Here is a 72,089-nt window from a genome sequence, read left to right on the forward strand (position 1 = left end):
TGCCGATTACAATTAAATGCAAATTAGCTGCAACAGTACATACATAATTTCTTCAGCTGCCTCCATATTCCAAGGCACAAATGCCATTCCAGACTGTTAAAATTAATTACTCCCAGATAAGTGTACAGTAAGGATATCCCTATCATTTCATCTTTCATCATCGACTTACACGTCTGACACGGGGAGCATGTCGTTTGCCAGTTAGGCGGTTTAATTAGGTTAATTGACACAGCCACCAGTATGCTGTGGAAGTCACTAGACTCGTTGCTACCCACCCAGCTTGTTTTCTTGCAGCGCTGCACGTTCATGCCGGACGGCAACTGACGCCGGGCACCAATCCGGCAGTGGGCAACCTTGTTCTCCGTCAGCCTCATGCCCAGTGTTTCTCCGGGGCTCGGAATGGTGCCTGGTGCATCGTAGGTGCTTATTAAATTTGTTAAATAAATGGATGAATGGGTGTTCTAGAGGCTTCCTTTCCTCACCGCAAGGGCTGACTTCCATGGGAAATCAGAGAAGCTCTATGAACGAAGGGGCCAGAGGGTATGCAGAGAGAATAGCTGGTGAAGACAGAACGTGTGACTGAGCGTCCAGTCTTGCCACACTTCTGCAGCCACCAAGCCGAGCCTAAGGTCTGCCTAGCCCAGGGATTCTACTGGAATGTGTTAAAGGTGGAGAGTGTCAGAATGCCATCTGGGCACCACATGGTCGCACTTTCCCGTTAAGCAGAACCTCAAGTGCTCACAGCAGGATGCTGCTTTCTCTGCCAACACCCTACAAAGTGTCTTTGCAGATGTCTCCATTTGACCAGTGAAGCATTACAATGGGCCCATTCATGAAATGAAAAAGCTCCTTACTGCATGTGGCAGAGGTTCCTAGTACACCCAGAATATGGGCTTTCCTGCCATCCTTGTCCCTTTCAAGTGGCTGCCCAAGGGCTATATTATCTAAGCTGGTCTTGCATCTAGATGGCTTCAGTCGACTATTTCTCACCAATAGAATTCTGGCAGATCATATTATTAAAGTCATCCATGCCAATAGGTCTCATTTCACACAGTCTTATAATGTAATGTTGTCCTCCTGCATCAAGCGGTGGGCTCTATGTTCTCGCCCTTTCATCTGGGTGAGCTTGTGAAGTTTATCAGGCCAAATCATAAAAGGTGACACAGCTTCTGCCAGTCCTTTTGAGACAAGGGTTCCAAGGGTGACCTTGGAACCCAGGCTGTGTGGTCCCACACACCATGGCCCCGTGGACACACGGAAAGTCCAAGTGTAGATGTTCTGGCTGCAGCCACAGCTGACGTACCAGCAGACACCAGCCTATAGGAGAAGGAGGTGAGTTGGCCAAGAGACTCTAGCCCTCAGACTTTGAGCCATGCCAGGAGACACCAAATGGAAAAATAAGCTGTCTCCACCAAGCCCTGTCCAAATCACAAATTCATGAGCAAAACAAAGGTCCTTGTTGTAAGCCACTAAGTTTGGAGTGGTTTGTTTTGCATCAATAAAGAACCAGGACAGGAATGCAAGTGACAACGATGTGTGTCACTTCTAAGACGAAGCATTGAAGAACTCGGGTGTCTTCTCTATAGTCACTCTTCCCCAGGGCCCTAGGGCTCGTGGACGGCAAGAGGGAGTGACCCAAGTGTCTTGATGGCCACACTGCAGCAAGCTTTCCATTGTTCAAGAATGCCTGCATCTAACTGTTCCAGAGATAGAAATAAATGTCTGTTGTGTTAAGACATTAAAACTCAACAACTAATGAATCATCGAGCCTTACATCGGAAACCGGGGATGTACTGTATGGTGACTAACATAATAAAATAAAAAATCATTATAAATAAAAAAAAGACATTAAAACTCAAGAGTTTATATTTTTACAGCATCTAGGGTTATCCTACCTAATTCAATACATTTTTTTCTAACCTCCCCCAGTATCTTCCTCTCCTTTAGTCCCCCAGTTGTCTGCATAATACTAACGGTTGTCACTTGGGCTTCTGTTCAGTTATCCTCACACTAATAGATGAACCCTGTGTATTACCAGGAGGACAATACTTAAAAACTTCAAATCTCCTAGAAGATATTGAGGCAGAGGGCAAAGGGAGGTAGGAACTCACCCCTCTTATCCCTCTTCAACACCTCACTGAAGAGGGCAACACTGGCCCAGGACATAAGAGGGAGGGAACCTCTATGCTCCATAGAAGTAAGCCAACACGGGTCAGTGGATGGCTCTCCAAGCTCCCTTGAGGAGGCAGCCTTGTAGACTGAGGCCGAAACTGTCACATACAGGCTATTAGGAGTAGACTGTGTTGATGTCCTTGTCACATTACATAACCAGTTCACAGGGAGTGGATAGATCTTTGGTTCCCATGGGCTTTGGTGCCAGACAGAGGGCTAAGAAAATTCAAGGCCCAGAGCAGCATCTGCACCCCCAGTGTCTAGCGCCTGGTCCACAGGTCTCAGGGATCTGGGTCTAATGTTCATTCCCTCAGCTCTCCCTTGACAAGACTCTTCCTCCCTCCCTATTTCTGAAGGACCACAGGCCACCCGACCCTCCCAAATCATGACAATGCAATGTCCTATAGCATCATTTCTGACACAAAAGCAGAGAATGCTGGCTCATTTTTCAATATTAACGTGAGACGGTGCTACAGGAGGTGACGATGAGCCTCAGTGGGTCTCCGTCAGCAATTCTGAATTCTGAGAGATCCCCAAAGGTCTTGCCCTCTACCTAACATTAACATTCACGCCCTAACCTGAAACGCGTTTGAAAAAGCGGGAGAAATTCTGCTGGGGAGCTCAGATGGTGTCCCTGACACTTGGGAGGAGAATCTTGGTGTGAACCATGCTGTTCCAGGAAGTGGCTTTTTGAAGGTTCAGCATAAAATATCAGTGCCTGACCTGATACCTGCCCCGGGCATCCTCCTAGCACCAGGGGACCTGCCCCACATCCACCGGCAGCTTCCTTCCTGATGATGCCACTCACCTCTATTACTTATAGCTACCTAAAGCCTTCTCTGCTTAATTTTTATTTTTCTTTTCAACACTGAATGGCAGCTGCCCAGAGAGCACTTGGGATCCAATCCAAGATGAAAAAGCTTCACCACTAAATGGAAAAGTACAATAAAAATACCCTTTGTTCATGTTTACTTTTTGAATTACTTCATCAGTGCGTTCCAAACCCTCTAAACTCATAGCTGCCTTGCATTTTGGGGTACAATCATAAGCAAGGGCCTGTGGGTTTTGCTCTGTGTTGCCAGCCCTTGAATAGTATGAGACGAGATCACATGCCATTTCCTCAAATGGCCTGTGGGAGAATTTTTTGGTTTTTATGCTTCAACAGAGACCCCAGAGTGGAATCCAGCTTTTCACAGTTCATTCCTAAGTTGAACAAACCCCTTTTCTATGGGGACTTCAAGAATGTTAGAGATTCCCTCATCTTCCCATGGTTCCAAGCGTGGTCTAATCCCTTATCTCTGCATGAGCTGCTTGGCTCATGCTGTTTTGATTTCACCGGAACGGCTGAGCCTCTGAGATCCCCAGCTCTGGCCTCCTCTCTTCAATGGGTCCCTCTGGGCCTCTGGGCTTAATGTCTTCAATGGAGATCTTGTGGGATAATGTTTCCAAATTTGTTTTCCAGAGCCTCAGCCCCTGGGAGCAGACTTGCCTGGGTTTTGTCAGTCCCTGGCCGGCCCCTCCCCATCAATCTCTCCTGGCCCGCCTTCTCCTCCATCAGCAGCTCCCTCCCTGTTGGCTCCATCATTCACTGCCGACCTTGGAGAAGCGATAAAGGCTTTGGTGGCTGTGCTCAGCCGGGTAGAGGCAGAGGTGCCAAAAGCCAATTTCTAGTTTTAGCCGCTTCTATCTTTCACTAGCTCCTAACAGATTTGAGGGTTTTAAAGGCTTTGTCAATCCAGGAAACCTCTTGCCACCCATCCCTGCCCTTGAAGCTCCTCGCTAAAGGACCAGGCCCTGTTGATAAGACTCTGTGTCTTCTCAGGCCTGATCTGTTTTTGTGTGCCCCATGCTGCCTCACTGAACCCCCAGGACTAGGTCAAGCCGTTACCCCATTTCCGATGTTCTAGCGGGCCTGAAAACTATGTGGCGGCTGGGAGGGTCTGCCTAGGTAGCCGGCCCACCAGGGCTGCCCTCTCCCTTCCTCCAGACCCAGGTCCTGTCTGCACTCCAGGTTTGCTGGGCAATAAGAGTATCTGCCTAAAGCAAAGAAGCCGAGACCCTTGACGAGTCCGGATTCTCTAGCAAATCAGATGCAGAGGAATGTAAATCAGGGATGGAGCTCATTATGCCTCAGACCCCGTGTCACTCAGGTCACAGGTTCCAAGCTGTGTGACTCTTTTTTGCCTTCAAGTTACAATCAGGTTTCCACACTGACCCTCCACACCCCAACCAACTAGCACGCTTCACCAGCAGAAGCGGTTAGTCTGAGAGTCGCAAGGAGGTGAAGGACGGACCGCTCTCACAGTGCGTTTCCCAGATGCGGCCGCTCACGCCTGAGGGGATGGCTTCATCAAATCACCGTAGAGTCATCTGAGCACTCAGTTTAGGAGCTCTTATGAAACAGCGTCTTGCCCACGGGGGACAGACACAGTCCCTGGCTCCAAGAAAGCCTCAGCCTATCTGGAAACCCAGGCTTCTCCCATGCCCCGCCCCCAGCACACACCTCCCTGAGAATCTCTGCAGCTGAGCCTCAGGATAAACCTTTTTTAACACTACCTGATGTTCACGTGGGGTTGGGAAGTTCTGGAAGTACACACGGAATGTGCTGGCAGGAGGAAGGAGAAGCAGCTCACCCGTCTAAAGGGAAGGTGGGAAGAGTGCACAGGACCAGGGCAGGTAAGTCGAGAAGTCATTCATTCCTTCATTCAAGAATACAAGAATTAGGGGCGCCTGGGTGGCGCAGTCATTAAGGGTCTGCCTTCGGCTCAGGGCGTGATCCCGGCGTTATGGGATCGAGCCCCACATCAGGCTCCTCCGCTGTGAGCCTGCTTCTTCCTCTCCCACTCCCCCTGCTTGTGTTCCCTCTCTCGCTGGCTGTCTCTCTCTCTGTCAAATAAATAAATAAAATCTTAAAAAAAAAAAAGAATACAAGAATTCATTTATTGAGAGCTGCTGACGTGCCAGCCAGTCTTCTGAATGCTGGGACTATGTTGGTACATGAAAAAGATGGTAAAAAACCCTTGTTCTCACGGAGATGACGGACTTTGGTCTCCCTGAAGAGGGTCCAGCTCGGGGAGAGGTGAGAGAGGAAGAGGGGATTCTACTTTCAGGGTGAAATTGAGGAAACCCAGGGTTTGACACTTACAAAGTGGCAGATGGAAGGTGTAAACGCAGGCCTCCCCCCACACACACCCCACTACGCGCTGCTACATAAAAGCATCTGTTATAATGGGGGTCACAGAGCCCTGGCATTTCATGTGGTTGGGAGTTTGGTCCTTCAGTTATTTTTCCCTTCTGAACGGAACTTTCTGGGGACACAAGGGTTACAAGCACATCCATCTTTTGCTCAGTGCTTTTAACATTAGCTTCCAGGCCTCTCGGGTACGGATATTCATCTACGCAAATAACACAATCCCCTTAAGGAATTCAAGACATTTTAGAAACTGCCATCAAATTTGTAAGATAAGGTAAAGCAAAGCATAACAGAAAACCAACAAAAAAGTTATGTAACCATTTTTTTGTTCTGCAAAACTATAATTAAGAACAAAAATTAGATCTACACGGAAAGAGCGTGGAGTTTATCAGTGTATTATTTTTGGGACAAACTATGAGAGCAAACCTGCATATGCAGAGAATTTCTTGTGTGTGATTCCCACAGAAAGAAAGAAGTTCCTGTTTTAACAAAAAATTACCTTCCTCCACTAGAGAAGTAAAGCATGGAATGCATCGGGACTTTCCAGCCATTTCTTTCTTTCTATTCTAAACTGGTTACAGGAAAGGATATACTTTGTTATGAAAATGCAGCACCAGCTTCGTTTTAAGAGGGAAACTGAGATACATGCATACCTACCCATGGTTACTTCCGCTTGAAGAGAAAGAAAACAAACCCCAAAGGCTTGAAGTGATAACCAACGGTTAGTTTTACTTCACAAGTGATGACAATTTGTCCTTTCATAAGCAGAAGATGCAAAAACAGGACTGCGTGTTACTTCTTTTTCAGTGGATGGGCAGGTCCGTGGACTTGCCTTCTCTGACAGCGGCTCTCGCCTCTCTGCCCGGCCATCACTCAGCTCCTACCAATTTACTCCACCTCCATGTCGCTTCCCGTGGGCACAACCTAGACCTTGTCATCGTCTGCGACACCTTCTGTGCCCCCATCTCCCTGTCCTGTTCTTCCTCTTCCCCCCAGTGTTCCTGCTCTGCAGCTAAACAGAAGCCCTGTCTCTAGGCTCCTTTCCCGCCCGAACACCCCTGCGGCCATCCCTACTCGGTGGAGCTGTTCCTCATCTATTGCTCGCACTTCTCCCATCTTGCTCTACTGCTCTCTGTCCTTAGAATCCCCTCTCCTTCTTTTGTCTCTCCAGCAACCTGGACCCTATTCAACGAGATCAAGGCCCACCATCTCCATGGGGATGAGAGCAGGGATGGTTTTTTTTAATCTGTTTTGTTCACCGCCATAGTCCCAACACCTAGAAGACTGGCTGGCACATGATCAGCTCTCAATAAATAGCCACCGAATGAATGAATGAATGCATGCATGAATGAATGAATGCATGCATGCATGAATGAACAACTTCACTACTTAACTCCCTGGTCCTCTGCACCATCTCTCTTTCCCTTTGGATGGGTCACCTGCTCCCTCCTTTGTTTTCCCATCATGTTCTGTGTTCACTTCCAGGATTTCTCAACCCTGAGCAGAGTCTGGTGCATAGCAAACACTTGCCCTGAGTAGCTGTGTGAATATATAATCCTAACGTCCACAGGTCTTCTCCCCATCCCCAGTGGCCCATGAGTCTGGCAATCAACCCCAAAGCCCCCTTCAAAGCTTCTCCCAGACAGTGGAATCTCAAATTGTGGAGGAACGAACATTCTGACCATAAAGCCTAGAGCCCCTGAGGCAATATAGTAGCATGCACATGGGGTCCCAAATAATCCTAGAAAAATCTTGTTCTTTTGATGTGTATGATTTTCCAAAGGGAGATAGTATATTTCAGAGGGAAGAAGAGCATTGAGTTTAGAGACCTGGGACTGGGGTTTGAGATCTATCTCCTTGTTTTCCTAGTTTTCTCATGTAGAGTGACTCACTTAGCTTCTCTCAATTGTCCTCCTGGGCAAAAGAGGATATTAGCGTCTCCGGGGTTTTTGTTAGAATTACATATAAATGTAAAAATTAAATATAAACTTTGACCAAAAAAGGGGGATAAATCAGAATCTAGGTAAGGATCGCTTTATGGTTGCTAATTAATTCCTGCATCCCTTCCTTTTCCTGTCACCTTCCCACCTGCCACCCACATACCCAACGCCTTGATCATTTCACAGCATCTCCCAACAGAAAGGATGTATAAGAAACATGCATTCTTAGTTTTAAATCCCAATAAATTACTTAATGGGAGATAAAGGAGGTTATGTCTGTTTGGGTTGAACAGAGTTTTACGAGCGAATTGCAGACGGCTTGGTTAGCCATGCCCGCCCCCAGTTTCCATGGAGAGAGGTTGCACTTGGAGCGTACACCTGTCTCCTGTCATGTCGTATCCGAGTCAGCGCTTCATTTTACATCAGCAGGCTTTCTCTTCAAAACACTCCCATTTTGCTACTACACGACCCCCTCTTGTTCCGGGGGGTTCGCCACGCACCGCTCATCAACACGGGTCTGTGCTCATAATTGCATCTTCTCCATGGCTTGGCACATCTATGCAAATAGCTTTGATTAGTTTCAGTCTCTTTTTAACAGTAACAGTTGTGTCTGCCAGGGGAGGCTAGACTTGGGCTTAGCCTGAACCAATTAGCAGCAAGACCCCCACTCCCCCTGCCTTTCTGCTCTGCTCCTGCATCAGTGCCGGAATTGGCAGCATGAGCAATCTCCACAGCGGCTGTGCCAGGTTCTAAGCCAGGACCGTCAAACCCTCGCCTGGCCTCCGTCACCTCTGGACACAACCTTTGAGAGCCCTGGCCGGCCTTGGGTTGGGCCTCGCTGTCTCTGCCATGAGCTACCTTTTCTGTAAGGTGTTCTTCTGATGGTTTCTGCAGCTCATATCACAGTTGAATGCTGGCCTCTACTTAGCTTCACCCAGTAGAGCAAAGTGGCATGGTTGTTTTAAATGGGATTCCAGTTATATAATATTCTTTAAACCCTGAAGCCTCTTGAATAGGTCAAAGCCCCAGTTTTAGGTCAGTGCCAGGAGCTGCACTGGTGAGAGAGGAGCCACGGCGTATGTGTGAGCTGGCAGAGAAGCTGGAAGTGAAAGTGGCTGCCTTGCCACCTCCGGTCCCTTTGAGCTGGCTGAGCCTCAGAGCTGAGCTCCCAACAGAATTTCGAGATGACTGGTCATCTCCTGTTTATTGATGATCGTTGACTGGAAAGTATTACCAAGTGTTGAACTGGCACAAGCTTTCCTTGAAATGACTAAGCTTGCACGAGTAGGATGAGTCATAGGCACTGCCAACTTTCAGGCGCAGGCCCCAGGCCTGGGTTTTTATTACCAGGTTGAGGGTTCTGGCCTCATGCAATTGGGCCTCAAGGGCTGCCTATCCCTTCCTCCTCCATTATGAAGGACGTGACAAAGTTGGGTGCAGCACGGGGTGGATGACAATTTTTAACCCCTAGGAAAAGTGAGATTTCTGCCCCCAGCTCATCATTTCTGTTGAAGATCTGGCAAGTCTCTGGGTGGCTTCCCCCTTGCTCACAGCCAGACCCGACTCCTGGCTGAGAGTTGGAGAATGCATTCCTTTCCTTATTTGGGCACTAGATCCTGACTCTGAAACCTCAGGAGATTTACCTTCAATGGCCAGCGTGTCATCTTTCTCCTTCCTGCGTATTTTATTTCCAAGGGGGCAGGGTCGTGGTGGTGGTGTGCGTTTTTATTTAATTAGCTAAAAGGGTCTGTGTCTACCTCCACTGCCCATAAATTAATGCCCATTGTAAAAGCCATGTATAGAAACCGTCAAGGTTAGGATTAGCATGTCAAGAGCGGGAGCTCGATCTTCATCATTAGTCCCTGTCTTGTCCAAAGGAAACAAGTGACTGACAGACCAAGGACAAGGATCTGTGAGTCATGTAATATCACATGAGCGGAGCCAAGTAGGAAACATACTGTCCCCAGCTAAGATGGGCTGCTGCTGGAATGAAGGTGCCACCCGCTCTGCTAGTGGTAAATTTGGGGTGCTGTGGGCACCAGGGAGACACCTTCCACCCCGGCTGCTGGAGTAAACGCTGGAGGCCTTTCCTGCATTAGCCCCCAAGGTTCAATAAGAATTGGCAATGTGAAGGTGTGAGCTTTCCAGGCAGAAGGATCAGCAAAGCTGACAGCTCAGAGGAGCGAGGAAGTGTGAGAGGTCCAGCCTAGCTGCAGGGGTGGAGAGGGCTGAATGAGGGCTCTAAAGAGAAAAGCAGGGCTGGATCGAGAAGGGCCTGTGTGATTTGCAGGCAGGATTTGAAGCAGGGGAGCCATAGGACCAGAAGAGCAGTTGAACGAGCCTACTCTGGGGGAGGAGCGAAGGAGGCAGGAGTGGAAGCAGAGCCGTCAGGAGGGAAGTCAGGAAAGAAACGTGGGTGACTTGGAATCCAAGCCATGCTGGTAACAAGGAAAGGAAATGGAGCAGAGGACCGGTGAGATGCTCCATTGACGTGTGGGGTTTGGTGAAGGGTGAGGGTGCACCTGGTCCCCCAGGCTTCCAGCTGGAGCATCTGGAAGAACATCAGAGCCACTTGCTGAGACTAGGCACAGAGCAAGGGGAGAAGGTGAGCAGAAGCAGGACAGGGAAGGAGGAAGCAGTGATGACGAGTTCCATTTGAGAAGGTTAATGTGTTAAGCTGGAAGGTCCCGGGCTCCTGGATTTCTGGGCCAATGCAGCAGGCATGCACGTGGTCTAGCTGCACAGGTGTGGGCAGTTGTAGACCCTCCATGCCCCATGGAACCCTCACCCCCCACTCCCAGTGGGGACACAGCAAGATGAACTGTGGGTAAGTGTCGTGGGGGACTGGGAAACGGGTCAGCTGCTTGTACTCTCTGAATCACATAAACACAAAGGGAACTGGATTAGTGCGCACCATCGGAATGCCATGCAGTTCATGAGATCAAACAGGCAACGGTGTTTTCAATCCTAATATAAAAGACTACAATCATTTTAGTCACATGAAGCAAAAACTATAGCTCCATTACAAATTCCAGAAGAGCTGGCTGGTACTATTCGATGTTGCGACATCAGTAAAAGCCTCAAGATTCAGGTAGCCAACCAGTAAATAATTAATAGCGCCTATTATGTGAAAAGTCACCTAGGAGATGCAAAGATGTGGTGATGGCCCACATCCTCGAAGAATTTGTAATTTTAAAGGCATTTGTGAATACAAATAGGTATAAATAAAGGTAATATTTCATAAATATCGAGAGCCAACTATCAGCAAAACCCCAGGGTGGGAGAGATTACTTCTGATTGGGGTGATGGGAAATCATGAAGGGCTTCACAGGCCTGGGGTCCCTGGGCTGATGATACTTTTATGAATCAGACTGGACCTTTGAGCCAGAGTAGGAGTTCATTCTAAATGCCACATGGGGCCTTTCTGCCACCACGAAGTGAAAAGATCACAGTCAAGTCTCGAGTGCACACACTAGGTCAAATCATATGAAACTGCCTTTTTTTTTTTGAGGCAAAAATGGTTGAAAATCAACAATCTCATGAAATTCAACTGCATCATCCTATCTGGTCTGAGGCCTCGGTTCAAAGAAGCCCCCACAGGTGCTATGGCTCCCCCAGCCTGCTGAAGAGGCATGGCCGCTGCTGACTACCAGCATCTTCACAAGGATTGCTTCCAAGGGAGCGGCTGTCCAGGAGCCCACTCCTTCCTCTGGAACAAATTCATCTGGTTGGAAACCTCTGGACAGTTTGGAAAATTCCCTGGTGACATCTGCGTCATCCCCCAGATTCCCAGTCTCGTGGACAGTAAAGGAAAATCCATTTGAGTGGGTCACATTCTTGATGGTGAATGCTCCTGACAGGCCTTGCCTCTGAAATTCTCACTAAAACAAAGTCTTTTAAGCCTCGGCAGCTTCTGGGAAATCCATGTGAACTTCTGGCTTAATCCTTGGTGGAGGAGATTAATCACAATCCTACCACCACCGTCTCACCCCTGCTTTGCTAGAACTTGCCTGGTGTGGGACAAACTCAGTTTGAACCCAGACCTGCATCCCACACGAGAGTCCTATAAAGGCCGGGGCTGAGTCAGGCTTTTTGAAGCTGACTGATTACTGATGCTGTCAACTGATGAGGACGTAATCATTCCCTGAAGCTGAGGTCGTGAACCGAGAGCTTATTTTTAAAACTGTAATATTAGAGAGCCATTTCAATATCCATGCAGGGATGAGGAAAAAAAAATTTTTTTTAAATAAATAATTTAAATGGTTCTATCTTGGCCCTGCCCAGGATTGTGGATTCAACCACAGCTTGTCGATGGGATTATTGTTCACAACGTATTTAAATTCACCCCACAAATGGCCTTGTTTCTTTTTTAAAGGGACAGTCTCATTCTAGAACTAGAAAGAAAAAGGCTTCGGAAACGCAACGACCTCTCAGACGTTTTCAGACATTACTTCGTTGGCCCCCGCAGCACCTTTTTTAGCTCCTGTTTGGCTCCGTTTGGATGCTGAGGCGAAGTGCGGAGCTGGGCCAAGGTCAGCCCCCTGCACCCCTGCACGGGCAGGGCTGTGCCTGGCAGAGGACAGCATGCGCTGTGACAGCCAGAGAAAACGCTGCCTCAGCAGCTCGGCGAGATAGTAACTGCTTTCCTTCCGTCCCCGTGGCACCAGACGTGGACAGGAGAGAAGAAAAATACTGCTGGAGCTGACTTCACGGGTAGAATGAGTTGGTGATCTGGAGCCTGGGAGCTCCTCAGAGCCCCTCTGACAGACACCCCCGGTGGGCTGGCTGGGGGCGGGGGGGACAGTCTGGCAAAGCCTCGGGGCCGTTGGCCATCCCTTCAGCAAGCTCGGCCCTCACTCCATGTCCCCAAGCTGTAATCCCACCTCCTGCGTCGGCGGGAGGGAAGTGAGGCTCAAGGGCGCGAAGGATCTCTTTTTTCTTTTTATAATAATATTTTTTATTATATTATGTTAGTCACCATACAGTACATCCCTGGTTTTTGATATAAAGTTGCATGATTCATTAGTTGCGTATAACACCCAGTGCACCATGCAATACGTGCCCTCCTTACTACCCATTACCGGTGTATCCCATTCCCCCACTCCCCTTCTAAACACGCAAGGAGATGGTGGCAAGCCAGATCTCTTGGTTCAAAAACAAAAACAAAACAAAACAACAACAACAACAACAACAAAACTGGGCGGGGACGCAAATTTGGGCAAAGCAGGGGGAGCCCAAGAGAGCAAAGCGGGAAATGCGGGAAGACAGAAGAAAAAGCACAGAAGGAGGGAATGAAGTGTTGGAAGTGTGAGAGGCTCGTGTGTCCCTGACGGTGTCTGCGGCCTGCTGACCGCCCTGCGCGTGGCCTGCGCGTGGCCTGCGTGTGGCCCCGCCGACGTCCTGGGGACCCTGCCGCCGGGGGAGTGGCCCCTGGCCTTGCGGGAACGGGGAGCCCGGAGCTGAGCGGCTCCCCTGTCCCGGGCACTCCGCGCACGGAGCCTCCTTCCACAGGACGCAGCGCATCTTCCAAGTGAGCGGACTGGGCCCCGGTCGGGGTGGAGGCCCGGCCCCGCTCCACCGCCCGGCGTCCTGCTTGCACGCCCGCCGCCCGCGAGCTCCCGGCCCGCGCGCCCCTGGCCCCGGGCGCAGGGCGGCAGGTGCAAGGCAGCGATGGGACAGAGCAAAGGAGACGCCTTGCTCCCTTTCTTTCTGTGATCCCACACAAGGATCGTCCATGTCGTGAAAAAAAGACAAAAAGACAGAAAAAAGAAAGATTGATTTCCTGGGCCCACGTGTGTGTGTCGAGGGACGAGGACACCTTGTTTCGGGTTTCCAGGGTGGAGGGCGAAGCTTTTCTGGACTGACCGGACTTGCGGGAAGGGCAACGCTGTCCTAAGCCTTGGGCCGCACTGAGTGCTGTGGGGACCCCTCCACAGGGGCCAGTGTGACCGCGGGGGCCTGCGGGTGAGGTGGCGGAGGGCCGTGGGGGCCGGCGCTCCAGAAGCAGCCGAGGCCCTGCTGTGACGCCCCTCTGGGGTCACCCCTGGGGTCCCAGACAGCGCTTCTCCCACAGCTGAGAGGGACATGTGATCAGAAACACGTGACTGGAAAAGAGAAAGGCCTTGTGTCTCTGGCCCATGGCCGGTGTGACAAGGGACTCTTGCAGGGGCGAGGATCATGGTTGAGAGCCACCCTGAAACCAAACGTCTAGCTTGCTTCGCTCGCTGTTTTTCCTCCGAGACTCCCCAGCTAGGCTACACTCTCCCTGAGGTCAAGAGTCTTCCAGTTGATGGTCCTCCTTTCTGGAGCTGCAAAGGGCAGTCCCCGAGAGGCCAGCTGTCCCCGGGGTGAGCGGGCACACAGCGGACACGGGGGCATGGGCTAGACCTCTGAGGGAGGAGGCCAAGTGGGAAAGCTTCCCCATCCGTGGTGTTGGCAGGCCGGCAACGCGAGCTGATCTTCTATTCTTGCTATGGCCTAGGGCAGGACCGACGCCCAGGATGTGACCCACATAGATCTGCGGATAGTTTTGGGAAGAAGGGCAAGCAGTATGGCGGTGTTTCTGCGGGTCTGTCTTCTGCCCAGGGAAAGCCCCAGAACGGCGGCCTCCACCCCACTCTCTTTTCACAAAGGACAGGCTGATCCACCTCCTGGCCTGACGATAAATTCTGAACTGACTTCCTAAGAATATGTCAGGTCTCAAAAAGAGAAAAGGGCACTGCCTGAGGAAGTCCTGCAACATGCCGCAATCTTCTTTCATAGAAATGGGCAGGAAGGAGAGGCGAGGACACGGTTTGTGGAAATAGGTCAAGCAAAGGGGATGCCTTGGAAAATCACCTTCCATTTGCCTTTGGAGGCTATTAAACACGAAAGGAAATTCCCAAAGGAAGAGGGAGGTATCTGTCCCAGTCAGTTTCTACAAATAGTCTACATACTCAGCATTCTGGAATGATTCAAGGCGTCCCGGTCCTGGCTGAGGGCAAGGGAAGGATGTGTCCCACCCACAGGACTGCACACTAAAGCTCTGGTTTTGTGGCCCCAGCCCAAACTCACAAGACACATACTCTGAGCACTATTATTCATATTGTATAAGTACCGCTGGCCTTTGAACAACAGGGGTTTAAACTGTGTGGGTCCACTTAGACACAGATTTTTAAAATAAATACAGCACAGTCCTGTAACTGTATTTTCTCATCCTTATGATATTAATTACATTTTCTTTTCTCTATCTTACTTTATCACAAGAACAAGGTATAGTGTATATATAACATACAAAATACGTGTTAACTAACCCGCCATTTATGTTATCAGTAAGCCTCCCAGCAGCAGTAGGCTATTCATCGTTAAGTCTGGGGGGAGTGAAAAGTTACAGGTGGATTTTTTTCTGCACAGGGGGTTGGAAGCCCAACCCGTGTGTTTGTTCGGGGTCAACTGTAACCTAATAAGCATCACCTGAATCTTCTGGTGCTTTGAAAATAATGCCCCCACTAGCCACGCTGTCTAGGAGTGTATGAAGGAAGACGTTTCTGCAGACCAGCCTACCTCGTGGCCTTCAGGGTTTATGCCTAAACCCCCCGCTCCAGTCTGGGATGTTCTAGCTCTACTTTTATGCTTCAAATCTTGGCTATTCGTTTTGCTTTGTTCTCCAAGCTCTGATGACTGGGCAGTGCACCTATTAATCTTGAATGGAATGAAGTCTCCGCCACTTCCATTTGAAAAAGAAATAGCTTTGCCTTTTCCATTTGATTCAACAGTATAAAATATTTATGAATCAGCTGGCACCTCCAAGCCCCCTCTCTCCCATCGATTCTCTCAGTCAGCACTAAGTGCTTACTTTGAGGAAAGTACTTCCCGTCCATCAGGGACAAGCCCAGGATGACAACATGCCGCGAGCCCAGCTGCCCCAAGTCCACTGGGTCACCAACAAAGCGCCTGCTGCTCCCATCGGGGGCTTTTGTGGGTTTCCAAGCCACTCAGCAGAAGACTGCTGCACTCGGGGGTACTAGGGGCCTGCTTTTCCTTAATTTCTTCCACCTGGAAGAAATTCCTTAATTTCTTCCTCCTGCTACACACAAATGGAAGTGCCATCTCTGAGTGTCCTGTGACTTCAGGGACTAAGTCAGGACCCCTGGGAATGAGTCCCATCTGGGAAGCCCCCTGCAGATCGCAGAGGACCAGGGTGTCCACTCACTCTGGCTGAGCCAAGTGGGTGGTTATGTCTTCCAGAAGGGAAAACACCCATATCACTGTTCTTGAGACTGACAAGAGGTTTTCCTCTTGCCTCTCAGGACTGACTCCTGCTCTCCCCTTGCTGGTCCCTGTACAGTACTCCTGACTTCACTGCACCAGTAATTCCTCCAAACCCACTCACTACCACAGGGGCAGAAAACAGTGCAGGAGGTGGCGTGAGACGCCGATCCCAACTGACCCAAAGAAAGATACAAAGCTTTCTAAGCCCCTAAACCTTTCTGTGCCTCAACTCCTGGGGATTATAATGGCAATCGCCATCCTGAGTGATGAGGAGGGTTACATGCACTAAATGTAAACAGCTCACAGCTGCCTGGCACTTAGTAAGTGCTCAGTAAATATGAGCTACTGTTGCTGTAGTTGTTGTCAGTTTTATTTGACAAGCCATCATCAGTCCCAGCCATCGATGACAAGGATGTGTCTCTGGCAGATGGCAGGGAAACACAGTGGGCTAAAAGCCAGGGAATAAGGAGAACGTAACATGGGGCTGCCTGGAAGCCCCTGGACACTTCCTGCCGTTAGCCCAGAGCCAGAGAGTAGGAGCAGATGAAGTGTGCTGGGCTGTGGGGCGCCTAGGCTAACCGCACACCCCTGCACCTGATATCATTCTCTATACATAGGGGGTGTTCAATAAATCCCAAATGTGTAGACCTATGTCCAGCATCCTCCCACGTCCTATTTTTGCATCTTTTTAGGTCCTGAGTGCTCTCCCTAAAGAAGAATACTGTGCTTTTTCTCTCCCCCAGCCCTCACAATCAAAGCATGCCTGTCAGGTATCCCAAACTCCCAGGGTCCTGGGTTTGCCAACAGCACAACCGTCCAGTTACACAGTATTGTAAACCGTAAACAAGAGTTTTAGAGTAAGGCAGACTTGGGTTCAAATCCCGGCTCTGATAACTTACCCGCAGTGCTAGGGCAAGCTATTTAACCTCCAGAAGACCTAGTTTCCTTATCTAGGAAATGAATAATAATAGTGATAGAACCACAAAGCTGTCACTCATAGAGTCTGGATTTCATGAGACTGCAAGAAAAGAGATTAGCAAAATACCTGGCACATTCTACGTGCTCAGTAAATGTGGATTATTACGGCCACTATTGCTTGAGTTAACACACTTAACCAGAGGACATTTGACTTTTCCTGAACTTTCTAGAGGTGATGATGCCACAAGACTATCAGAGTGGCAATCGGTGGTGGACATTTTGTCCAGGCCAGAGGGAGACATTTTTGGAGAAGTGATTTTCTGGGCAGGCATCCCTTCACTGCCAGCGATAGAGGGTTACATCCTCTGGCCCTGACCAAGGAAAGCAAAGCAAAGCAAACCATGCTACTGGTCTGGAAGGTGGACTGAGCTCATGCAATCTTCCTGTGTCAACGAGGAAGGATAGGAAGAGACTGAACGAATAGAAAACTGGTTCTGAGTCAAGTGTGGTCAACCTGGCAATGGGGTCAATTTCAGTCATGAAGTTATTTTAAGTGGTGGCAGTAGGAGGCTGATTTGAGGTTGCTTAAGTGTACTGCAAAAAATTCAGAGGCTGGAGAATACGAAAGAAATGATGAAAAGTTGCTGGGGCTAACATAGTATATTCCCCTGACAGCTCAGACACAGGCTGTTACTCAAATGTCTCCTGCACTGAAATGGCGCCCCCCAGTCCCTCCCAGGTGGACCCTGAGAGAGGCATTGGCTGTGCGCCCCCCTGATGTGCAGCTCTGGAGCCCTCCTGGAAAGGGCTGAGCAAACACAGTTGTTTCATGCAGCTACATTCGCCCAACCAGTGTCAGCGTGTTACTGCATCAGAGTCCACCGTGCCCGGCCAGGCTGGCACCTTCTCCATCTCTTTACATTTAGAATGGGACTCGTTGCCAAAGACTAGGAATCCCAGTGCCCGCAATCCAGAAAGCACAAGCCAAAGAAATAAAACAAACTGAAAAACTCCTTGTAGCTTGGTTGAATTCAGAAGGACTGGGAATTTTTTCCCTAGAGCATTCAGTCCTAGAAAATGAATGGACCTTAGTGGCAGAAAATCTAAATGGGCTTCTCAGGGTTCCTCTCCACGTGTGTCACCTTGACTCGAGGCTATCTTTGCCATCATGACCAGACCCTGAACTCCTCGAGGCAGGCAGGGACACGCCGAATTCGTTTTAGTTTTCCCAACCTAGAGGCTGGAATCTGTGCTTAACAAATGCTGGTTAGTTGACTAAATAGATGAACTGCAGTCAGTTCTTTGTGTTGGTTTCAAACGTGGCTGCAAAGTCTTTGACACCCTTCCAGTGAAAACGAACGTCTGCATTCCCTCCCCTTGAATCCGGATTGGATTCTGAGTACTCTGCCCGTCCTAGTTGAGCAGAAGTGGCATTTATATGGTTCCGCAGCTAAGTGATAAAGACCGTGCGGCTTTTGCACTTGCTCTGGGAGCTTAGAGTCATGTGTAAGATTTCAACCACCCTGACCCACGTGCGGTAGTGACATGGAGAGGTCTCGATACTACATCAGCAGAGACGCGCAGCATGACCCCAGGCATCTGACCTGTGAGGAAAGAAACATAAAGACATCGCCATCCCAACCGTGTAAGCTACTCCCGGCTTTTTTCATCTTTCAACTGAGTCCCCAGTCACTGTGGAGCAGACACGAACCATTCTCACTGTGCCTGGCCCACAGATTCCGTGAGCACTGTAAAATGGTGCTTTCTTGGGTTACACCACGAAGTTTCGGGGTGGTTCGTACATGATCTTAGATAAACGTTGTATTCGTCAAGACTCAAGGCAGAAGAACTTGTGCTATTTTGGCCCCTTCTAGTCGGTAAAAATTGCCATGGTCAGGAAGTTGATCTTTAAAAAACTTATTTTTCTTTAGCTGAGCTCATAAATTCTGTATTTGATCTACGCAGAGATGGGCAACGGCTGGTTCCCACTCTCACCTTATCACAGGCCTTCACAGACTTGAGAAGCAGAGTTTCAGATTTTTCTTCTTTGGGTCAAATACTCTGAAATCTTTGCAGATCTTTTGATTTTTCTTCATATTACTTTGTATTTGCCATCCTCTAAAAACAGATGTCAACAGCTTTTGGAGAGATGGAGAACCGTCATGAAATGAGAGACTTCCATCAAAATAACAATCCTTTTGGCATCTAAGGCACTTTATAACATGTAAATCATTTTCACCTGTATTATCCCCAGATGTCCATGACTACCCAGTGCGCGAATGAGCTGGACATTTATTCCCACTTATTAAAGGGAAGCTCCTGGGACGCCTGGGTGGCTCAGTCAGTTAAGCGTCTGCCTTCGGCTCAGGGCGTGATCCCGGCGTTGTGGGATCGAGCCCCACATCAGGCTCCTCCGCTATGAGCCTGCTTCTTCCTCTCCCATTCCCCTGCTTGTGTTCCCTCTCTCGCTGGCTGTCTCTATCTCTGTCGAATAAATAAATAAAATCTTTAAAAAAAAAAAAGTGTCTGCTTTCGGCTCAGGTCATGCTCCCAGGGTCCTGGGATCAAGCCCCACGTTGGGCTCCCTGCTCAGCGGGGAGTCTGCTTCTCCCTCTGCCTCTGTCCCTCCCCCTGCTTGTGCTCACTCTCTCTCTCTCTCTCAAATAAATAAAATCTTTAAAAAAATAAAAAAAGTTAAGCTCTTTTCTCAGAATCACATTTGCTAATAGCCGAGCTGAGATGGGAAAACACACCTCCTTGAATTGCAAGTATAGCTGTGTAGGACAGAAAGGAAATTAAAAAGAATAAAATCAGCTGATGTATTTGAATAGTGTATTATTTTCTCTTCAATTTTTCTTGATTACAATTTCGTCCTTTCAATAAACAAAATCAGGACATTTTTAAAAAAGAAATATAGGTTTTTATAAAGTGTTTGGACAGTATTGAAATATTTTGAAGTATGTAATTTTAAACATAAATAACTCAAATTGTAGGCACAACAGAAACTACTTAGTGAATTATGTTCTCATTGCTGTCATTGACTTTAATTTTTCTAGTTCTAGAGAAAATGGTAGGAAATTTGTTGTGGTCAGAATTAGAAATAACAACACACTGAGCCACACTGGGTTGGCGTAGATGTATGTATCTATACTTAAATGCCAATTACAAATGTGTTCTATTCTATTACCTGACCAATGTAAGTGTTAGACTGTAAGAAGCACCAGGGTTATTTTTTAAAGATCTTATTTATTTGTCAGAGAGAGAGAGAGCACAAGCAGGGGAAAAAGCAGACAAAGGGAGAAGCAGGCTCCCCACAGAGCAGAGAGTCTGATGTGACACTCGATCCCAGGACCCTAGGATCATGACCTGAGCCGAAGACAGACTCTTAACTGACTGAGCCACCCAGGCATCCCAAGAAACATTAGGTTTTATGGATACCACGTAACATCTTCACCAATAAGCCCATGAATGAAAGTCCCAGCTTTGTCTCGTCCTGTCCTAGTGACAGAGAGTACTAAGTTAAGACATACTGGCCTCTGCTCTGTAATGTAGGCATGGGTTCACACTTCCCCTCAATGTCAGACCTTCCACAGGCACGATAAGGCAACCAGCTAGATGGGATGTGTATTTCTGTGTCCTTAATAGAGCCAAGGGAGCAGAGAACTGATGATCCAGAAGAGAGAGTAATGGAGATGGGGCGTAAGGAGGATAAGGCTCATCAGTATTCCTACTCAGCAAAGGAAGCTACACTCTCAGGGTCATATCTGTCAATGGCTGAGCTGAGACTTTTCTAGTCTTCACAGAGTGAAGAGACACCTGCCTGTGGCCGTTCCACCACAACAGCAAGACCCACCCTTGTCTCCACCGTGTTCCACAAAGAATGGCCCATGGGACCTGATCCCAATCTCTGCTGGAGTATAGGGAGAGAGTCCAGAGTCTGCATTTTTAACAAATATTCCAGGTAATTCTGAGGCACACCAAAACTTGTGTTCTCATTCATGTCATCTTCTCAATAAGTCAAAAGGTAGCAAAGAGTAATGCAGGACTCAGAGAGGTTCTGGGGCGCCTGGGTGGCTCAGTCGGTTAAGCATCCAACTTTCGGTTTCAGCTCAGGTCACGATCTCGGGGTTCAGAGATGGAGCCCTGAGACAGGCTCACTGTCCATACAGAGTCTGCTCGAGATTCTCTCTCCTTCTCTCTCCCCCTCTTCCTCCCCCTCTCCCTCCCCTTCTATCTTTCCCCGCATGCACCCACACACATTCTCTCTCTTTCTAAAATAAATAAATAAAATCTTAAAAAAAAAAAAAGACTCAGGTTCTGTTGAGCAGTGACTGGAGGAACCAAACTTGAACCCTTCAGAGTTTAGAAGCAGACTCTATACCGCACATCGTCACAACCTGGGGACAAGTCATGACACTTCTGCGGTTCAGTGTCCTTGTGCACAAGGTGAGAAGTTGGACTACGTTAGCTGTAAGAGTTCTCTGGCGGATGACATTTGAGATGAGACAGCGGCTGTATCCAAGGCACAAGGTGCCATTTTGGATCCGAGACACTTGTACAAACATTGGGCCCGGTGTTTTTCCAGTGCTCTCTGAATCCCTCGGACGGATTTACAATATGTGCAAGAAGAATAAGCTCATGGCGCGTTTATATCAAGATCCAGTTCTAATTGGCACCGCGTCCGCCTGATCCTGCAGAGACGATTGCCACCAGCAACCCAGCTGCAGCGGAAAGGATGTGGGCACAAACTCTTCAGACTTGGGTGTGTCCCTTTAGACCAGGCCTGGGCCATCAAAGCACTGAGCTCCCCTCCACCCTTTCCGACTGCCCCAAGACTGGCACAGTGCTTACTAAGAGCGAAAGTAACACTTGCCTATCTGGGGGCCAACAGTCTTTTGTAGGTGGTTGAACGAGGTGCCAGACAGAGCTGCCACCCGAGAGGTGAATTTTTCACAGCCTCAAACCAGATACTTCTGCTACCTGACGTGCCACACAGGCCCTGACCCTTATGCTCTACCAGGCCCCACTGCCACAAGGGACAAGTGCACGTTTACTGTCAGGATTTGCGTGCAAATTCTCGTCCCTTTAATTGGTCATTCCAGAATATATAACGGCACCTACTTAGGTCATGAAGTCTTCTTTCGCCTAACGGCGTCTTAGAGAGAACTCGGCGATGAGAGGATACAGCACTGTTACGGGCTGTTTGTCAGCTGATTCCATTTATCAATTTATCAACGCCATTTTGCAAGAAACGGTCTCCACTTTAGAGATGACACTTCATACGTAACGGGGAGGGTTTGAGTCTCACTCGACTGCCAGCACATTACATGATAGAACGCGTCACTGGGCCTCAGATGAAGCAGTAAGGCTGTGTGTGTACGTGACACCAAAGCCAATATGCGATTAGCCAAAAAAATGATTCCATGCCTTCAGAATGCGGGATGCAAAAAGAGGCTGTGTAGGAGTAAAGGGGTCAGTGGCAGTGGAGTGCAAGAGGAAGATCTGACAGCTCCCCAGCGCTGGCCGATCTCCTCTCAGTTAGCTAATAGTAGGGAGGAGACACGGAGGGGTGAAGCGCTAAATACTCCTGGGTGCTTGAATCAGTCTCACTGTTTGGCCTGGTTTTACGTGTCCGTTTCCCATCCCTCCCTGACTCCTTCTTTGGGCTGCAGAAGAGGCCTAATTAGGCGGTTTGGTCATCAGTTAGCAACTTGAAAGGAGATAAACGGCCGTTAGGGGCTGGTGGGGAAAGAACCCATCTGTGAAGTCCCAGTGAACTGCCAAGCCAGACGACCATCCTAATTCATCAAGAGTAAATGAAAGCTGTCGACGGTTTTCATTCAAAGGCAGCACGGGGCCATTTTGAGAACTCCCCAGCATGGACTGCAACAACCCCGTGTTTTCTCTCTAGCCCTGTCTGGTTCTGGACTCAGTGACTCCAGCCAGCCAGTTCACCTCCCCGGGTCTGTCTTCTGCACTGTGAGGCTAATGCATGTGGCCTTCTGCAGGAAAGGACTGGGGAGGAACGACTGAAAATTATTAGGCAGCCCCTTGCAACATAAAAGTGGCGATGAAGCAATAACGAGCTTTGACCAGAAGTCCGGGTTTGCGTGGGCCAGCTGCTTTGATTGCTCGTGTTTGCTGTTAGACTGGTGCGGGAGTGAGGAGGGAGGCCGCAGGTGAAGCGCTTTGGTGGTCTCCTTAGGTTGCCCGAGTGTGGCTTTTGCAGATATGCAACACTGCCCTCTGTCGGCACCCAGCATATCCATACGCCACTGAAGCTCAGCAGGCTTCTTCCTCAGCCCCGAGTCTGTGGCCCTCACCGCGGAGGCCCCGAGAGCTGGTGTGCAAGGGCCTGTGACCAGACCACGCAGGGGACGGCTTTTGCTTCACAGAGTGCGGTGCGTGTCCATTAGAAAGCTGCTGAGTGGAAATCTTATTCCCTGGGATTTTAAACAGCCACATTTTCTGGTATTTGACATCAATGGGACATTTAACAAATGGAGTGCCAGATGGAGCTCCTGGCTCTATTTTCTGTAAGACACTTGAGAGTCGAAAACCTCCGGATGTTTGCATTTGATAGGCTTGCTCACTGTAGGGCTGGCAACGGCTCAGTGGACGTGGGGCACTCTGTGGGCTGTGAGTTGAGGGAAGAGTGGGGACGCATGGGACAGTAAGTGGCAGCTCTGCCTACAGGGCTACACATGGAAGCCTCCCTGGTAATTCACTTTAACACTCAGACACTCACTTCTCTACCATTATCGGACTTTCTGAAAGGCACAGGCAAGGATGCAGATACTGCTTTCACAAGCCTCGGGAGGAAGGTAGGGCCGACCTTGGTGGCGCCATTCGACAGATCAGAAAACTGGACCCAGAATGGTGAGGGCTGGCCCACAGTTCTACACTTGACACAAGGCCACATACATACAGGAAAACAAGGAAATCTTAGGTCTTCTCTAGTGGCTAAGCAGCCCCCCACGTCTTTTTATAAGACCCCACGTACATATATAAATCATTTTGGTATTTAATGTTACTAAGTCCCATTCCCGTGAACCACAGCCCAAGGTTATAGTCCCTTGAAATTGCTTTATTAATCATTGTGTTTATGGGGGCGCCTGGGTGGCACAGCTGTTAAGCATCTGCCTTCGGCTCAGGGCGTGACCCCGGCGTTATGGGATCGAGCCCCACATCAGGCTCCTCTGCTGGGAGCCTGCTTCTTCCTCTCCCACTCCCCCTGCTTGTGTTCCCTCTCTCGCTGGCTGTCTCTATCTCTGTCAAATAAATAAATAAAATCTTAAAAAAAAAAATCATTGTGTTTATGAAGCCTTGGAGAAAATCTCCATGGTGATACTCTGAGTCTTTGATATGCTCCAAATTGTCTTGTAATTATGCTGAGGTTGGCTGACAGTGATCAAGTCAATGAACTAATGATTGTCTGAGAAAGAACATTTGGATCTTTTCTTCTCATCCAGTTGCCAGTGTCTTTGGTGTTCAGGCAAGTAGATGTCACATGGCTTTCTTAAATTGGCCTGATATCGAATGGCTGTTGTTCTCTGACATATGCAGAGATCATCAAAAATTCTAGAGCTCTGATTTATCCCTGAGGAATTTTTACTCCTTGTACAATAACCAGAAAGTGTTTAGGACTCAAACTGTTAAATGGGCATGGCCCCATCTTTCGGAAGTTTGCACGGTGCTATTTTTATAGATGTTCTCCCCAGTTCCCACCTTAATTCAGATCTAGGAAATGAAACTGTATTTCCTCCATTTCCCTCCTCCCTGCACGGTTGACTTGAACTGTGAGCCCACAGATATGCTCTACCAGTCGACGCATGAGTTGTTTATCACCCCAACCAGGAGATGTGATGATTACCTGTTTTTGCTGGCTGTAGATAATCATCAGTGTATGGGGAGATGGTCCGTAGATCGGGCACATCTTACCGTTGCCTTGAATCACCCAGTGGGGCCTACTTCCTTCAGGAAAGGCCGCACCCGTCTCATGCAGCCCCCACAGAAGCAGCTGCAACATGCGTCATGATACAAGTTGATTTCCCACACACCAGACAAACAGCACTGCTCTGCTCTTGCTCCAAAACTAAAACCCTTAGCCCATATGACTGTCCCGACTGAAACAAAACCAATGAAGCGGGGCGCCTGGGTGGCACAGTCGGTTAAGCATCTGCCTTTGGCTCAGGTCATGGTCCCAGGATCCTGGGATTGAGCCCTGCGCTAGGCTCCCTGCTCAACGGTGAGCCTGCTTCTACCTCTCCCCGATGCTTGTCCTCACTCTCTCTCACTCTCTCTCTCAAATAAATTAATAAAGTCTTAAAAAAGAATGAAGAACGCTGCTACAGTTTCAGGTAAAACCAATAATAGTAATAACAACAAAACAAAAACCTTCCACTTACATTAATCAAGCTTCCCTTGGCTCACCTATGTTGAACTGTTGGTGCCGTTTCAGCAAATCTGAATTTCGGAAGAATTTTAGCAAGTGCCTATTCCCATCTTCCAGTTAGCACGGAAGCACCCTCCCTTTCTACATACATCCACTGGCAGAGAGTCCATTTCTGAAAAGCTCCAAAGGAGGATAATCAAAAGGAAAATCCTTTCTCTCCCTGGACCTTATAAGTGTTCCTTTCAGATACATTCAGAAGTAAAAGGAGAGTGAACTACAGGACTCAAGAAGGGGCCATTTCTGCGCAATGACAACACGGCAGACAAAAGTTGATACATGTGATCAATCTTATCAATTGTGAAGAGCGAAGTCCTACAGAAGCAGACTTGGCAAACCCCCACACTGACCCTTTCACGTGCTCGGTGAGCATCTGGATGCAGTTGTGGAACGTGGCATTTCGGTCTAACGCAAGCACCAAGAACACAGAGCATACACCCACATTAAGTGAACCGCTAGGGAACAGGTCCTGAAAGTCTACAAAAACCAACCACAGGACCGTAATGAAAGAAAGTGATGACAGACAAGTTATAACATACAGCCAGCCAATTTCTGAACACAGTATTTTGGCTGACTAGTCTGAGACATGGGAAGAATTATGTTGCTCAATTTACAACTTATTAAAGAGGGAGAGAAGCCGTCGATACAGATGGCTGGTTCTATATCAAAGAAGACAAGGGAGGTGAGATTACAGAGCTTCTATTGAGCAGACTGTCAAGCAGTCCTTAACTCACTTTTTTCCATACCTAATCATTAGAAAAGAATGAATTTTCAAAAGGTGAAAAACCCTGCAGTATTCTTAGTAAGCCCTGGCTTTGCTCCCTTGTTATCTGCAGAAGCCTAGGCTTGCTGATAGAATCAGCTTCATTCCTTAGGCAAGGCAGTAATTACTTTTTCACATGGTGCGTGTTCCTTGGAAGCAGTTGCCGACAACGTGCAAAATGGAATGCCTTTGGGGTGGGGGGGGGATTGGAAGTTTATGATAGTGTTTTATGCTAGTAGATGAGACCTGCCCCCACATATAACATAAAAACTACTTTTGATTTACCAAAAGAAACCTATGGTACCTTACGGACAGTCTATGAACACTTTTAACAGTAAGCCCCCAAATAGACACCAGAAGTGTCGAGTATATGAAGAAAAGAGCCCTCCTGGCCTAAATGGACTTTGAATTTGCTTTATGACTCCATAAATGAAAGTGTGTTCCCTCTTGCCTTCAGTTGATGTCACGGAAGAGCCAGAAGTCTCATGTTATAGGCATGAGTTAAGCATGCGTGCCTGATGTGGGATAATCTCACGGAGGCCTAATTTGCCTTTATCGATAGAAAGGAGAGAACTGGCTTAAAGGCTCTCCAAAATTCATTCAGTCTTTATATTCTGTGATTTTATCTTCTTGGATGAGTAACTTTACCCCCTAGCGGCGGGAAACAAAAGACATCAGAAAGCTCTCACGTGCCTTTGGTCCATCGGCGGGCTTCTGGGTAATATATTTCAGAAAAGGAGTAGGATGTTAGTCCCCTCACTTCTGTGTGGGTGTGAATTCATCATCCCACCACTATCATTTGTGACCTCAGAGAGACTCTGAAACTCCTTTTGCTTTTATTCGTTTGTAAGTGGTGATAAACTGCCTACCCGACCAGATCCCATTTCTAAAAATTAATGAGATAACATCTTACCTTGTTTATGCCATGAAAGTAAATGTTCTAAAAATGTAACTACTATTTATTTTTTAAAACAACAACATGTAAGCAACCTTTATAAGTTAAACCTTCAAAAATAATATTTTGAGTGTACTCTTGACTCATCAGTCAGTTGCCACTTTTATGTACAACCATGATCTTCCTGATTTTTTTCCCCAGAATTTACAAGCTGTTTATCAAAATAAGTCACCAGCTTGGGCCATATTTCCTTTTCTCTGCAAAAAGGATTTCACGTGGTGAGCTGGAATTTCCTTAATTTAAGATGCTTGGAAAATCTGGAATGGTCTCACTGGTTCATTTCTAGAGTGGGGGTAGACAACCAAGAGCCAAAACTTGACATTATGCCTAAAAGGTCTATTTGACATGGCAGTGATTTATATTTCAAACATGAGAAGTTAATGCCAAGCAGTTGTTCAGCACATGCAGAACCAAATTTCATAGAATATGAACTCCAGAGCTGGGAATGGCCAGATCTATTTCAGAACTGGATAAAGGGCCCAGCACATCTCCAGAATAGCTCTGTAAACAGTGGATAACCATTGGGCTTTCACCGCCATCAAAAAGTACGAAGAGTTCCATGGACATTCGCAAGACTCATTAGCAATTATTTGGTTTCTTTCCTTCTGTTTGACTGGACTCCTCAATCTATATGGGGACCCATTTACGTCAAATTCTAATATTTCAGGATAATAGATTATGTTTCTCATATTAATATCACCAAAACAAGATGAGAAGCTAGTGATGATTTTTTTTTTTTTAATCTGAAGTTAACTCTACCATAACTGTTCCTCACCTTCAAACACCGAGCCACAATTTAGACCAGCAAATGGATTCAGGCCTTCCGTGTGTATCACCTTCTGGGGGGGAATGTGCGGTTAATTTCCCACGGGTACACAAAATTGAGAAATACTTTTAGCCAGCATTATTTGTAGGAGCTAGTCAAAAAATCTCATGGCGACCCTGAGTGAACTGAGCTATTTCTGGAGCTGAAATAGAAACCTGAGACTCCCAGCATGGGGGAGCCCAGGGAGGGCTCTCCTTCAGGAGAGAGAGAACACCACGGGGCAGGGGGCCAAGCCCAAAACACCGCTGAGAACGCAGGACCCAAAAGGACACGTGAAAGGAAGAAATGTGCCATGTTGGGTCTGGCAAAGGGAAGTGATTGGCTCTGAGTCAAGTTTGTTGACACTGGGGCCATGGTGGGGATGTGCGCCCCCTCCCTGAGGACGCATCAGGAGAAGGGGGCCCCAGAGGGCAGCCGGGGCTTGCATAGGGCCCGGGAAGGGTTTCCTGACAGGCAGGGCTGTACCAGGCCGGCTCCACTCTGGGCAGGCTTAGAAAAGAGATGGAGTCCTATCCGCCCGAATGCAAGCCACGGGAGAGGACTGAAGGCCCTCGAGGGACCCCTCGCGAGCCCAGAATCTCCCCATGCTGCGGTTGGAGGAGGAGAGTAGATAATGTGAAAAAAACGCAGCGAGCTCTCAACCGACTGTTCATACCTTTCTTTTTTCTGTCAAAACGAGAACTTTTTTTTTTTCCTGTGCTGAGAGGATGTGTATCCTGAGGAAATTATTATTTTCTATTTGCTCTTGATAAAAATAGTGCTAACCACTTCTGGGGTTTTAGCAGAAGCCCTGGTGGGGATGATGGAAGGCTTTGTGAGAGGCGGCCACAGCTCGATTGTGAGTCCTCCAAGGAGTGTTTCATGAAGGGAGGCATGAGGCGCGGGGCCGCTCCAGGCCAGTTTGCAAAGCCCCTTAGGATGTGTACCTGTGTGCTTCTGGAAAAGGAAAGGAAAAGGGAAAGGAAAGAAGAGGAGAGGAGAGGAGAGGAGAGGGGAGGGGAGGGGAGGGGAGGGGAGGGGAGGGGAGAGGAGAGGAGAGGAGAGGAGAGGAGAGGAGAGGAGAGGAGAGGAAGAGAGAAAATAAAAGAAAAAAGAAAAAAGAAAAAGAAAAAGAAAGAAAGAAAAGAAAAGAAAAAAGAAAAGAGGAAATTTGACTTTTCACCTGGCGGGTACTGGAGGGATTGGGTCGCTGCTGGTCCACAGCACTCTGAGGTCTGAGCAAATGCAAAAGAAGACTCTTCAGGCTGCCCTCGCTCTCAGTGGGGGTGCTTCTAAGAAAGTTGCACGTGTTTCTTATAAGCTTCCAGAAAAGAATTGTGTAGAGTTGTATTGCATCAAAACATGTGGTTTTCACACATACTGCTGTAGACATCACAGGATTTGGGCACTTTGCAGGAACATCTTGGGAGAAAGACCAAGAAAGAAATTTGAATCCCTCCACAGACTTTTCTTCCCATTAAGATTAATCTTCGCCCAGATGTGATCTGCCCCAATCTCGCTATTCCCATGCCTTAGACCAGTTGTGCTATCATTTGTTAAATAAAAATGGAGACCCGCCTGTGAAACTCACTACGGCCATTCCAATAAGTAAGGACAGGAATCCATTTTGTCTCTTTTAAAATGTAGAGTTAATAGTAACTTCAAGATTGTTTCTACAGCCTTTTTGAGGGAAGCTGAAGCAAGTGTCCTTAGGGAGTGATTATCTCGTCTCTCTTGGTTGTTCTTTAGGGTACAATATGTAGTTTTCCCCTGGCAGCTGGAAAATTATGTCGTGGCAGGAAGGACATCATTCTGCCTGTCTTGAAAGGCTTTTCCCAAGGGATCTCAAGCTGAGGCTGTGTTGATAAAATATACATAGAGAAGAGATCGATCTTTCTTTCTTACTTCCTTTCTTTCTTTCTTTTAACTTTTTGGTTACACATCTTTGGAAGGAAACTAAAGATAGAAATGAAATGGAGAAGAAAACTAAATACCTAATTTGACTTAGACAGCCTCTGCCCACGTAATGAATGGACTAAATCATGGCAATGTCTACATAACTCTTTCAACTTCAAATGGAAATTGGTCCATTTGTAGATTGGGGCATCCGTTGGCAAATAAACCAGTTGAACTTCTTCAAAAGTATATATGAACATACATCTGAAACCTATAGTTGGGAGCGGATTGATGAAACCCCCAAGGAAACTAAGTTGTCCTGCCTTCATAGGCCTTCCTGACTCTCCGAAGCTGTGTTTCAGAAGCTCTTTCATCCCTCCCTACTAGCGAGCTTCACTGTTGTACTTATTGTGTTTACTGACAACCACAAACCACTTCAAGGTCCCATCCCTACAGTCACTTACATTGCAGGTGGTTTTGAAGAGTCGTTCTAATCACTCTCCATGAAGGAGGATAGCACCCAGTTAACTATGACTAGAGCCCTCTGTGAACAGACCAGGCTTTAGAAAGGAGCTCAACAAAACAAATTCTTAGCACTTTTTGGACAAGTGAATTCCTCTGGCATAAACTATTCCCTTTCCAACCTCTGAGATCCTGGAATAAGTAAAGAAAAGTGTATAGACATTGTTCTCCAGTACATTTGTGCCTGAACTTCAACCTACCATGTCTGAGCTGTATGACTTAAAACAAATTGTTTACTTTCTTTGAGCCTCAGATTCCTCATCTGTAAAATGAGTATTCTAGTCTTTTCCTTACACGGGCACTGCGAAGATCAATTGAGATGATATACTTGAGGCACGTGGTGCAAAGTAGGCATGTAGTGCTGTTGTTGTTGTCCTTTGGTCCGTTAGTAAGGACATGCCCCAACCCTAAACTTATACAAAGACTCTTAGAAGAAAATTGGAAAGACTCACAAGAATACAAAGGGAGGATAGATCCAAACAGTAACACACTAGACTGCACAACCTCCAAAGAGTTAGTCCATCTTTCCATCTATCTTCTTGACCTCTTTCTCTTACCTCCCGGATCGTCTACATGGGTTCCCAGATGCAGAAACTAGTTTAAATTCTGAAACTTACAACCCTCATCAAATGATTCAAATGTTCTGTTCTCTCTTTCCGGAAGAGTTCAGAGTGGCAGTGACCACAGGCTCTCCTAACCAGTTCCCACATTACTGCCTTTCTCATTCTCTTAAAAAGAAAAAAAATTGACCCTTTGGCCTGATCCAACTGGAAGGCTATTGAAACTTCCTGGGCCAGGGTCGCCTGGGGTCAGGTACATTTATAGCCATTCCCTCCTCTGAAGCTTCCTGGGAATTTTAGAAACCTCCCTGATCCATGGTAATGAGCCTAACTTCCCATTTCCTAAAGGACCATGGAATTTGAGCTTTACCCAATATCCAGCAAGTCTGCATTATTCTCCCTGCACTTTTCCTTTCGACTCTATCAATTTATCATTTGATAAATTGACATCACCATTTGATAATCTGAGAATTTGTTAAATCCTCCATTTCTACAAAATATTTCCCATTGATTAAATCTGCTCATTAAAACCAAGTCCTTTTTCAGGAAGGGCTCTACTAAGAATTTATTGATAAGTCTTCAAAGTAGTTTAAGTCTCTAAAGTATATTTATTGAACACATACTTCATAGCAGACATGGTTCTAAGAGCATCACCTCAATTTCTCTTCCTAGCACTCCTATGAAACAAGTACTCTTGATGCAGATGAGGGAAACTGAGATCTGGAAGGTCACAAAGGTACCTAAACTCCACCACCTGATATCAGAGCCTGAACTCCCTCTGCTATCCTCCCCTGCAGGTACTAACCCAAGCTGTGTCTTCTGCTGCTTGAGTGAGCTCCACATTGGTATTTCAGAGAAACTAAAGTCAACCATGAATAATACTGACACAAAACTGAAGAAAATTCTAGAACTGTCAGGAAAAAAAAAAAAAGGCTGTCTTTCTGTTTGAGCCAAATCACCATAATGTCTGTTTCCAAAATCCAATAGGTCTTCCACAAAGTTGAATGGGTCCTATAGGAATTTAAAACCATGATTAGGAGCAAACCACTAAAGCCATTTCCCTTTGCTGTGGCAGCTATTTAATTATGGAGCACAGATTTTGTCTTGAACTACAAGGGACAACTTGGGAGAAAACTAGCATGGGAATCATAGAGAGGAAATCTTAAGTTTCTATTGAGCGCAAGAAGCAGTTTCAAAAACATCTCCTGAACTCTTAGTCTTCACAGACCTCCTCTATTTCTTGCTGGCTGGCCAGCTGTGGTCTGAGTGCCCTCCTCTTCAGCTACATATACTTTCTAGCAAAGTGCCAGTGCAGGTGCCTGGAATCTTGTGACAATGACCAGCACAACCAGAGCATCAAGGACATTTCTGATGTGCTGAATGTCACCTATGCCAGAAGACATTGCTTGATTTTCATAAATAATGGATGTTTATTTTAAACAAACTGCTCATTTGCAATGTTGAACTTGAGTTTAAAACAGTGCTAGCTATCAGTTTGCCTCCAGCTAATTAGAAATCCACTCCCAAATGTCCTCATACCTTCAAGGACAATGCTAGTAGGACTAAGTTTGAGGTCTGCCATATGTGTGCAGTTTAAGAGTATGAGGTTTTTCCCTTCTCATTCTACAATTAATGTACATTCATTGTAGGAAATTTGTAAAGTAGCAAACATACCAGTCATAAATTCCATCATCCATATTGTACACATGTGTTGGTGAAACTAAGCCCAGTGTTTTTCATATATATCTCGGACTACATAGTACAAGTTATTTAGTAACAATCCAATCTGCTATTAACAAATTAGAGCATGTTGTGAATATTTTCCCATGTTATTAAATAGTCTTCTACTTTGTCATTTCCATGACTGACCTATATCCTACCACAAGGGCATACCATAACTTTACCCCACAAGCTCATGATTAATGTATGTATTGTTGTATTACAAATTATCTAAAACTTTGTGGCTTAAAGGAGCAAGTATTTATTGCCTCACCATTGCTTTGGGTCAGAAATCTGGGCACAGCTTCACTGGGTTTTCTGACTTAGGGTCTGTCACAAGGCTACAGTCCAGGTCTTGGCTGGGGCTGTAGTCATCTCAAGGCTCAAACGGAATGCTCTCCTTCCACGCTTATTCACCTGGCTATTGGCAGGCTTCAAGTCCTCACTTACCTTTTTTTTTTTTTTATGATTTATTTTCACTGTTTTTATTTAAAAGTCCTCACTAACTTTTGACTGACAACATAGATTCCTTGCGATGTGGCCTCTCCATAAGATGTGTCACAATGTAGTAACTGGCTTCTAGGGCCAAGGTTCCAAGAGGAAGAATGTGAGAGAGGACACCCACATGGATGTCACAGTCTTTTTGTACCCTAATCTAGGAAGTTCTATACCATCACTTTAACCAGACTCTATATGTCAGAAGTTAGTTACTGCATCTAGCCCACACTCAAGTGGACAGAATCACAAAACGGCACGAATTCATAAGACAGGGATCATTTAGGAGCATCTTAGAATGACTATCCCAGTGGACATTCAGGAACACATGCATACACACAGTTCAAATATTAATAGAGAAATATTTGTAAAATATCCTAGAGAAAATGATCAGTTGAAATTTTCAAGACTCGATGTTTCAATCATTGAGTAAAAGCAAGCAAAGTTTGTCTTGGCAAATTTTTCATGTCAGCTCTGAATGTGCACCAGAAAAATCACCTCTGAAATAGGTAATTTGTGAACATTTTGCCAGTGTGGTGTTGGATTTAAAGAAGCAAGGTCTACATCAATTCACTTTCATCTTCTTCCTAAACAAAGCATTCATCACCCCAGTCCCCAGCTCGTCTTCATCAGGCCGTCATAGTGACGGGAGAAGAGCCAAACTCCTCAGCCAGCAGTTCCTCATCCACAGCCCAAACACTGGCAGTTTTCCAGTCTCCTCACTGCGCAGTCTCTCTGGTCTGCCCACAATCTTAAAGAGTGCTTTTGTATTCCCTTCTTTTCCACCTCTCTGAATCCTATCCATCCTTCTAAGTTCAGCCCAAATTAAGACAAACCTCCTTCCTCCCTCTCTGTGACAGTCCCCACCATTGTCCTGGCAATCACTTGAGTCTCTGCTATGGTTAGAGGGATCCAGAATTGAAAAGAATGAGAGAGTAAGATTCAAGACAGGGAATGGAGCCGCATAAAGAGAAACCATAACATCTACACCAACAATTGCCACAAATGCAGCAATGGCAGCAGGCCCAGAGACACTTTGAAGGCGCACTGAGGTAATGAAGGGCTTGAGAGGGCCTCATATCAAATATTAGGGAACATTGAGTAAGACTCAAGAATTAGGAAAGCAAAAATCTAAGAACACAATATTCAGAGCTAAGGCCAAGATGTCAACCTGGAGTGAATGGTGATCAGTGAGGGACAGCTAACCCCAGTCATAATGAAGAAGAACTGCTAGTTTCAAAAACAAACAAACAAACAAACAAAAAAAAAAAACCAAAACATTCTTTTGAATGTCTTTTGGACATCACATATGTAAGCAGCCAGGCATTGCTATAGAGTCCAGCCACATAGATGTTTGGCTGTTCTCATACACTTTTTTTAAAAATTGCTAGGTGAAAAATCCCCATTGAATCCAAAACAGTGAGTATGGCCCAGGAGTCTGGGTGCAGAGACATGGGTTGCATAACCAGCCTCCAAGCCCCCCATCCCCCGTTCCTCTAGCAGTGGGACTCCATTAATATTGAGGCACAACTGACCGTACTAGGCAATTAGAAGGAAGTAAACGAGGCAGCTTCTCAGTCTCTCTATCACTTGGAAAGACAGCAACCACTCAAGTGCTGCTTTGGTGCAAAAATGGGAAGCAGATTGACTGCTCTTCAGTCCCTGGACATGCAAGAACACTGGGATTAATCCTAGGACTGCAGAATTACTAGAGATGGCCCCCACATCTCAATGGTCTTTATCCTGAAGACCTTTTAGAAACTGCAACAGCTAGGGGGCAGAGTTCTCCATCCTGCATGTATCTCTTGCCTGCTCTCTATGCTTATAGCAATTGATGGGGGGCCGTGAGAAAAGCAAGGAGAAGATAGTCCTTGTCCTCACAGTGCTTTCAATCTGGCCGGTGAAAAGAAACACGCTCACCTTAAAAAAGAAGTGGCATATGCTGCAGTGTATGATTAAGTACCAAATGAGGAGGTGATCAATCAACAGCGTGTCAGACTATGAATCTGCACGCTGGCCTGCCCGCTACAGCCCAGTGCACAATGACATGAGTCAGGATGCAGGGGGACTGCGGGTAAAAATGACTCAAGGCACTTAGATGTATATAACCAACCCAGAAAAGCAGCTATATCAGGGAAGGGGGACAATGCAGGAGGGGGAGCCCCCGGTTCCTTTCTGCCTCCTGCCTAGACTTCCCCTCCCTGCCGCCCTTTATGAAGAAGGATCCTTGCATCTCTTCCCATCCCCCCACCTCATTATAGGGAAGAGGTGTATTTGGGTTCTTTTTCACTTTTTCTCAGCACATTTCAGTTCTGCTTTTTGGCTTGTTCTATCTCAAGCTCATTAAACATGATTTAAAATATTTTACCTTACTTCTTTATTCATTTAGTTCTTTAAAGTTTCCCTTCCCCACTTGTGTTTTATTATCACCTCTGCATTCTAATCATGTTCCCAGCTGCAAATATCCTCACACAACCTTGTTTTAGCAATAGATTTCTTTTTCTTTTATCTTCTAATTGGAATTTACCTTCAAAACCTTCCAAGGCTCCTTCCTGCAGACTCCCCATTTTATTATCAGCCTTCCCTATAATTCACACCCTCTCATGTCCAAACTCCCTCCCTTCAGGAAGCCAAACACTAGTGTTTTCGTTAGGTTTCTCTCTATTCAGTTACTCATTTCTTAGAAAGACCTGTATAAGAACCTGAAATTCACCATAAAATGCTCAGCTTAAGTTGTAATGGAAACCAGCTAATTTCTATAGAATGAACTAAGAGTTCACCTTGATTCTACCATATAACAGCCATCTACAAAGGAGGGTTGAAGGCAGAAAGAACAGAGAAAAAGAAACTATACTTGATTATAATGGTGCCTTATGTGGTTTTTTCCCCCTAAATAAGAAACTAAAAATAGAAAATTTGTTCCATAATTTGCTAGTGAGCAGTGTCCAGATGGCAAGGAACAATTGACTATTTAACTCTGTACAAAAAGAAAGCCAAGTGTGAGCATGTCAGTCCATGACTCGAGAAAAGGCCACAGATGACTGTCCCCGGCTACAGGCTATCCAAAAAACAAGGAGGAACTTGTCCCTGCCAGGACCAGCCAAGTGCCTTCCAGGAGCAGTGATTGCCAAGACAGGCTGTAAAGGCAACAAAGAGGGAGTTGATCCTTCTCAGTTATTTTTTTCAAATTTTCCCACCCCTGAGAAAATGGGCCAAGGATCTATCCTGAAGAGGCAACTGCTGCATTTAAAATTGATATTCTAGAATTAATATTCAGTAGGGTGGAGGTGGGAGGAACAAGCCTATGCAGTAACTTCTGAGAAATTTGTGGACGTGGGGAATGGATGGACCTAAGTACTAACTAAATCTGCAGTTAAGCTTAACCAGAACTGAGATAGAGTCTCATCATTTGAGATTCCATAGTCTATAATCAGGACTCAAGGCAATTTGACACAAAATAATCAGCAGCTTGATATTCTTTAACCATTATAAACAATCTCCCTTTAATAATTATGTGAATTCAGAAAGCAAATAGAGCATTGAAATGTGTAAAGGTCATAGAAAGAAATCCATTTGTATTCTCAGTGGAGGAGCAAAAAGCCCCAGATTCGTGGTAAACAGCTCAGTTGAATGGTGATGTCATCCATCTTGGAAAGTCTTGGAAAGTCTCCTGAACTAAACTGTAGGGCCACCATATCTAAGAGGAGCACTTACATTTTTATAACCACCCTCACCTAGCCTCTGTCAATGTCATGGAATTAGCATATGGCGTCAGTCTTCCAGAAATCTGTAGTCAGCTGTTTAGAACCCCTTTCGTGACCATTAGAGTCATAGAGAAGGCCCTTACATATAGTGGCTGTTTAATAAACAAGCATGAATGACTAGATTCTTCACCAATGTCATGAACTAGTCAATATTTGGTTTTGTCCCTATGTAGCTATATTTTGCTTGAATGTGCTAAGGGTTCTAATGAATGCAATTACTCCACCAAAGTCTACAATTCTGTGAGCAATTACTCCACCAGAGTCTACAATTCTGTGAGCTAAAAACACATCTTATGGTTGGACAGTAAGGGGACCAAACACAGAATCAGAAGAATGACCACTGCAAGGACTGAGAGGAAGTCCAGTCTAAGAAGCAGAGCTTGTGTACTAAAGGCAATGAGCAAGGAGCACTGTCTACACAGGCAGTTGGCAATGAGATCCAAGACAAAGAAGGGGGTGTCCTGAGATTTAAAAAACTCAGGGTGATAATTCCTATGCCTGACCATCATGAAAATAAAAAGCATGTTGTAGACTGGGAGAAAATCATTCGCAAAACATATTCGATATAAAACTTGTAGCTGGACTTTAGAAAAACTCTTATAATTCAATAATAAGTCAAACAACCCAATTTGAACAAGCAAAACAAAGATATACAGATGGCATTGAGGTACATGAAGAGATACTCATTAGTCATCAGGGAAATGCAAATTAAAACCACAAGGAGATACCGCTGGGTACCAGTAGGTACTCAAACGGCTAAAATTAAAGACTGACCCGCAAAGTGTTGGCAAAAATGTGGAGAAACTGAAACTGTCACATACTGCTGGCAGGAATGTAAAATGGTAAAACCACTTTGGAAAACCGTTTAAGCAGTTTCTTACATAGTTAAACATACACCTACCCAACCGTTTAACCTAGCCATCCACCTCCTAGGTTGAGAACTATAATCATATAATCACACAAAGACTTGTAGACCAATGTTCATAGTAGCTTTCTTTGTGATAACCCAAACCAGAAACGTCAAATGTCCATCAATAGCTCAATGCATAAACAATCGGAGTACATTCCTGAAGTGGTAAACTATACCACAAGAAGGAACAGATTACTGACATATGTCCTGAGTATAGGGTAATATTGTATGATTCACTTATAGAAAATTCTAGAAACGACAAACTTATCTGTAGTGATATAAAGCAGATCAGTGGTTGCTTAAAGGTGGGGAAATGGTCGCTTAAAGGTGGGGAACAGATTACTGACATATGTCCTGAGTATAGGGTAATATTGTATGATTCACTTATAGAAAATTCTAGAAACTACAAACTTATCTGTAGTGATATAAAGCAGATCAGTGGTTGCTTAAAGGTGGGGAAGGGGTGAGAGGAGGCAAAAGGAAAAGGTTTTGAGGGGCACCAGGAATCTCTGGGGGGCAACGAAAATGTTCCTTATCTTGGCTGTGCTGATGGGTCCATGAGCTATACATATGTCAAAATTCATCAAATTTACACTTTATACATATGCAGTTTCTTGTGCTTCAATTGTACATCAAAATGGCATAAAAAAAGAAACACCTCATCTTCAGACACTCCATTATTAAACAAGAATTGTAGTTCTATTTTAATTCAAATGTTTCGGTGTATACCCACAAGAAATGTGAAATCATAATTGAGACACCAAAAAAAAAAAAATAGTCACATTAACCTACTACAGCACAGACAATAGGAACATCTGAACATGTATGTTTAAAGGATGAATTAGACAAAAGGAGTATTCTGATGGAGCAGGATACAAAAAAAAATTGGTTGACAAGAGTCCAGAAAAATGTCTTAAAATATGAATACCTGAGTTAAAACTTCAGTCCCACTGGTTGCTAGCCTAAGGGACTGCAATCAATTTCAATACTTGTGAGCTTAAAGAATTTTTATAAAATGTATAAAAGAATAATACTAAAAATATCAACAACATAGGTGGTATGAGGATGAAATGAGAAAAAATATGTGGAAGTTGTTACAGAACTATAAAGCACAGAAGAATTAACAGCTGTATTCTGATGATAATAAGTAGCGCATGCCAGGCAGCGTCCCGAGAGCTTTTTACTCATGCACTCTTGCCAACAGCCCTGGGAAGTGAGTATGGTGACTCTCCACACTGCAGATCAGTGTACAGGGCTTTGGAGAGTTGGGACAATTTGCTCGTGGGCACATATCTAGCACATTGTGGGGCTGTGATTTTCCCCAGGTCTCTCCAATTCCACAGCCCTTAATTGTGAGTGTTGCATAATCATGCCTTCTCCTGTGTGTGATTTATGCAAGAAGGGAATCCAAGTGCGTAAGTAGATGCGTCCACACCCTGGGAGGCCAGATTCTGCACTGCATTGGTTTCCTTAAGCTCTGTGGAATGTGATGTTGGCTCGAACTTACGAAGTGCTTCACTGCAAGTACACATGGTATAAGGCGGAATTTTGAATCCCTACCCTATACAGATGGGTGGGTAGAAACCATCCCCACTAACAGAACAGAGAATGACGTCCTTATTTAAAATAAATTTTAAAAAAAAAGCAATATGTGTGCATGCTTGTTCCTAAGTGCATAGCAGCCATTTTCACTACCCAAACTAATAGGCCCAGATTAGAGAGTGGCTTCCCAGAGAGCACAGCTGGATGGGCTAGCAAAGGCATAGGGAGCAAGGTTTTCTTCTCCCACACCTGGTTTATCACGCACTTCATTAGACTTTCCTGTGTCATTCGCCCATTTCTTTTCCTGCCCATTCTCCTATTATTTCTGCTTTTTTGAAAACCTTTCAATTCTCCTCTTCTGCTTCCTATTGTACTTAACACTGGCCACTCATTGATGGTTTAATTAAATGTGTCTGATATTTTGCACTAGCCAATGAAATTGTCTTATAAAAATAAAATGGAGAAATGAGAATGAATAGTAGCTTAAAATGATATCCAGCCAACTTTCAATTTCCCCATTACACTGGCAGAAACAGTGAACACGATTACAAGAAGAGACCTCAATGAAATCATCAAAAATACTACTGTAACCTTCTCTCCAATCACCTGCTTAAGTAATAATACTTATTCTATTAGACTAGCACTTAGTGAGTTTCAAAATGTGCAAACAAATCATAAAGGGTAAAGAGACAAGCCGAGCAAAAGGAGAAATAAGATAAACTATATGTTATACTATGCCATGTATAGGATATAGCTCATACATTATGTGTAATGTATAGTTATATGTTGTTTATTATGATGATTATATTGTATACATTATATATTAATGTGTGACATATGCATCATGCTCTAGAATAAACTGAATTAGGCATCAAATGTGTGTGTAATATTTATTTATATGATTTAGTCTGAAGAGCAAAACCTCATCATAAAGATCCTTATTGAATTTCATTGATTTGTTTTTAAAATCATGTATCCAGGTATATATGTTCCAATGTGCCTCTCTATTGTAACAGAAAAAAAAAATTTCTATTATCATAAAGGAATCGTGCTCTGTATGTTTCAATCCAGATCTTTACTGTATCCTATATAACATTATTCATTATTTTGCATAATTTTCTAGAGGAAAAAATTTAAATGCAAGAATTTGATCTCAGGACAGCCTGCTTGCTCTTTCCCTAACTATGTACCCTACTGCACATGAACCCCTATATCTTATGGAGCTGCCTCCCTTGGGAAGACGATCAGAGTGCCCCCAAAGTACATAGAGGCAGATATTCAGGCTCATCTCCATAGCATAAAGGAAGTTGAAATATGGATTAATTATTTAAACAAGCCCAATTTTATTTGCACTTGCTTGAGAATTTTACCTTCAAGGGTGCTGAGTTTTCAGCTTGAGTTAAATTTAAGTTTCTGTGTATTTTTAGATATCCAGCATTAAGAAGACCCCTTTGTGTATCTGGGGAACTCCCCAGTTACGTGTTGATGAGAAACAGGACTAGCTCGCACTTTAAAACTAGCAGGGGCAAATTTCCCCTTTCTCCACCTCCTAGCCACATGATACGAGCCTGTGGCCTGAGCTTGGCCAACTGAGTTTTAAAATTGAAGTCAGTGATCAGAATGGAGCAGGGAAGCAGCAGCTCAGGCAGGGGCAGGGGCCACAGGCACGGTTTTGGTGGGGCTTCAGGGCAGCGCCAGTGGGTGGAATGGCAGTGGTGAGGCAGAGGGAGCCTACCTGGCTTGCACTGGGCATGGCCTTGGCTGTGGTTCCAGCTCCCCAGCTTCCCTTAGTTCCTGGCATTTAGTTCTTGAGTCTTTCCATTGATTGTAAGAGATCCCCAACATCATCGAACCAATTCCACTCTGACTTAAGTCAAGAAGAATTTGTCCTCTTATGTAAAGCCAAGAGCCCTGAAAGTATACTGTAGATACTTCAATGTGTGTTTTGTCCCAATGCAACATTTGCTTCCATAGTAACATTTATTCTATGTAAAGCAAATTGTCAACTCAGAGGTAGGGGCAATATCTGAACTAATAAAACTACTAAATTATGTAGTTTTTTCTTAACGCATAGTATTCCTCTTAAATGCATGAACTGATTGGAATGGGCTTATTCTAGCTCCTGGAGGGAAGTGATTCAAGCAAATACATTAAAAATGAGCTCTGCTTAACAGATACACTACCTGTTAACAAAGAGCCACTAGAGTATACTGGAAGTTGGTATCTTGGGGAATGATAAATATCTTGCAGCCTTTTTTTGTTTGTTTGTTTGTTTTGGTTTTTGGGTTTTTTCAAGTGATACTAATTCAGTAAACAAAACCTCAGAGGCTACAATTTGTCTTTAAGAGAATCAGCATGAGAGGAATCAAGACAGCTTCCCCTTTGAAACTGGTTTTCAGGGTCGAGGCTTTAATTCTTTCACAATGGAGAGAGGAGGTGCTCATTTAAAATGCAAATTTTCCTGGATAACTGATATATCACTGAAACGGTAGGGAATTTGATTGTTGTTCATCATGAAAGAAAGAGGAAGTGGGGCAGAAGAGAGTTAAGTTTGGTTTCAAAGAAGAGTGCTAGAAATATCCAAGACACAGTGCAACCAGGGGGCCCTGAGGGGACACTGACCCTCAGAGAGAATCATATTCACTCCCTGGCCTGGCCAAGAACTATGTAGTTGAGATTTGGCTTTTATTTGTTTATTGTTAGTATTGTTGTTGCTGTTACATTTCCCCTCATGAATCTGTCCTTCAGATCATTCATCACTTCTGGGACTCATCCTCAAATTGGCCACAATCTGTCCATATTGCCCCAGCCCTTAACAAACCTCTCTCGTTTGTTGCTTTGTTCCCCCCTTGACTCCCTTGTAAGTTTTGTAAGAAATGGAGGAAACATGAATACTAGTGTCCGTCAAGCACAGAAAGGCAGCAAGTAGCCAATGTCGTAAACATCACGAGCCAGTGAGCCCAATTCGCCCAGAGGCTGACTTGCTCCCTGAGGTCAGACCCACGAGATGTTCCCCGAGAGTGCTGTAGACTCCAGCAGACCAGCATAGGTAACGCTCAGAGGGATGCCGGTCATGGTCAACGCGGAGTCACAGTGCGGAAAGGGCAGGGGAGGGCGCCAGACTAGACGCCAGGGGCCACCTGGCCACCACCTGGGCTGAGACTTCTAACCATCAGCAGACCTGAGTTTGAATTTCAGATATCCTCCAACTAAATGACCTTAGTCAAGATCTGAGCTTTTACATATCTGTCAAATGGGGCTAATATCAGCATCATGGAGGTTTGTAAAGATTAAATAACATATGTAAGATGCCTGCAACCTGTGTGGCATAAAATAAATGTTAGCTTTTTAAACCTTTCCTTTTCTTCCAATGGGAAGTGTTAAGAATTCACTTTAAGGATGAATATTGAACTTATTAAGAGATACATAAATTAAAATATTAAAATAATGTATCTGAAAATATCCCGTAAGCTCTAAAGAGCAACATTAAATATAAAGCATTTGAAAGCCAAAGCACTACATTAGCAGGGAACTTCTGCTATTAATTATTATATAAATTCACTAAATTAATTTTGTCCTAATTTGTTCATCTTAACAGAGCACAGTATTCCCAAAGAAGCTATTACTTATCATTTATATTTGTTGAAAGGAGTCATGGACTAGATATTCAAAGAAAGCAGATAATCGAAAAGTCAATTCTAAGGTCAGCTGCCCTTTGAAATGCATTTCACATCACTAGCGGACAAGATCCTCGAAGGTAGAAATACCAGTAACTCCTTTTCGTAACCCAAAGCCTTGTTCACTGTAGATGTCCTAGAAACAGCTTTTGAGCTGAATTTACTAAGTAAAAAGTGCGAAGTGTTTATCACGTGTGTGCGTGACGTGGGAGAGTCAGAGACCACACATGAGGTTTGGAATTCATCTCATGCATTTGAAGCTAAGCCCCAGAAAAGACCACCCCACATTCCGAGGAGAACTGGACTCACTGGAGAAAGATCCCCAAAAGGCCACAGGATTTGGGTCCAAACTGGCCGTGTGGGTGTCTCCTAGGGACACCTATCCATCACCTGCCTGCACCCAGCCCTCTGTCTCAGCACAGAATCTGTCTCCTGTTTGCTCAAGTATTAAAACGGCCTCGGTGTCCACACACCCAATATACCACCTCACCTGACCGGCATCCACCTTCTTCTTCTTCCTTCCTGTTACAAAAAAAGACATGCTTCCTGCACCACAAGTGTATCTCCACCTTGCCCACCCATTCCCAGTTGCGGCTGCCTTCTCTGGGGACGGGGAGGGCCCTCTGTACCGATTATCCCGTCTCCAGCATCTGTACCTCACACCTGACTCCCTTCTGTCAGCCCTGGAAACCCTGCAGACACGCCCATTTTAAGGAGCAAACAACAAACAAAATCTCTTCGTATCATTCACTCTATTTCTAGCCCCCGTTCCACAGAAAACCTGAGGACTCATCAATACTGGTTGTGTGTCTGCCTCCTCACCTCCCACACGCTCCGCAGCCACGTCCGTGACTCCCCGCGATCTATTCTCACCAGGGCTCTATCGATGACCTCCTTACTGCTAAATGCAACAGGTATGTGTTCATCCTTATCTTCAGCCCTCTGTGGTGTTTACCAGTGTTGACCATCCCTCCTTTTTAAAGCACAATATTCCCTTTAGATAGACCATCTTCTCTTAATTTGTTTCCTACCTCCTCTACTTCTTGAATTTTCCCCTACACCCCATTTCAGTCGTATCTGGAGGTTCGTCTTCTCTTGCCCATCCCTTCCACATCAGCATTCCTCAGCTTACCCTGCCTTAGGCTCCCATCTACTCACTAGATTACACCAAGAAGCTGTGAGGTCTGCCTCAGGCACAGTTGCAACCGCAGAACCTTGAACTTCCTGTTTAGGGAAGGCCCTGAGAGAGGCAAAGAAGACTATGGGTCCATGTGGGCAAGGGGAGATGCTCAAATCAGCCCTGACTAGTGCATCGAAGACAGCTGGCACTCTGGGAGTTGGTTAACAAATGAGCCCAACAGGGAGAATTACAACCTGGAGAGCTGAAGGTAGAGGGGCCTTGGCCCCGCTTGGACGATAATGGGGCCACGGACCTACAAGGGATCTGTGCCACCAGGACTTCACTGCAAAATGGACCGGCATCCCACCAGTCATCCTGCAGAGGATAAGCTTTCGACGGCAACTCTATGTCACAGTGAGAGTGAAAGGCAATCTGTCCAAGGCTCCCAGAAATTTCTCACAATTCAGGCTCAGGGGAGAAAAGTTCAAGAGGAAGATGTTAGGCTTCCTACTGCTATGGTATGTGGGGATTTAAGTCATTCATTGGAAAACACAAAGGAGAGGAGACCATATGTGTACTTTAGGGAGATGCACAGTTCAGAGAAGGCACCCAGGCTGGGATCCCTGATGTTACGTTTACTTCTTACCAGTATTTTCTCTGTACCCAGAAGACTCAGTAGGAGAGGCAGCAGATCAAATATGTGCTCTCAGTCACGGTCCTGAAAATGAGTAGCAAATTTATTTTTTGCTTATATTTCTCATGGAAGTATTCTGGCAAATATGTGCTCCCCCAAGAGCCCTAGAGGGAGCCAACACTTTGACATGCTTAGTAAATAATGAGCAAACTCCTTACAGAATGTCTTGTCGTATGATGGTTTGTGACATGGTACTTGCTATGATTGGATGGAAACAACTTGCCAAAAGACCAGAGGTATTCGATCCTGCTTCTATGGAGCTCCTCGCATCTATTTTACTCCTGAGCCTTGCTCAGATTGGAGCTGAAACTGAAAGCAGTATGGTTCCTCCGAGAACATGATGGAGCTTGGATGCACCCAAGAGTTGTGGTATTCCAACAGTGATATATTCCTCGGTATAACAACCCTTCTTCTCTTTGTCTCAGGGGAGACACATTTACTCCAAAAAGCCTTCCAATTTTACCTAAAAAGCAACCCCGAGGATCTGTCACTATCCTCAGAACCTCAACGAAATTGGCAACTCTTCCATATCCTTCCTTCTTTTTATCAAACTGTCCCTTTTCAGCTAAGTAATTCTGACCTCTGGCTGTGGAGGAGCTGCAGTCCCTCCCCACCAAAGCCTGGGTCCAGGCTCACCCGGACACTCAGGTCCCCACCGCCCCCTTAGCTATACTAAATGCCATCCACTGGTCAGTTTTCTCCAGGAAGTAATGTCTTGCTGTGCCAACTTCTTGTTAATGTGTGTTACCCTAAAGCATTTTTATTTTTTAAAACAATTTTCATGAACACATTTATTTTAAGCTTTGAAATATGGATCAGTGACCTGAAAATGGGAGCTAAATAGGTAGAGAAAGGGGGATCTATTTGGAAGCTGGAGAAGCCCTGGTACTCTTCAAAGGGCACTGGAATACTACAAAGATGGCTGCCTCTTTCTTCCATTGGTAAACCCCCAAGGTAATCAAAATTATATTAGCTCATAAATCAAGATAATGAGGCCTCATTAGAATTTGTTGAACAATGAACTCAGCCAGCCATCTGTGTCCTGGATTATTCTCAGTGATAATATGCCCCTATCTCAGTGATAATATGCACCTACCCCCCTACACACATATACATATGCATACCAAAATAAAAGTAAACACCTACTCCCAGCCACTCCCACCTGCTGCCCCTGTTCCTAGATACCCTCTGAGAAAAGACAGGGGATAAACAGAAATCACTTAAGATGAGAGAAATATCCCTCACAGTAAACGGGTACTTTGAAATACAAATTATTTACCAGAGAAATATTATTTGTAACTAAAAGAGGCTATTATTTTTAATTGAGCTGCTTGTGTTTTTGCCACCAGCAAAAATGGAGGTTCCAGAGCAGAAGAGATTAATTATAAAAAATACGAAGATTTTTCTTTCCCCTTATGTTTCATATTTATGCTCCACCTTTTTCCAGAAAGGATTTAAAGAAAAAATATAAAATACAGAGCCACAGAAATTAAAAGAAGGAAGAACAGAAGAAAGAAGACAAAGAGAGTAATGTAAATGGAACCAGGGATAGTGACAGCATACATTCCATAATGAACTCTTCCCTTGCAACTGTTGGCCTGCAAGGTAGATGTTACGGTCCCCAAGAGTTAATGACAAAAGGGTGATTCACAGTGTCCATGACATTAAAAACAAACTACTGCTTAGGGGAAGTACAACTTTCTCCCCAGGAAGTAGGAGGGGTCCTTCTAAGTAGGACAACATTCTTGTAGCAGATTCATAATGTTACATGAGGCTACATTTCACAATAGCCTACTTCTGCTAGTGGGTATGGCATTACACCAAAACATTCTTTGGAAGAAGCAATTCTTTAAGGGGACGTTACAGTGTAAGCTGAGCCTTCAGGTTGCAACTACCCCACTTGATACAGAGTGTAAATTTTTTTTTAAAGATTTTATTTATTTATTTGACAGAGATAGAGACAGCCAGCGAGAGAGGGAACACAAGCAGGGGGAGTGGGAGAGGAAGAAGCAGGCTCATAGCGGAGGAGCCTGATGTGGGGCTCGATCCCATAACGCTGGGATCACGCCCTGAGCCGAAGGCAGACGCTTAACCACTGTGCCACCCAGGTACCCCCAGAGGGTAAATTTTTAAGTTTCTGAGGGAAGTGATGGGCTTAGCATAGTTGCTCATAAATATTGGGCAATATTAAGTACCCCTAGCATATATGTAGTTATCACTACACCCCCATCTTCCATTACAGATGACCTAGGAGTTTCACTGACACCTTTTGTAAATGCAGGGAAAATGGGACAGCATGGTCCCAAAGTTCTAATAAAATAGTATGAACACACACAGTTTACACACTAGGTAAAACACGGTCACCTCAGGCAAAATAGTCACATCAAAAGAATGTTTCATTCTGAATAGGACTGCTTTCTTGTGTGACTTCCAAAATAAATTACTTGGGAATATGACCCAAGGAACTAGTTGAGATTACTTTTTGTGGGGGGAGTTATTTATAGACTAGATTTAAGAAATAGGTAACACCCATCGAATAGAATAGCTTTAAATTTTGAGTTATTCTTATAATATCCGACTAGTAGTTCAGTTGCTGTGGTAATTACAGCCATTCTATTTCTCCTCCTTCTGACAACTAGGAGGATTGTGCTTCCCTGTCCCCTTGCAAGGTAGGCATGGCCAGGCGACTTGAGATGTGAGCAAGAACAATTGCCACTCTCGAGTGGAGGATTTAAGGGCCAGTCTACGACTCTCCACTATCCCTTTACCCCCTTGGCAATCACTGGAATGTAGAGACGGAGTTTTCTTCAACCAGAATTCCTGCATGAGGTCCACAACCAGCCTCCTCAGGCTGTCACACCAACATCAACCACATATCCACACACGTACAGTATTTCTTACCAGGCAGTCTTGTGTATGCTGAACTCTCAGCCTGGAAGGCCTTTTCTACCCTATGCTTTCAACATCCCCATCGCTCACTCCTTCCCATAAGACCCATGTCAGGTCACCTCTTCCAGAAGCCATTCCCAAACCACCATCCCATTCTGGCACAGCATTAGAAACACAGTTTTTACACTTCAGAACAACTTGCACTTTGTTCGAATGTTGCATATCAAATCGGAGTGATCTGTCCTTCCTTCGCTAGGTTTTGAGCTCCCGGCCACCGAGGCTAAACTATTCAGAATCCCTGTATTCTCAGGTGCCAGGTCAGTACCTAGCACATGGGATGTGCTCAGTGAACGTTGGGTGAATATGACCGACTTCACGAACGAGTGAATGAAAATGACCATGTGTTGAGAGGAGAGAAGTCCTCTCCCCCAAGGCCACGCGAAGAACTCGAAAGATCCTATTTCTACTAGTTACCAGGCTGCTCAGTAAATATTTCTGGAATGAAAACAGACTAACGCTTTTTTATTTTTCCTTCTTATCCACGTTTACCACCCATTTCAGAGAAGAAACTTTACCGTGGGAAATTCATTATTTAGGCTCCCCCAGTTCTGTAGAACAATACTAATGAATTCTAGTGACAGAATCCCAGAGCTTGTTCAGTGTGGTGACCTTGGGCAAACCAATTAACCTCTCTCTTTCTTCATCTGTTAGATAAGAAAACAGGCCCTCATATCCCTCAGTCTTTAAGTGTCTCCCTATACTGAAAAACAACGCCAGACAAAATTTTCAATTACAGACACAGAATGGTTGGTCAAGCATTCTTTTGAAATTGAGCCAGAGAAAAAAATCGTGGAATAAATACCCAAAGTAGAGATTAGGCGTATATTGTGCCTCCAGCCTACCAATAAAAATTATGTTGGCCATTCTCATAAAACAACTAGTACACTCGCATTCTTCCCCATGCTCGTGAAGGTCGTGGTTCAGGGTGTGAATGGTGTCTCTCCCTTTATATTAACATGTTCAGATACCGCACTGGCATTTCAGGCTGGTTTATGAAGGAACAGAAAAAGGTCAGGATTTCAGTTCTTTATCTTCATTATTGCACTGTTTATACAACAAACAACCATGGGCTCCCTTCTCTATTCATGTTGCTTAGTGACAAAAGCATCACCTTCTCCCCTTCCAATAAAATATATTAAAAAGGGAAGGAAAAAAAAAAAAAGCCAGGTCAAACTTTCCCAAAGTCTCAGGAAATGAGAAACCACAAACAAAACAAAACATTTAAGATCTTTCTAAGGGTAATACGAACTTCACTTTTTCTGATAGAGCTCTTGTAGGAGAGGGTGGGGGCTGGGGGATGTTGCACATTTTTGGCTCTTCTTTGGATAAACACATTTTACTTTTCTTCACAGTAGCTGTGCAAACAGGCTCTAGTCACTGAAGCCTGCTTGCCTGCCCTCCTACAGTCACCCTGGGGAGGGTGTGTAAAGGACAATAAATGTTGAACTTTCTCTGAAGATGAAATTCTGCATTCTAAATTAGCCGAGTAGAGAAATCCAGCCAGAAGGAGTACCACAGGGTCACAGAGATTCAGGACCATGAATCACAATCAGGAAACCAATGCTAAGATAGGCCCTCTCTGGAAGAATGAGCTCATTGTCACACTGGGGTGCCCTCTGTGAGAGCAAGATGGAAACTTCCCTGGCACCATCCTTCCCCAGCTAGATGTTAAGAAAAATAATAATGCTACCTGGCATGGAGGGAGAACATGACGCTTATTCACAATGACAAAGGACTCAGCGAGTGGTCCACAATCTTTCTAAATCACTATTTTATAGATGAGCTAACATTTACCCTAAGCGGGCTCAAGTCTGCCACAGCAGGGCTGGAGTCTTACCCATGGGCCATGCATACATTTAGGAGGCTAATCAGATCTCACTGCTGAAAAGCCAGGAGCAACTGGTTGAGACTTCACGTACCCCTTCTCACAGTGGTTTGGTAATGTGAAGAAATCAAGTACCAGATGCCTTTCCAGAATGTTCCAGGTCGGGAGACTAAGATTCAAAAAAAGGGTTAATAGCGGAGAAGAACAAGAGCAGTAAGATTAGCGAGGACAGGTTTCATTTTTGTGCAAAGACCTTTACTGGTATTTTAACTCCACAGAGCGAGGTACGGTGTCTGCACCCAGAGGTGGGTGGTGCCCTGTGAGTCCCCCGCTATTTCCCGGGAAAACAGAGTGCATGGACTTGGTCAGTCATAAACACAGGTGAATCATAGTGTAGACAACTTGGCTTTCACTAGGGCCTGGAGTGAATGAGGAAGGGCAACTGCCTGTTTAGTTCAAAACCAAACCTCTCTCAGCATCACGAGCCCCACTGTAGACCTTATTTGGACACCAATCAGAATCTTCTTCAGCACTGCCTTTTATTCCCTTAGCTAGAATTCCCCCAAGTTGCCTCCAGCAAATAACCTCCCCTCACCAGTTTATCCTATGTGCAGAGCAAATACCATTCAATGTCAAACCGACAAATCGCAGAGCATCTTAAAAACACACACAATGTGTACAACCACAAGTGACACATTGTGGGTGATGGTCCATTATATAGAATTCCACTTAGGTTTCCATGTTAAAGCCTTGGGGATATCCGCCAGCAAATATTTCTCTATTCCAAATCTTTCAGGCATACCTGAATTTCCCTGATTTTGCAAGAAAAGGATTTGTTATGCTCTTCGATTCATCTGATCATTAGATAAATCCTCTCTCTTCTTTCTTTCTTACTTCAAAGTGGCCCCAATCCCCACTTTCACCCTGATCTGTTTTTAAGGCATAGACTATTAACCTAAGAGAGTCACATTTGAAATGCATCTGTAATGGATGAAAGAAGCATTCAGAAGTATAAATTTTCTAAATAAAAGTGTCAAGTTCCTAGTAAAAGAAGATGGATTTATTTTTCTTTTGTATCTCTGCAGCATAATTTGTATCCACCATTACAAGCCTTGTGCAGAATACCAAGATCCAGAGTTTTCTCCTAGCAGAAAACATTAGCCTAATTCCTCCACTTAAAATGATTTAACTTCCCTGCAGATGTCCTAAGCAGGCTTGGGGTATATTTAGAGGCTCTCGGCAAATTAGCTATAGTCATGTCCTGGGATGAGTAGACCCTTTAAATGCCTAAAGCAGATTATTTAAGAGAAGAAGAGGAGCAGACCAGGACTAGAATAATAATTGTGAAAACCTCTCCAAGCATCTGTAATGCAGCAAAATCTTGATGTAAAGAGTGGCTTTATTATTTCACAGATATGCTAAAGGTCACACCGTGTCTCTAAAAACAACTGCAGGCAGTGAAGGCTGGATAAAATGCACTTTGGCCATGAGGTGTATGTTAGTGCTGTCCCCCAGACTTTGTTCAAAAGGGATTCTGCTATTTATTCCAATTCAGTAGTGGGCCCTGGTGCCCTGGGTCTCCATTCACATGCCAGAAGGAGTAGGTGTCCTCCTGTGTTAGATTCTAAGTTGTCAATGGATGGCTATACCATGCAATCAACAAACTATTGAAGGAAGCCAAGCATACCTATAAATTAAGTTTAGTGCTATAATCAAATAAAACTTACAATGGCACTCTGGGTACATACTTCATTATTGCATATCACAGTAATTAAGAATAAAATTGGTAGGTTTATGCAAATGAATTTAATTAGTATTACTTTTATATAGTTGTAACAGTAGGGATTAGGTTTGGCTGTCCGTGACAGAGAATCCAAAATAACAGAGGTATAAAAAATAATTAACATTTATTTCTCCTGCACATAAAAGGATTCTGGCTGGAAAATATAGCCCCCTCCCCTCAGAAACCATATTAAAGTTTCCTGCAGGGGTGAGATGGTGGCTGTGAACCTTCTGGAATCAATCGGCATCCTTCAGAGAAGAATATGAACCCAGGGTAGGACCCACCAATTAGGGTGACCAACTGTCCTGGTTTGTTGGGACCGTCCCCTTTAATCACTGGAAGTCCCCCTTCCTGGGAACCCCCCCCCCCAGACTGGGAGTGTTTGTCAAGGATCACCCAGTGCCTCTCCACAGTGCAGGGACGGACCCAAAGCTGGCAGGTGGCCTTCAGGGGAGTTGCACGAGCCCTTTGGGAAGTGTCCCCTTGATCTGCCCTGGGCTGAGCCAGGGGAGAGCTTTTGTCAACCTGGCCAGGCCCTGCATCTCATCCTGCCTTCCCGCGTCACCTTCCCCTGTTCACAAACACTTGTTAGACACTCATTCTAAAGTCAGATGTCAGGGTTTACCTCACACCACAGCCTGTTCCTAATGAATTTGGGGCACCAGGAGTGGCATATACCACATGTGAAGCATAATTTTACCTTCCTCTTCCTTCCCTGGGAATTCAGGTCACCATTAACTGAAGCAGAAAAGGCCATAGTGACTCTGTCAGAAAAAATAGAAGGCAAACCCCAAAATCCTCCACTACTATGGTACTTGAAGAATATTGTGGACGAATATGGAATGATCTAGAAAGATTTTCACAATGCATTGCTAAGTGAAAAAAAAATGAGTTTACAGAACAATATGACCAGTATGATCCTAGTTCATGGAAATATATGTATCATATTTATTTATTTAATATAGTGACAGAAAAAAAAGCTGGACAAATATGAGCCGAAATGTTAGCGGTTACTACTTCTGCACAGCAGGTGTCATGGCCAAGCAGCCGTGAGGGAGAGCAGGAGACCCACGCGCAGCTCGTGCGAAGGCAGAGCAGAAGGGCTCCGAGGCAGGGAGTAAGGAAGACTGGCCCGCGGAAGATCGGTGGCGGCGAGGGCAGGTGGACAGCAGTGGGACGGTTAAGAAAAACACAGAGGAGGGAGGAGGAATAGGGGCAGGAGAGTGATGACCTGACCTTGAGACACGGGGAACCGTAGGAGACTGTGCACCTTCAGGTCAAGATCTCCACCAGATACTCGGGGACACGGCAGGAGAGCTCAGAGGAGAAAGCAAGCTGGAAACCTGGCTTTGGAGGTCATCCACACCGAAGTAGGTGTGCAAATCCACAGCCAGAGCCAGGGAAACAAGAGAAGCAAGTCAAAGGCAGAAGATTGAGAAACATCTCCACCCGAGGGGGACGCAGGAGAAGGAAATGAGGCAGCGTGATGGACAGGGGCATGTTGAAGCCAGAGAAGCTGGAGGAGCCAGGGTAAAATAGAGAAAGGCAAGCAGGGAAGGGAAGGGAAAGTTCCATGTGTGTCTGGGGCTGGCCTCTTGTTCCTAGGCGTGGCGGAGGTTACAGCTGATCCTCTCATGGCTTCTCTCTGGGTGCTTTCGAGACACCCTCCTGTATTAGGGATCTTTTACCTACAGTAAAGACAAGCCTGGAACGTTCCATTACTCTTCCTCTCTTCCCCTCCAGTCTCACAAAGGGAAGAAAGCTGAGCATGGGGAAGGGAAGCTGATGGATCAAAGCAAGTTGGAGGAAAACTAAGTCAGCTGCTCCCCTCCACCCTGCAAGTAACCGGCACAGCAGCTGGCAAAGAGAGGCAGCTGTGACCTTGAGCCAAGTTGAAAGTTGGGGCTATTACTCTGAACGAGACGTATTAATTACTGATTAGAAGACCTTTTATTACCTGAAGGTGATCATAAAAGTCATGGTCATCCAGGAGCAAGAGACTAATTAGTCCCACAGAACGAAGGAGTCATAGGAGCAAAAATAAAATCACTGAACAATTACACCCTGGAGTCACACTGAGTCAACATAATGGTTACAAAGGGACAAAGATATGGGGACCACTGCCTTTCCCATGGGTAGCGGGATGTTGTACATGTCTTGTTGTTTTATCTGGGAATTGCGGCTAAAATCCCAAGTTGAAAATAATAGTACTGGAGCTGACCCCAGTGGCAGCCAGATGTTTCTCCAGGGCTCCTTGACCCAGCTACCATCACCCACCACCTGCCTCAAACAAGAAAACCCACTAGCTGGAATTGGGAATTGTTGCCTTCGATGGAGAGCACCGGAGTCTTTTCTGCCTCTTCCCTGCTTGCAGGGGAAGGGGCAGCACATTCATTTCTATTGCTTTGTAACAAATCACCAAAATCTTTGCTGCTCAAAACAACAGAAGCTCATTAGCTGACAGTTTGTAGGTCGGACGCCAAGGCCCCATGCTGCTGGGTTCTCGGTTCAAGGTCTCACAGGCGGAAATCAAGGTCTTGGCTGGCAGAGATCTCACCTGATGCTGTGGGTTCAACTCCAAGGTCACCTGGTTGTGGCAGAACTTGGTTCCTCGCAGCTGTAGGACTGAGGTCGTGGTTTCCTTGCTGTCTGTCAGCTGAAGGTTGCTCTTAGAAGCCATCCACACTCCTCACCATGCGTTCCCCTCCACTTTCAGAGTCCAAAACAGAGCTCCCACGTCCGGTCCCTCTCCCACTTCAAGTCTCTTTTCAGGAAGAGCCCAATCTCTCTTAAGCACTCTCCTGATTAGGTCAGACACACCCCAACAGCTTCCCTTTCTTAAAGTCCACGGTGCCATATGACATGACCTAATCATGGAAGTGAAACCATCGTAGTCACAACCTCAGAATAATGCAGGGCAGGGATCGTGGAGCTTTCTTACGATATTGCCAGCACAGATACTCCCTCCAAAAAGCCAAGGGCTCCAAAAGCCTCATTTGTGAAGAATGAGAGCAAATGCAAGAAGAGTCCCTGGACATTCCTCAGTTGGATGTGCACGTCTGCCTGCACCGCCATTCCAAGAGGGACAGCAGGGCGGCCAGACCAGCAGCGATGGCCAGGTTTGCGCCCCACCATTTTTGCTTCACGAGGAGGTGTGAGCTGCTCATGAATATTACAGAACTCGGTCAGTTTTTTTTTTAATGATTTTTTATTATATTATGTTAGTCACCATACAGTACATCCCTGGTTTCTGATGCAAGGTTCGATGATTCATTAGTTGCGTATAACACCCAGTGCACCATGCAATACGTGCCCTCCTTACTACCCATCACCGGTCTATCCCATTCCCCCACCCCCCTCCCCTCTGAGGCCCTCAGTTTGTTTCTCATAGTCCATAGTCTCTCATGTTTCATTCCCCCTTCTGATTACCCCCCTTTCTTTATCCCTTTCTTCCCCTACCGATCATCCTAGTTCTTATGTTCCATAGATGAGAGAAATCATATGATAGTTGTCTTTCTCTGCTTGACTTATTTCACTTAGCATTATCTCCTCCAGTGCCATCCATGTTGCAGCAAATGTTGAGAACTCGGTCAGTTTTGAGCAGACTTCCCACTACAGCATCCTCGAGGCTGCCTTGCCCTGGGGGTGCGGGATGGTAGGAGCTGAGGGGTACAGTCAGAAAACAAGGAGCCAGCTGGGTTGCCACATCAGGAACCTGTGTGTGGGGAGGCAGCCCGTCACCCTCCAAAGCACGCACTTCCACCCCTTCCCGAGCCGGCCCTCTGATGCCTCTGACAGGGACCATCAGCGCCAGGAGAAAACTCCAGCAGCCACAGCTACATAAAAGCTATTCCCCCTTTTCTCTATCATACCCCTCCTGCTCTCAACAGAGGTTAGAAGCAGAGGTGAAAAGCAACAAAAAAGCCAAATGCTCCCCTCCACTCTAAAACATCCTGGGTGCCTGGATGGCTGTCAGGGAAGTGAGTGAATGAGCCCTGAAGCTGATAATATATTATGTTTTCACCTGGACGGGACTGTTGTTTGGATGCCCGACAATAACTGAGAAGCCATGGGATCTACCATGAAGAGAAGGAAATGGAGATTTGACAAAGCATATTGGAAGGTTGTATTTGGAAAAATAATAAAACCACCTCATGTGGGTTCCTCACCAAATTTATACCATTTAATAAGCCAGTTACACATAGGAACACAGCGAGCTGTCAGCTGTCAGGAGTAGGCACAGGCGTTCCAGCCACCTGGAAGAGTGAGAAGAAATTCAGAGAGTGGCCTTCTGACCACAGCGCGGACATGGATGGTAATAAACTGGGAGCCTCGTGAGTGTGCAAGAATGTGTACGTGTGTGTGCGTGAATGTGAGAGAGTGTTCATGTGAGTGTGTGTGTGCTGAGTATGAAGGAATGTACATGGGTGTGTGCATGTGTGAGAGTGTGTTCATGCATGAATGTGTGCGTGAGGGAGTGTGTGGTGCGGGAGTGTGAAGGAATGCACATAGGTGAGTGCGTGCATGTGTGTGTGTTCATAAGTCAGTGTGTTTGCATGTGTGAGTGTGAGGAGTGTTTGTGGTGCGTGAGGGAATGCGCATGGGTGAGTGTGTACGTGTGTGTTCACACGTGAGTATGTGAGTGTGAGGTGTGTGAATGAGTATGAGAGAATGCGCATGGGTGAGTGTGTGCACGTGAGAGTGTGTTCACACATGAGTGTTGTGTGGTGCGTGTGAGGGAACACACATACATGTGTGTGTACATGTGTGCGTGAGAGAGCGCTGCACGACAGTGAGCATGCGTGTGTTTGGGATGATGGCACAAAGACGAGGGTGGCTCGAGGCCAAGAGGAAAGAAATGGAGTAAGATGGAGCCATGCACTCCGAGCTCTAGCCGACGAAATAAAAACAGGAGGTTAAAAAGCGGGAGGTGAGTAACGTAGAAAGTTTACTGCAGTTGGGGTCCTGCTTTAGGCGCTGGGGCCTCAGTCTAGGGAGAAGACCAACATGACGAACTGCTACTGACTTTCCAGAGTTGCTAACGTCATTCACTCCCAAGCCGCGTGTCTCTCAGTTCGCGTAATAATGTCCCACAGCTGTCGTGTAACGCAACTACGGTGGCACTGCTGAGCCCACTTCTCCCCGCCCGGCCCGCTTCCCGGAGACCAGCGGGAAGACACGGCACCGGGGTCTCGCCGCCAAGCCCGCGAGAGCTTCCAGATTGCGTCCCCGCGAGCCCGCAGACGCGCTGCCACCTCCATCCCCCGGCTTCCCCGTCTCTCTCCTTTCTTGCAAAGCGCACCTCTTCCTCTTTGACTTCTGCAGAAATCTCTCCCTTCCCTAGTTCCCTGGCTCTTTAAGAAAAAGAAAAAAGCAGGGGCGCCTGGGTGGCACAGCGGTTAAGCGTCTGCCTTCGGCTCAGGGCGTGATCCCGGCGTTCTGGGATCGAGCCCCACATCAGGCTCCTCCGCTATGAGCCTGCTTCTTCCTCTCCCACTCCCCCTGCTTGTGTTCCCTCTCTCGCTGGCTGTCTCTATCTCATAAATAAATTAAAAAAAAAGAAAAAGAAAAAAGCAAAGCCTAAAAACTAAAAATATTCATTTTAGGCACAACTCACACAAATAGTTGTGCAATGGCTTTTGATTCTTTCTATAAAGAGCACGGCTTCTATTTCCATCATCTTCTGTCTCCCTGAGAGCGTTTTGCCATGATTTCTTGTTCTCTGTTTTCCCCACTGGATGACTTAAACACCATTCCTGAGAGGCAGCTGTTTCCAGAATATTGCGCAGTTTACAGAGTTCACAAGAATTGTGACCGAAGACAGCGCCGACCTTTACAGAGACTCAAAGGCACTGCCATTCCAGTTCACTCACGGGAGGAATTACTTTCTCCGGGCGTGTCCCTTCACCCAGGGACAGGAGCCATCGAAGTGTCACGGACTTCGAGTGGGAAGGGTTCTTCGCCACAGTATATGCTAATCCTTTCATTTTACACACGAGCAGAGAAGCTAGGTTATTCGCTAACTAGTCCCCCCATAGCAGAGCTGCAGTTAGCTCTTAGCAAGCCTGCTGGCCAGTCTCGAGCTGTCACCCCTGTCCTCTGCAGCCTCCTAGATGTTGGTCGTCTGGATACCGGAACACAGCACAGGGCGCCTGAGTGGCTCCGTGGGTTAAGCATCTGCCTTCAGCTCAGCTCATGAGGTCCTGGGATTGAGCCCAGGGCGGGGCTCCCTGCTCAGTGGGGAGTGAGCTCCCCCTTGCCCCACCCCCCCACTTGAGTTCCCTCTCTCACTCTGCTCTCTCTCTCTCTCTCTCAAATAAAATCTTTTTAAAAAGAGAGAGAAAGAAATACAGCACACTTGCCTAAATGTTAGCCCTGTGAAATTTCCTTATTCTTAAACAAATGCTTCCTAGATTTTCTCTCTATGTTCTGTAATTAGAGCTCTGACTTCTTAGACTCCAGCTGGGTGCCAAGGACAGGGCTGTCTGTGCACATTAACACAGTGAGAGCTATTGTTTTCCTCCAAGCTATGAAATTTAGGGGATTCGTGAACAGCATAGAAGGAAGATCAGGACATTGATAAAACAAACCCACAGCAGAGACCATCTTCCCCCTCAGTATAACCATGGAAACTAGGCTAGTCAATATTTGCAGTTCACAAAAGAAATCAAGGGCTTACAGAAATATTCCCCACTACTGAATTAGGTGGCTGGCAAATGAATCCGGTGTAGGTGTAGGCATGCCTGGGCTGGATGTGTGTGTTAAAATTAAGTTAGAATGAAGTTGGGGTGTCTGACAGGTGATGGAAAGAGAAACGGCCTTCCAGGAAGGAGCTGGAAGAGCCTAGGAACAGAGATAACAAAGGCCACATGTCCAGTCACCCCATCCACCCCGCTTGCCACGGAGAAGACAAGCCGCAAACTATGCAGTTTGCAAAAGGGTTTTGCTGCTCACCGTAACTCGAAAGGCCCAGTTCTAGCCTCCCTACCTGCTCTTGCTACCTTTTTTTCTCTGTTACTTTGGCAAAACAGCTCAAGGCAGCCCCTGAAGAAAAACCTTAATGCTAATCTCTCAGGAATTGAGATGGTTTCTCTAGAACTGCGTGGGACAGTTTGATGAGTCTTGCGAAAATTGCTGCTTCATGATCACACCCCAGATTTGCCCTTGCCTTCCAAATGAGGAGGGAGAAGCATCCAGAGAGATCCAGTCCACCGCCAGGGGAGCCAGGGAGGGAGGGGAGCGCAGAGAGAGCCCCGCTCAGTCAAGTGCACTATCATTTGGTATTTAAAGAAAACAAAACAAAACACCAAAGACTAGGGAACTTCGACATCAAACTGAAGCAGAGAGACCCCCCTCCAGCAAGTGTTTAAGTGAGTCTGAGAAATCAAGGTATTCTAATTAAACACATAGTCTGAAAGAAGTGTAAAGTACTTGGCAGAGAATTACTGAGGTAGGAAATTAATAAAGTTCGCTCCTAGTGTTAAATGAGCCTTCTGAATTCTAAAACCCAAACCAATGTCTTCGGTGGTGTTCTAAATTCCAGGGGATCATATTCAAGAGTAGAGACGAAGGCCTCTCCCTGCAGAGGACAGTGGGGTCAGATAATGCTTTTATTTACAGTTTTGATATTTTGTTCATCTTGGGCTGTTCTAGTAATTTTTTTACTTTTAAAAATATATCATTACAATATTTATCTTCACTGCTGAGCTATTTTGTGCCCCCTAAATTTAGCAGTCTCTGAGGGTCTCACTCTTCCCTCGAGTCTGGTCAGGAGCCTAATAGGTACTCGTGCAGGGAAAATCAGCATGTCTTAGGGGTTGAGTTGTTTCCCCCATAGAGATGTTGAAGTCCTAATCCCTAGAACCCCAGAATGTGACCTGATTTGGAAATAGGGTTGTTACAGATGTAATTAGTTGAGATGAGATCACACTGGAATAGAGTGGCCCCTAATCCAGTATGATTGGTGTCTTTAATCAAAAATGGGGAGATTTGGGGGTGCCTGGGTGGTGCAGTCAGTTAAGCATCTGACTCTTGGTGTTGGCTCAGGTTGTGGTCTCAGAGTCGTGGGATCAAGCCCCACATCCAGCTCCACACTTGGATTCTCTCTCCCTCTCCCTCTGCCCCCCTACTCATGTTCTCTCACTCTCTAAAATAAACAAATAAATATTTTTAAAAAAGGGGGCATGGAATTGCACACAGACACACACATGCAGAGAATGCCATGTGAACATGAAGGCAGGGTCAGGCGGTTCATCTACACCGAAGATTGCCAGCAAAGCACCGGACGGTAGGAGAGAGGCATGGAACGGATTCTCCCCTATAGTCCCAGGAAGGAACCAACCCAGCCAACACCTTGATCTTGGACTTCTGGTCTCCAGAACTGTGAGATGATACATTCCGGTTATTTACGCTACCCAATATGGGGAGGCTGGTTACGGCAGCTCTAGCAAACTACTGCACCATCCTTGGTCTTGGGGAGAGAAAGCACCCCCATACCAGTTGTTCTTAAGTGTCCTATTTCCACCCTGTAGGCAGGGAAGACCCGATCAGCTCTCAGCTCAGAGATGTAAATATCAAGCCAAATCCAGAGGCTAAGTGGGTGGGAATAGGAGGTAAAAGCGGTTTATGGTAGGGAGGACGTGGCAGAGTTGGAATCAGGGCTGAGATCACTGTCAGACACAGGAACCCTATGAAATGCCAGAGCCAGGGAGGTCAGAGGAAGGGAATCTTCTGTGTGTCTGTGGTCAAAGAGAGGGGAGCCGTGGAGCAGGGTAGGTACATTCCATGGTCCCTTCAGAGGACAACTACTTTCTCTCGGCAGAGCCCTAATCCATCTGGGAAGCGCACCCTTGAACCCTGCCTCTGGCCCCGTGACTATCAAAGCTCCTACTATGCACTCAGCTCAGTGCCAGGTGCCGTATCAGAAAGGGTGTCAGTGTCAGAAGGAGGGGAGTCCTATCAGAACGGTGCAACTTCCTTGACCTCGTCTCAAGGTTGGTTTTCATGAAGAATTTGTGATTGACTTTCGAAAGGGAAGAAATAGCAAGGGAAGGAGGAAAGAAGGAAATGGAAGGAGAAAGGGAGGGAAAGAAGCGCAGCAAGGAGAAGGTCAGTCTTTTATCCCCAGCATCGCATTGACTTGGTCTGCGGGGGAGCTGATGCCTGGCCACGAGTTAGAGCCTTCCCCACCTTCTTACTTGTGCTAACCTGAGGGGGAGACCGGTCTCATTGTGAAAGCCTGATGCTCGAGGGCCAGGCCAGCTATGCAAACACGGCTTTTCTCCTCTCTCACATTTTCTGCATTCTGACTGCTGGTGGGATAGGAGGGAAAGGCTAATTCTCTGCCGTGGGACAGGCACCCTGACCATCTCCTGTCTGTGTCAGGGGAGCCTGGCTGACTCAAACTATTGTCCTCGCATAAGCTAAGAGGCCTAGGCTGGTCAGCTCTTGTCATTGCCACTGTACAAGAATGAGGTCAGGCATCGTATTTAAAGTCAATCCACCAGAGTCATTTATTTTACCAACAAAAAAGAATCTTTCTCACCGCTTTAAAGTTTCCCATTAACTGCTTAAAATGTGTTGACTGGTTACGATTTTATCTTTGCGGCACAAATGGGTCTCTTACCCTCTTACTTCCTTTCCTAGGTCCCTAGTGTGAGTACCTGGGAGCCTCCGACTCGTATTGTACAAGCAGACTCCTGCCTGTTATTTATCTTGGAGGGAAAGGCAAGAGAGAATATGCAAAAATTCGTGGAGGAAAAAAAAAGGCTAGAGTTTGGCATCTTACATAATTTTTATGTAATCTTAATCTTTTTAAAAACATGTGGAGATAAGTCTTATTCTGTTTTATAAATAGCTCGGAGACATTTATAGTGCCTCACCCACCAAGGTAGGAAAGGGCAGAGCTGGGAGCGGTGATTAAGATTCAGGTCTATCTTACTGGACTCTTCCCACCACACTGTCTATCCTAGCTCATCAGTGAGCAGCTAGTGTACAAATCATATGCAAAAAAAGAGGTGTGTGGGGTTCTCTTAGTGATCAGCCCAAGGCCTTCCGGTTGGTCCTTTCCAAATCCAGCCCAAGGCCCACTTTTTCCAAAAAGACTAAACCCCTTGCCTTCAAGTCTTGCAGGAAACACTGTAAACTTTGATGGCTATTTCACTTTGAAACTCTTGGGTGGTTATTTTTGCACTGATATGGCCAGTCTCCCCAAAGGGACGGGAAACTTCTATGGCAGAGCCCGCCTTTGTCCCTTACCAGCCTCTCAACACCGAGGACTACGGCTCACACACAGAACCCTGCCCTCCCTGACTGCTGCTCTCCCCGCTGCAGGCTGTGGCCGGGCCACGGCTCTGTGATTCTAACAAGCCCTGGCAGCAGGAGAGATGAAGTGGGCGGGGGTGGGGGATTTAATCTTTTCACATCTCTGGGTTCTCGCTATTACTGCACGTCTACCTTCTGGGCAGAATACTCATGTGACCAACCCAACAGGCTCACCTACTAGAAGAATCAGATTGGGCTGAATTGTTTGAAGCATCACATGCTTCTTTCTTTATTTTTTTAATAATAATATTTTTTATTATATTATGTTAGTCGCCATACACTACATCCCTGGTTTTTGATGTAAAGTTCCAGGATTCATTAGTTGCGTATAACACCCAGTGCACCATGCAATACGTGCCCTCCTTACTACCCATCACCAGCCTATCCCATTCCCCCACCCCCCTCCCCTCTGAAGCCCTCAGTTTGTTTCTCAGAGCCAGGGGGAACTCAACCACCCTCTTTGTTCTGTTGCTGGCAGAGGTCTCCTTTGTCTTCCTTTCTGAAGGTTCACATTTCACTCCTAATGTGTGCCCACTACGGAATTTTTTGTTCATAGCTGGACTTTCTGTTGGTCTGATTTAATTCCTTCTCGGATTCTCAAAGTACACATTGTCAAGAGCTAAACGGTGTCCTACAGTAATCCAGTACCGTGCAAAGACCTCCCCAAACTAGTCTTCTAGTGATGTCACCTCTTCCCGGGTGACAGTTCTGCCCCCTGTACCAACTGTCTCACTCCGGTGCTTTCCAGTAACGGGAGGGACCTCTGGGTCTGCTTCCTTCTCCAACATCAAGACCTGTTTCTTAGACTTCTGCAGGTAAAGAGCTACGAGAAACTAGCTTCTGAGGTCACTATTAGCTTTCACATCACTAGGATTGCTAACCCCAAATAACTTGTCAGGGGGAAATACTTCAAAAACTTCAGAGAAACGCCCTGGGTTAGGACTTCTCTTCTTCCTTCTGAGACTGAGGACCCTCCAGGATAGGATCTGAACCTTATTCATCTTTAACCCCCTAGTGACTAGCTCACATTTACTAGGTGATCAGGAAACCTTTGTGATCCAGAAAGACATTCATCACCCGCCGCATCAAAGAAACACAGCTGTCCCGAGCGGGAGCCCACTGCAGGGATAGCTCCTGGGGACGGCAGCTTTGAAAGTCAGACACTCTCACCCCATCCACCTCCACCCCAAGAAGCACCTGCCTGCTGCCCTTTATCATGGTAAGAACACAAGCTGCATATGTTAAGACTGAGATGCTGGGAGGCAGTCAAATGCCTCCGCATTCATTAAGGTGGATTAAATAACCCAAATAGAAGATTCTGGGTATTCTGTTATTTTAGCTTTATATTGAAATGTTCAGCGACTACCTGCTCCTCGGTGTGCCATGAATCATGCAGTGAATAAGTGATTTAAGGTGACTACTAGATTATGCCCAGGAGGGCCTGTCAATATGGCTTGCTATCAACTGCCACTTTATATCAAGGCTAATGGAATGAAATGCCATATGAAATTCTGGTTTGGAGAAAAATAAAATAGTGGTTGTCCATTGATTAAATTTACCTGAAAGTCTGACATCGTCATCGACCAAATGTTGTATTTCTGAATGAGTCATGTGCTTTTAAGAGGCTGCCGGTAAAATGCTGCTTGCATTTTAGACTGATCACTGCTCATGTTTGTGCCTTAGATTAACTCCTGTGTTCCTAGTGTGGACTGAGCACCCAAACCCCACACGTGCCCAGGCAGGACCACGGGCCTGGAGCGACCCTGTCTGTCCCCTGCCCAAGATCCAGACCTGGTGGGCTCCTACTGCAAACCGGAAAGAGCCTCGGGGATAAACAGGTCCAAAGCTTTGATTTCGCAGATGAAGAAGACTTTCCGTGCTCACTTCCTCTTGCTTCTGTCACACATGACCACAGACTTAGTGACTTAAAAACAACACGGTCTTATCATCTTACAGCTAGGGAGATCAGAAGTCTACAACAGGGACATAGTGCGGGGCTCCTTTTAGAAGTTCCAGGGGGGAATCTCCTTTCCTTTCCCTTCCCAGCTTCCAGAGGCTGCCCACATCCTTTGGCTCTCGTCTGCCCCCTTCATCACTAAAGCCCATAGCGTCGCAGCTTCTGGAGCCCTGACCTTCCTGCCCCACTCTTGTCAAGACCCTTGTGATGCTCTGGGGCCCAGACAGATCATCCAGGACCATCTCTCCATCTCTTAGCTTAGTCACTCTGCAAAATTCCTTTTGTCATAGAAGTTAACATATCCCCGGGTCCCAGGGATTCGATTATAGACATCTGGGCAGGAGTGGTATGGAGCCTATTGTGCTGGCAAAACAAATCAAAACAAAACAACAAAAACGGAGATGTGGCAAACAAACCACTGAAAATATTTCATTTCCGTGGAAAACATTGCTGTCCATTGACCTCATCTTGTTCCCCTTTGGCAAGTGTGGCCGTGAGAACACTGAACACGGGCACGAGGCTCGTGTGGGGTCCAGCTGACCTGCTCTGCTGCTCACCAGCTCTGGAAGCTCGGACCAACCTATTCACCAATTGTCCACGTTGCTTCAGCATCAGAAGCTCAGTGCACGTGGCAGGAAATGAGGAAGGAGAGACAGTGTGAGTGAACCTGAACTATCATGCCGAGGAATCACAGGTAAAAATGTGAGTTCCGTGAGAGCAGGGCTCTCCTTTGCTCTGTTTCCCCCTGAATCCTCGGTACCGAAGTAATCTAACATGATGAATATTTCGTGAGCGAAAGCATGAGTATTGTTTCACGAACCCCTACTACGAAGGCCATTACGAACATCATTTTTGCATCTCTGTCTTGCCAACTAGATTAGAAGCTCCTTGGGCGAGGGGGACAAATCTTCTATTTCACGTGCTCACATCCAACGGGTGCTGCAACTACCAGGTAAGAGCCTACTAGCTGCCTGCTTACCTGCACTTACTAGTCAAGCTACTAACTGATTTTAAATGTAATGTTCTCTGTGTTCAAGATAAATGCAAATTTGAAAGAAATCGTTTATTGAGTAGCATATTTATAAGCTTTCTCACACGGGTCTCTTTAGGAAATCTTTTTAGCAGCAATCTAAATATAAAATGAAACAGATTCAGGAGATCTTTTTTTTAAAGATTTTATTTATTTATTTAACAGAGAAAAACAGCCAGTGAGAGAGGGAACACAAGCAGGGGGAGTGGGAGAGAAAGAAGCAGGCTCATAGCAGAAGAGCCTGACATGGGGCTCGATCCCAGAACTCCAGGATCACGCCCTGAGCCGAAGGCAGACGCTTAAGACTGAGCCACTCAGGTGCCCCCAGAGTCAGGAGATCTTAAAACACCATCTACTACAGCAGACGTCAGTGCCTTGCCCATGGCACCTGTGTCCACTCCTGCACGTGCCCACGCTACAGCCCTTAAATGCAAGCTCCCCCACTATTTGCTAAAGGCTTTCTCTGGCCACCCGCTCGCAGACAATGCAGACATACCAGGGAGTTAATTCTTCCCAGAGCATCCCTCCAGCGATGGTTGATGGGAATTAGGATAAATACCTAAGCCCCTCACCTCTGGAATGAGATAACCTCAAGGTCCATTCTACATAAGTCTTCCAGCATTCCACAGTAGCGGGGAACCTTCGTTGCCCATCACGGTAATCTGCTCAAAAACACATGCTTGTTGGCTTCCTTCCCTTCCCTGTCTCACTTCCCCAACCCCCTACCCGCATTTTTTAGAATCACCTCCCAAGTAAAACTACCTGCATCGAATCTTTGTCTCAGGTCTGCTTCTGAGGCCACAAAGCATTCATACCCATAACCGCCGGAGGTGGGAAGAGGCAAGGCTTCCCTAGAGCCTCTGGAGGGAACCCAGCTCTGCTGCCTCTTTGATTTAAGCTCAGTGAAGCAGATGTTGAGCTTCTCGCCTCCAGAACTGTGAGAGAATACATTTCTGTTGTTTAAAGCCCCCAAATTGTGGTAATTTGTTACGGCAGCCCCAGGAAACTAATATATTTTTACACCGAATAAGTCATTCCTTGAGCAAAACAGAAGCGTCTTGAGAAGTGCTTACCTCTTTTAGACCTCTAGGATTTAATTTCTCTGTTTTGAAATGGAAACGTACACGTTCAGAAGTAATTCTTTGACACAGATAACGTTACTCCCCTGTATAATATGCTCCAGTGGTTTGCATCCATCTTAGAGTAAAATCTGATCTCCTCACTGGGCTGCAAAGTGCCATGTGGCTCCCGGCATGTGCCCTCTCTCCAGCTGCATGGGCCTTCTTTCAGGTTCTTGAATGAGCCTTAGGGCTGCTGTCCCAGCTCTGTCTTCAGCCTGGAAACCCCTTTTCTTTGACGACTGCATGGTTAACCCCTCTTCTGCATTCCGACCTCAGCTTACACACCAGCCCTCAGAGAAGCCTTCCTGGGTTCACCATCTGAAGCCACGATCAGATGACCCTGCCCTAATTCTCTGCCTAGCACGGGTCGGTGTCCTAGGTTCTCCTATGTGATTACTAGTTGTTTCGTGTTTTCCCGCCTAGATTGTAAGTGCCAAGGCAGGAATCTTGTCTATAATTCACTGTGCTATTCCTAATATGAGAATAGGCTCTGGCATACAGTCAGGATTCAATAAATATTTGTGAGTGGGTGAATAAAGGAATAAATGAGTGCTTGTGGAGATGCGATTTAGAGGTTTTAATTATTTCCTCTTTAATACGGGTTACAAACCCAGATGCCGGCATTGCGGGAGGCTCAGTAAGAGAATGCATGGCTGGTCAGCAAGGCACAGACCCTGACAATTCATTCTGCCATGAGGAATGTGGGCCCCAAGTGTGGCCAGCTTTTCTGATTGTTTATTTAAAGACACACCCCAAAATCCAGGTTTTCATATGAGGGCACCAGTTTGTAAATACTGCCTCAAATTGCTTTAAATACTGTTTGAGACCACAGAATATGTCTGCCAGGCAAATTCAGCCCAAGATTCTCACTTTGCTGCCTCCTCTTCATCTTCAGTCTTCCTTAGTTCCCAGGGCAGTAGGAGGTGGGGAAGAGAAGTATTTGAACTGCTGGCTTATCAGAGCTTACAAAGGGAAGAAGAGAAGTGTAGTTTCAGGAATACACATACTCAGAAACACACAACCTAGTGAGACTATCCCGTCGGCCCCATCCAGGAAGGAAGGAAGGAAGGAAGGAAGGAAGGAAGGAAGGAAGGAAGAAAGAAAGAGGTGTTTGTTGCTAAATGAAGCAGGGACAAGGACAATTGTAGCTACTAGAACTCTACTTAAGTCTTCAACCTGCAAATCCAGTGACCACCCCCCCTTATCCACAGGGGATACCTTCCAAGAATCCCAGTGGTTGCCTGAAACTGCATATAGTACTGAAACCCATATGTACTGTGTGTTCTTGCACATGCATACCTATGATGAAGTTTAATTTATAAATTAGGCACAGTAAGAAATTAACAACAATAATAATAAAGTAATTTAAACAATATTATGCTAAGTGAAATAAGTCAGAAAGAGAAAAACCATAAGATGTCACTTATTCAGAATGCAAAAAAATAAAAAAGAAAATAAATGAACAAACAAACAAAAAAGCAGAAGCAGATCCGTAATTACAGAGAACAAACTGATGGTTGCCAGAGTGGAAGGGGGTGGGGGAAAGTGCAAAAGGGGTGCAGAGGAGTGGGAGGTCCAGACTTCCAGCTATGGAATGAATAAGTCATGGGGACAAAAGCTACAGCATAAGGAATACAGTCAATGGTACTGTAATAGTGTTGTATGGTGGCGGCAGCTACCCTGTGGTTGGCATGGCGCAATGCATAGACTTCTCTGGAACCACTACGTTGGACACCTGCTACGAATGTAACATTGTGTATCAACTATACTTCAAGTTAAAAAAAACTATACTAACAGTTATGAGAAGGTGGTCTCTCTCTCAAAAGATCTTACTGTACGGTACTCACCCTTCTCCTTGTAATGATGTGAGATGGTAAAATGCCTCTGTAACGTGGTGAAGTGAGGTGAGAGACACAGACACTGTGACATGACCTTGGGCTACTATTGGCCTCCTGATGATTCTGCTTCCACGTCACCAGTGACCATGAGTAACTGAAACTGAATCAGGGGGAACTACCGTATCAGGTAAGAATCTCTGCTTCGAATGCGTTGCAGTTCACTGTCTTCACTATGAATGTGCACCTGCTGGTTTACTGTCTGTGGATGTAGTTTATTCCAACACGTGCTCTTCACTTCCTGGGATTTCTGATAATAAAGTGTTACTGACCCACCCCTCTTGGTGTCTGGTGCACTCTCAGAGTTTTAGGCCCGGTATGTGGTTGCTACTGTCACGTGTAGACTTAAAGGAATGGAAATTTAGATTGGATGAAATCTCACACCTCAGTACAGAATGGGGAAAAGCCCCGGGTTGGGGCCTCAACTCTTCCAGGGACAAGTCAGTGACACTTCCTTGGCCTCAGTTTCCAAAGCCGTAGAATAAAGAAGCTGGTTATGAAAGAGCTTGAAGGTCCCTCCCTGAATTGACAGTCTCTGCCTCACAAGGGATGCCACCTGTTGCTTCCGGTGTCGCTTATGGGCTTCTGTGATGCCTACAGCATCTGCTGGGGTGGAAGCAGTGGAGAGTGAGTGCAAAGATCCAGGGAAGGACATCGTAGAGTCTGCATCCGCCACATCCTCACTTGACCAGATTAGGCTTCTGGAGAGCAATTCCTATAGGAACTGCCTGTCAGCTACGCCCACCTGTTTGTACCACGGCCTCAGAGCCACGGCTGTCTCCTGGAAGGAAAAGAAAATCGTTCTGAACAATGCTGGGAAGGGTGCTGAGGAGGATTATTTGTGATCACAGACAAACGCAGAAATATATTTGCTTCTTAATCCTTTGGATAAATGATTCATAGAATGCATGCATTTTAAGGAATTGAATGCTTTTTGTTGTTTTCCCGGAACTCTCCATTTCTGAACAGTCTCTAGAGGCTAGTAATAAATATACGCAGCCATAGAGTGAAGTGGTCATGAGAATGCCCTGATGTGTCTGTTACATTGGCTTTAGAAAAATTCATTAATAAATAAACATTTTCCATAAATATGCCAGATAAAACAAAGGTAATGAGATTCACTTTTAACAAGTCAATATGAAGAATAACAAATGATGACTTTTTAGGGGGCTTTCCTGTAAATTTCCTGAAAGCCTCATAAATCTCTTCCCTCACCTACTTTTATCCATGATTATTTTCTCCTGATTAAAAATTTACCCTCCTAACAATTAAAAATCCACAGTCAGTCAATTACACAGAGTTACAGAAAAATGACAAGAATGTGGGAAACAGCAAAGAATCATGGGAGTGAGTCTTCTGATTCTTCAAGCTCTCTTAACTTCTCAAATAATCCAAGGCTGAGACCCTATGTCTTTCCTCGGAACAGCTGGTGGGGAGGGGGGCTGGGCAGCAGGGATGAAGTGTGATTTGGGGAAAGTTAGAAATGCTGCAACAACTTTCCCATCAGCACTATCTTCCGCATCTGTAATTCCCCCAGTGTCTGGCACATCATAAGGACTCAAAGGCATGAATTACTTAAGTCTTAACTGGCCAAGGTACAGGGTCACACTTGTTTTGTCCAACAAAGGACGTGAAAAGGACCAGGATGGAGAAGGGGAGCCCACTAGGCTTCCACAGCTTAATGAACATACCCCCTAAGCTTATAGCAGCCATGGAAAAAAGAACAGATTTAGAATTTTTCAGACCTGGTTGACTCTAACTCCATATTTACAAACCAGCTCTGTGACCTTGAACAAGACATTAAATATCCCTGAGTCTATATTTTATTCTCATCCAGCAGGTAGTTATAATAATGGCTGAATCACATGATGGTTGAGGAGTATAATAAAACATCATATGTAAATTTCTTAGCCCAGCACTGAACATAGTAGATGCCCAATACATGTCTATGTTTTCCTCTCAACTCATCCCTGCACACCAACCCCTTCACTTTTATTTTAATTCTGATTCCTCAAGTAAACCAAGGAGAAAAAAAAAAAAAGATGTTTAACAACCTACATGGGATTTCTTTTTCCGCTATTAATTTCATTGCATAGTAGTTTACCAGTTAAAGTTTGTATTATTACTTGGTTTGGGAACTTGATGGTTAGAATCTAGAAGAAGGAACTATTCTAAGATAAAAAAAAGTTTCTATCAATACTATGAAGAGTTTGGAGATGTGCATTCACTTTTTTTAAAGATTTATTTATTTATTTGAGAAAGAGGAGAGAGAGAGAATGAGAAGGAGGAGGGGCAGAGGGAGAGGGAGAGAGAGAATCTTAAGCAGACTTCCTGCTGGGTGCAGAACCCTACATGGGGCTCAATCTCATGACCCTGAGATCATGACCAGAGCCAAAATCAAGAGTCTGACACTTATCCGACTGAGCCACCCAGGTGCCCCATGCATTCACCTTTTTAAAGACTGACCTTTGTTTTGGGAAAATCTTTACGGGGCCCTTTAACTGTGTAGATCTGAAAGAAGGTGCTCTATTACTGTTCCTGGTGCTTCAAGATGAGCATTGACCTGAATGCAGTGTTCAACCGTGACAGACGATTTGTTTGACGTATTGAATCATAGCTAGAATTAACTAAGCCACAGCCATTTAAGAATTTCTTGCCTTTTTTGTGGGGTTTGAGGGAAGGGTACCGGGAATGTTTCTTAGCCCTGTGTAACTTTAGAAGGCGTTGTGCACATTGCTGCTTGTACTCTGGAGATTGTGAAAAATCTAGACTGGAGAACTAGCAGAAGATAGAAAGGAACAGTGCTTCCCAACAAAATAGTTTTCTTATCAGAACAGAATCCATGGAAAGTACCCAGCCTGAGCTTGACACAGTCCAACTTGGACCCGAGTATTGACTCTCATAAATGATATTATTAATGAATAAATAACCTAGAATATATTCTTATCAAACCTTTTCACATCCTGAGCATAGGTGTGGGATCTCTCTGAGGGAAGTGGATATTTCTCTTGTTAATTACAAAATGAAAAAGAAGTGAGTTCTGGGACAGGAACCAAGGACTTGGGAGTGGTACTTAGACTGAGCCACCGGCAAAATGTTTTTTTGCTCTCTGTGCCTCATAATTGCCTGGCATCAACTGTCCTACCAGTAACGCTTGAAAGAAGGTCTCTTCAGGAGCCACGGCAGAGCCCACACAGGTGCAGGTCATGAAGAATCATGTGCCCAGAGCAACAGCCAAGAACAATCGAGGTGGTGGTACAGTGGCTATGAGAGAAGGTGCTGCCTGAGAGCAGGAGGATTTGAGAGCACACACCAGACAGCACCAAGGGACGATGGTGTTGGTCCTGGGAGGGCTAAAGGTTCTCCATGCATAAGTGGAGGCTCAGTCAACTTCCCTTGGGTAATAAAGGAAATGTAACCACATCACATATTCATAGACTGCTTAGGCTTAGATATTTTTTTACTCATGAATCACTTCCCTAACCATGCTCATCTCAATTGACTTGGTTAACCAATTCTAAAGAGCAGAACCTGAACAAAATGGAAGCCTTCTGTACCCAATCACCCAAATGTGGCATCCCATGTCAGCCCACCCAGTGAGCAGCCATGGAGTTTTTATGCTTGCTCTTAAAAGATTTTTTCCTCTGCATTCTGCCCTTTAACACAAAGAACAAGAAAGGAGAAAAAAATATGTAGAGTCCAGTCCAGTCACAATTTTTATTCACCAGATACAAATTATTTCTCCATTGTAAATTCAGTCCTGAATTATGCTTTAGTAGAAAAACTGGCCCTGTGTTTTATTCATAAAGGAAGCCCATGAGATCCCCCTACCCTAGCTCAGCTGGAAAGAAGGACATTTCTATGAGGTTGTTCATCCTTTGCCTAATCACATTTGCAGACACCACCCCAGCAAAATAAAGCAGAAGAGAAAATCACTCCAAGGCATATCTAATGCACAAGATAAACATAAGCTACTGGAAAGATGTGTAGGATCAGAAACAAGGACAGAAAAAAAGAAAGCAAGCACAGCCCAGTTGGAACAGAGGGAAGGAATCACATACCACTCAGCAGGGAAAATCACTGCATTTCACTGAGGCAGGTGCACTGAGCATGTTTACGTATTAAATCATTACTGAGATTTCAAGAGCCTATGTAAGGCAATGCCACCGATTGATTCACATGCTATTTATAATCCCTTAACAATGTTTCATGTTTTGCAGTCAGAAAAATAGTTCATGGGAATAGTTCACTGAAAAAAAAATTAAACATATTTATTTAGTTCTCTCTGCTGAATGAAGTGGCACAACTACCATTTATATTTTTTCCAACACCATAAAAATGTCTCCATTTGTTATGCATAACACTATATAAAACAGGGTACAAAGACGGTTCTTGCTTGCTTACCCCAGCACAAGAGTGGAGGAAATGAGATGGAAATCTGGCCTCCCGCTAACCAGGTTCTGAGGTCCTATGCAAGATGCTGAGAGAGGTGACCACGGTAATGAACCTGAGACCCTTCAGACCCTCACCCTTAGCAGGGGGCTTCAAGACTGGGAAAGAGATGCTCAAATTGCCTTTAAACCCTGTTTCTGGCAAGCTTGCCCTGGGCTTCTTTACGGGGCTTTCTTGGGAATGGGAGTGAGAAGGTAGAACCCGCCCACCGCTCAGCAAACTGGAAGCCCACCACGGGCTCCAGCTCTAGATCCCTTCGGACCCTAGCAGGAATTCCTGTCTTTAACAGGGATTCCCCTGGGACAGGAGCCTCTGAAATTTCACAAAGCCCTTCATTTCCTACCACAGCTCTGCACCACGAGGGCCACAGCTGCATTTTCCCATCGCTTCTGGAGAGAGTTGAAGAA

The 72,089-nt window shown here is 45.7% G+C and overlaps 1 long non-coding RNA gene across 1 annotated transcript; it reads right to left on the bottom strand.

Moving 5' to 3' along the window:
* Positions 1-23,997: 23,997 nt before the first annotated feature.
* Positions 23,998-53,771, bottom strand: LOC130542199 (uncharacterized). Its single transcript, XR_008956574.1, has 2 exons — positions 53,462-53,771; positions 23,998-28,870 (listed from the first exon to the last, which is right to left on the bottom strand). It is a non-coding gene; the product is annotated as an uncharacterized LOC130542199 (long non-coding RNA).
* Between the last annotated feature and the right edge of the window lie 18,318 nt (positions 53,772-72,089).

The sequence above is a fragment of the Ursus arctos genome, unplaced genomic scaffold, assembly GCF_023065955.2.
Source record: "Ursus arctos isolate Adak ecotype North America unplaced genomic scaffold, UrsArc2.0 scaffold_30, whole genome shotgun sequence".
Classification (NCBI taxonomy): domain Eukaryota; kingdom Metazoa; phylum Chordata; class Mammalia; order Carnivora; family Ursidae; genus Ursus; species Ursus arctos.